This window comes from Armigeres subalbatus, chromosome 3 (assembly GCF_024139115.2).
Source record: "Armigeres subalbatus isolate Guangzhou_Male chromosome 3, GZ_Asu_2, whole genome shotgun sequence".
In the NCBI taxonomy this organism is placed as follows: domain Eukaryota; kingdom Metazoa; phylum Arthropoda; class Insecta; order Diptera; family Culicidae; genus Armigeres; species Armigeres subalbatus.
Window position 1 is genome coordinate 362,795,010 of NC_085141.1, and position 72,089 is coordinate 362,867,098.

Genomic DNA, 72,089 nt, shown 5'->3' on the forward strand with positions numbered 1-72,089 from the left:
TTCATCCAGTTAGTTACTTCAGTAGAAAAACGGATGAATATGAATCAAAGCTGCACAGTTTCGAATTAGAGACGCTGGCAGTAGTATATGCTGTCAAAAGGTTTCATATTTATTTATCAGGATTATACTTTAAAATTTTTACAGATTGCAGTGCATTAGTACAAACATTGTCTAAGAAAGAAGTAAATCCAAAATTTGTAGATGGGCACTGTTTCTGGAAAACAATAATTTTAATTTAGAGTATCAGGATGGCGTTAAAATTCAACTTGTAGATGCTTTGAGCCGCCAAGAGACAACGTTAAAAAGTGCTTAGAAGATGCAAGAACGGAGGATACTAGTTGTTCTGATGAAAATGTTGAAAATAAAACAATTAATGTTCTTCAAGATGTTGAAATAGAACGAAATATTATTATTGCTCAAGAACAAGACGAGAAAATATTAAAAATTAAACAGTTGTTAGAAAGGTCATCTTTCCCAAACTTTGAACTTGTTAATGGAGTACTTTTAGAAAAGATGGCGTTAAGCGTTTAATGGTTGTTCCTAAGTTAATGATTGATAACATCATTAAATTATGCCATGATAATTGTGGTCATATTGGTATAGATAAAACAATGTTTGAGATTAAAAAGCAGTTTTGGTTTTGTAGAATGAAAAAATTGTAAAAAAATACATAAATAATTGTTTAACATGCATATTTTACAGCCCTTCTGGGAAAAAAGAGGGTTTTGTAAAAGTCATTGATAAAGGAGATAAACCATTCAAAACTATACATTTAGATTATTATGGGCCAATTCAGTTACCTTCATCAAATAGAGCGAAATATGTGTTTATAATAGTAGATGCATTTACCAAATTCATAAAGCTTTTTCCTACGAAATCTACAGGCTCAGATGAAACGATTTCTCATTTGATTAATTATATTAATTTTTATAGTAAGCCTAACCAAATAATTTCGGATAGAGGCGCCTGTTTTACATCTCAAAAATTCAAAAATTTCATTAACATCAATCAAATTGAGCATATAAAAACAGCTGCCTATACACCGGAAGCGAACGGTCAAGTTGAACGCATGAATAAGACATTAACGCCCATGCTTGCAAAATTATGTTACGATTCATCTAAAAAATGGGATAAATTATTATCAAAGGTAGAATTTATATTTAATAATACATATAACAGGTCAATTGGTAATTATCCTAGTGTATTGCTGTTTGGAGTCCAGCAAAATAATTTAGAGTGTGCAGATCATAATATTGAAAATTTTGTTGCTAACAGGCAAACAGTATCTGAGGCATTAAACATTTCAGACGTTCGTGAAAACGCTCGTAGTAAAATTTTACAAAATCAAGCATATAACAAAAAGATGACAGATAAAAAAAGGAATAAGAGCACAATTTATAAATTAGGTGATTTCATAGTTCTTAAGGCTAGCGGCAGACATAAATTAGCGCCAAAATATAAAGGGCCGTACAAAATTCATAAAATTTTGCCAAATGATAGGTATGTTGTGACTGACATAGATGGATTTCAAATTGCAAATACCCCTTTCAATTCGGTTTGTTCACCTCAAAATATGAGGAAATGGATGAGTGATTACATATCTGATGGTAGTGATATCGATGAGGACATCGATAATGTCAGGATGCCCGAGATGTAGTAATAACATAGTAGGCTGACCTAGGAAATAACTAAGTTTGACACTGACGAATAATTCATTATGTAATAAACCACTGAACTAGAAACACCCGTTTTATTACTTCAGGCACATTCCATCGCCAATGGTAATTACTCTCGATAAAATACGCCATGCAAAAAAAAACGGCATTGACTGTGATGGGGACGCAGGGTACATTTGAACAAGGTACCAGAAATCAACCAATATCAGAGTGCAAATTGCTAATGTTAAATGGGCGGTGTATCAGTGAGCACTTTTTCCCACCCATCTTGACGATCTGCTTAGCCGTGGATGAAAATTGGTGTCTATATGAACGAACATGAAAGCAAAAATGATAACGTTTATAGCTACAGCATTACCATCCCGTCCAGCTCAGGCTTGGTGAGCGATCCTATCCTCAAGTGGACAAACTACGTTGCATGAACTGAATGGTTTCCTATTGTGTAATTAAATTCTCAGCATTGGTGGCTATGAAAACGATGGTGCATCTGAACGACGACAGCAATTAAAATAGCTCTCTGCTGCTTTGAAATTGAAAGATTTTTCAAGCTTTAAGATTTTTACCTTATTTTAGAAGAAAATTCCTAAACTTTTTGAAGTGGTTGAGGAAGATTGCCGAAAAAGCTTTTAAAGTTCACAGCTTCAGCCAAATTTACGAAATACTCAGAAAGGCCGCTTTCAAAAAGTAAATTTTCAACTGTTTTCCTAAAAATTTCGATCGTCTTTACAGGAGTATTCTTTAAAAAACGCCTCTTTCGATAAATTTACTGGACCGGAAATCGACCTCCCAAAATTCACCGAAAGAAATTTTCATAGGAAACCTTTCAAGCTTCTTCAAAAAGCTCTTCAAGCTTCTTAGAAAAGATTCCCAATTTACTGTGGGAAGAAGCTTTTTTGGGAAGCTTTCCAAGCTTTTTTGGAAGCTTTCCAAGCTTCTTTGGGAAGCTTTCCAAGCTTCTTTGGGAAGCTTTCCAAGCTTCTTTGAGAAGCTTTCCAAGCTTCTTTGAGAAGCTTTCCAAGCTTCTTTGAGAAGCTTTCCAAGCTTCTTTGAGAAGCTTTCCAAGCTTCTTTGAGAAGCTTTCCAAGCTTCTTTGAGAAGCTTTCCAAGCTTCTTTGAGAAGCTTTCCAAGCTTCTTTGAGAAGCAAAGCTCTTTGGGAAGCACCAAACTCTTTGGGAGCTTCTTTGGACTTCTGAGAGCACCAGCTCTTTGGGGCTCCAGAAACTCTTTGGGAAGCACCAGGCTGCTTTCCAGGCATCTTTGAGCACCAGAGCTGCTGGGAAACTTGAGCTGGAAGCTGCTGAGCTCAGAGCTGCTGAGCACCAGGCTAAGCACCAGGAGCACCAGGCTGCTGAGGCACCAGAGCCTTTGGGAGGCAAACTCAGGCTTGAGCTCTTTGGGAGCCAGGCTGGGAGGCACCAGAGCTGCTGAGGAGCAGCTTGAGGAAGCAGAGCTGGGAGGCAGGCTCTTTGGAGCAGCTGAGGCTTCTTTGAGGAGCCAGGCTTTGGGAGCTCAGAGCTGGCTGGGAGGCAGAGGCTTTGAGGAAACTGCTGAGGCTTTCCGGCTGGGAGGCACCAGGCTCTTTGCGGGAAGACTCTGTGAGGCAGGCTGCTGGGAGCACCAGGCTTCTTTGGGAACCAGAGCTGGGAGGCACCAGGCTGCTGGGAAGCACCAGAGCTACTTTGGGAGCTTTCAGAGCTGGAGCAGGCTGCTTTGGGAGCTCAGGCTTCTTTGGGAGCACCAGAGCTGGGAGGCTTTCAGGCTGCTGGGAGCTCAGGCTCTTTGGGAAGCAAGCCAGAGCTCTTTGGGAGCAGAAACTCTTGGGAGCAAGCTATTTGGGAGCTCAGCTGGGAGCTTTCCAAGCTTCTTTGAGAGCTTTCAAGCTTCTTTGAGAAGCTTTCCAAACTTCTTTGGGAAGCTTTCAAGCTCTTTGGGAAGCTTTCCAAAACTGCTGGGAAGCTTTCAAACTCTTTGGGCTTTCAAACTGCTGGGAAGCTTTCAAAGCTAACTTTGGGAGCCAGGCTTCTTCTTCTTTGGAAGCTTTCCAAACTTCTTTGGAAGCTTTCTAGGCTTCTTTGGAAGAAGCACCAGAGCTGCTGGGAGCTGGCTGCTGGGAGCTTTCCAAGAGCTGCTGGGAGCTTTCCAGGCTGGGAGAGCTGAAGCTGCTGAGCACCAGGCTCTGAGGCACCAGCCTGCTTTGGGCAGAGCTGGGAAGCAAGCTGCTGAGCCAAACTTTGAGGAGCTTGAGCTGCTGAGCAGAGCCTGGCAGGAGCTCAGGCTGCTGGGAAACCAGAGCCTCTTTGGGAGCTTGAGCCTCTTTGGGAAGCACCAAACTCTTTGAAGCTTTCGTGGGAAACTGAAAGGCTCTTTGAGAGCTTTCAAACTGCTGGGCTTTGGCAGGGAGCTCAGGCTCTTTGAGGAGCTCTTTGAGGCAAGCTTGAGGCTCTTTGGGAGCACCAGGAAACTCTTTGAGGCACCAGGCTGGGAGGCACCAGAGCTGGCTGGGAGCACAGAGCCTAACAGGAGCAGGCGGAGCTCAGGCTGGCTGGGAGGCACCAGGCTGCTGGAGAGCTGGGAGCCAGGCTGGGAGGCTTTCCAAACTCTTTGGGAGCCAGGCTCTTTGGGAGCACTGGGAGCCAGGCTGCTGGGAGCTTTGGGAGGCCCAGGCTGGGAGCTTCCAAGCTCTTTGGGAAGGCTTGGAGCTGGGAGCCAGGCTTCTTTGAGAGCTTTCCAAACTTCTTGAGAGCTAAACTCTTCAGGCTTTCCAAGCTTCTTTGGAAACTCCAAAGCTTCTTTGAGAGCACCAAACTCTTTGGGAGCTTCTTTGGAAGCAGAAGCTTCTTTGGAGCTTTCCAAACTTCTTTGAGAGCACCTGGGAAACTTCTTTGAGAGCTTTCAAGCTTCTTTGAGGAAGCACCAAAGCTGCTGAGCACTGCAGGCTCTGGAGGCTTGCAAGCTCTTTGGGAAGCTGCAGAGCTGCTGGAAACTGCTGAGGAGCTGCTGAGAGCACCAAACTCTTTGGGAAGCTTCAGCTGCTGGGGAAGCACCAGAAGCTGCTTTGAGGCTGAGGCAGCTGCTGAGAGCCAGGCTGCTGGAGCTTGAAAGCTGCTTTGGGAAGCACCAGGACTCAGCTGGGAGGCAGAGCTCTTTGAGGCCAAACTGCAGGCTCAACAGGCTTTCACCAGGCTGCTTTGGGAGCAAAACTGCTGGAAGAGAGCTGGGAGCTCAGAGCTGAGCTGGAGCTTGGGAGGCACCAGACTCTTTGGGAGAGCTCTTGGAGCCAGGAGCCAGGCTCTTTGGGAGCCTTTGAGGCTGGGCTGCTGAAGCCAGAGCTGGGAGCACCAAAGCTCTTTGAGGAGCAAGCTTCTTTGAAAGCTTTCCAAACTTCTTTGAGAAGCTTTGCAGGCTTCTTTGAGAGCCAAGCTTCTTTGGGAAGCAGAAGCTTCTTTGAGAAGCTTCCAAACCTCTTGAGAGCTTTCCAGAGGCATGAGCTCTTTGAGGAGCACCAAATTCTTTGGGAAGCTTTCCAAGCTTCTTTGGGAAGCTTTCCAAGCTTCTTTGGGAAGCTTTCCAAGCTTCTTTGGGAAGCTTTCCAAGCTTCTTTGGGAAGCTTTCCAAGCTTCTTTGGGAAGCTTTCCAAGCTTCTTTGGGAAGCTTTCCAAGCTTCTTTGGGAAGCTTTCCAAGCTTCTGGGAGAGAAGCTTTCAAGCTTCTTTGGGAGCTTCCAAGCTTCTTTGGGAAGCTTTCAAGCTGCTGGGAGCTTTCCAAGCTTCTTTGGGAGCTTTCAAGCTGCTGGGAAGCTTTCCAAGCTTCTTTGGGAGCTTTCCAAAGCTGTTGGGAAGCTTTCCAAGCTTCTTTCGGAAGCTTTCCAAGCTTCTTTGGGAAGCTTTCCAAGCTTCTTTGGGAAGCTTTTCAAGCTTCTTTGAGAAGCTTTCCGAGCTTCTTTGGGAAGCTTTCCAAGCTTCTTTGGGAAGCTTTTCAAGAAAGAGACAGAGAAATGCTTTTAATCAATAACTGTGGAAATGATAAAAGAATACTAAGTTGAATGGCAGGCCACGTTCCAGTTTGAATGTAGACCCATAGAAGAAGAAGAAGAAGAAGAAGAAGAAGAAGAAGAAGAAGAAGAAGAAGAAGAAGAAGAAGAAGAAGAAGAAAAAAACGATTGCAGCTTCTTTAGAATGCTTTTACTGTTTTTAAAGCTTCTTTGAGAAACTTTAAAAACTATGTCAAGAATCTTTTGGAGCTTTTATAGGAAACTTTTGAACTTTTCTTTAGGAAGCTTTCCAAGCTTCTTCAGAAGGTTTCCAAGCATCTCCAGTAAGCTTTCCGAGCTTCTCGAATAAAAAAAGTTGAGCTTCTCATTTTTTCTCTAAGTAGCTATTCAAACTTCCTTTAAAAGCTCTTTATGCTTCTCAAAAAAGATTTAAACTTTCACATTAAGCTTCACTTTTGTTGGATCTTTTTGTAAGCATATCCATTAGGGCAGTTCAAATTTCAAAAATGTTCGAAGATTCCAACTCCCATATGTCTATTAGCATCATTTTGATAATATAGGAGTCCTGGCAAAATTTCAGGCAATTCGGTGGCCATTTACGGGTGGCGCGAAGTCAATTTATGTTTATATGGAAATTTGTATGGGAAAAACTTAAAATTTATTCAAGTTTCTCTACAACTGTCAAATTGCGATGAATTCAAATAAACATCCCCAACATCCTTTTCTTGGAATCTATAGAAATGAGACCTCCGGATAACACATTAGTTATGAGTGGATTGAACGGTTCTATTGACAGTGTGAATATGAGATAAATGGCTAAAATGGTGTAATTAGCCTCAACGTAGCAGTGGAAATATAAATCAAAATTAATGAGTTATCCACTGGTTCAGCTCAAAAAGATGCCAAAAATTGAGGTTGGGGATGTTTATTTGAATTCATCACAATTTAAGAGTTGTAGGGGGATTTGAAAAAAAATAGTTTTTCCCATACAAATTGCCATATAAACATAAAATGACTTCGCCCCACCCCTAAATGGCCACCAAATTGCCTGAAATTTTACCAGGACTCCTATATTATCAAAATGATGCTAATAGACATATGGGAGTAGGAATTTTCGAACATTTTTGAAATTTGAACTGCCCTAATATCCATCCACTGAAGAAAAAAAATCACTGAATCTGAGATCCATTACTATTGGCGTTGCATTCCATTGTGTTTGGTAAACATAGGATGTATGGAACAGTAACTGTTTATTGCGTAACAAATTCATCGCTTTTCCACTCAGGAAAAGGACTATCGCTGAACCAATGTCACAAATCATTTCTTATAAAACCATTAACCATCAAACTTCTCGACAACCGTGATCATCTATATAAAGTTAATAATCCTTTCATTAGGACCAACAAGCGAGTGTTATGCCACCGATAAAGGATCCCCATCATAATTTGAAAACAACCAAGGCCACACTGGCTGCTTCCCGGGGGCCAGTCCCTTGTTTGAAATTAATAATAAAGTGTAACAAATGGCTTTCTGTCTCGGCCCGAACCCAGAATGGAGGACACCGTCAGCAAACGGTGTGGTGGGCGAGTTGTTTTACACTCGACGAGTGCTCCTGGCTCCGAGGCGCTGCGCTGAGCTGTAGCACCGGGTACCGGCTAGAAGAAAATTGCTCTTTTACAAGGAAGCTAATAAACGCTCGAGATGACTGCGAAAGCCGCTCGCCGACAGCAATCCGAAAGCTATGAGACAGGTTCAAGGTTGGCCCCCGAGCCTACGTGCACCTGTGCCGAGCACAAGTTTTCCTTCGGATGGGGATTAACTTTGTTTGATGGCGGCGGGTGAACTAAGTGCATTGATGGTTTATGTTGTGTGGAATTTTTAAACTCAACTTTCTGTGGACATATTTTTATATTGTAAAAGTAAACTGAGCTACTCATTGGAATCTAGAGCTCAGTCAAATAAGAACGTATTTACATTAAATTTACCTTGAATCAAAGCATCAAAATAAAAATTTAAAAATATACCGAAACAAATTCATAACTTTTCAAAAACGGGCGAAAAGGCAAACCATTCCAAGAATATAAATGGATTAAAATTGAAAATCTTTCATAAAATAGAAGCTCAAAAAAGATAATAGAATCTTCCATAACGGGTTTCTAGTGAGCCTTGTGAGTAACACCGTATGATCGCCAATCCGGAGAAAACATTCACCTCCCTGGGCATGGTACACCCAGTGTGTAAAAAAGATACAAATCCAAAGATACATGGATGCAATAGCAGGTTTAGGAAAGCTTCCACAATTGTTGAGAAAATGCTGCTATATCTCTAAGTTGGAAAGCAGCTACTTTTGATGCGTGAGCAATTGAAGATAAAGAAGAAGAATGTTTTATACAATTCTTGGAATAAAAATGTTTAGTGTTTTTGAATATATGAGAAAAAAAATTATATATTTGTAGACAAACGTTTCAGTAAAATACTGTTTTGTTAATTTCTAATTGTTCATGGCCATCCAGGAGCTCTTTTGCAAACAATTTTCATGCATAGAAATCATTGAAGCAAATCCTATTTTACGATCTTTACCACTCGGGAACTTTTTGGAAGCAGCGCAGCCCTTGAGGATACAGACGAAAATTCTCACATTGCATTGCTTTGTGCTTCGTGGATAAGTCTTGCAAAATGGATCCATCTTCATTCATCTCGTCTCGTAATGCAAACCAGGAAGATTTGCGAAAATACGTCAACGGGTGAATCTGACACAGAGTTGCAGTCACTGACTGAAAAAGTCGGAGAGTAAGCGTAATGATATGCAGCACGATAACCGTACCCCCCTGCTGTGGAATGCATGTCTGCACGAGACTATTTATTCATGCTGGATTCGAGTTGCTCCCAGCCGATGACGAGGTCAAATTGTACCCACAATTTTCAAACGGATGTATGGAATTCTTCTCATGATGATGGGGAAATTTGCTTGCTTTATTGAAACATATTTGCTTCCGCAATGTGGGGATGTGCTTTTTGTGACGTTTGGTAACGTAAATATGTTGGAATCCATCGTTGGTTGGTAGAATAGTGGAAAATAGAATGGAAGGAACCATGAGCAAGCGTACGTACTTCAAATACCGAGTATCCTAGATGATAGTATATCAAAACAGTAAGGGATCTATAACTGCTCATTTTACATAATTTGTTAGCAGCACCTTAGGAAACGGTGGATCAAAAGCAGAATAAGATGAACTTTAGAATAAATGAAAATAATTTATTTTAAAAAGTTTTTTAAATATATTTTCCAATAGTTATGAAAAACATTCATTCTTAATAACTAGCTCAAACTGATATAATTTAATTACCATATTGAATCATTTCATGGCCGAAATTACCAAGAAAATTTTGTATTTTGCAATTAGTATTTACTTACAAATACAAGAAAACATGATTCTCACAGCGTGTGTGGTCGAATGTGAGAATCATTACATTTTAATAATATCGAGGATTGAGGGCCCTCCTTAGCCGTGCGGTAAGACGCGCGGCTACAAAGCAAGACCATGCTGAGGGTGGCTGGGTTCGATTCCCGGTGCCGGTCTAGGCAATTTTCGGATTGGAAATTGTCTCGACTTCCCTGGGCATAAAAGTATCATCGTGCTAGCCTCATGATATACGAATGCAAAAATGGTAACCTGGCTAAGAAACCTCGCAGTTAATAACTGTGGAAGTGCTTAATGAACACTAAGCTGCGTAGCGGCTCTGTCCCAGTGTGGGGATGTAATGCCAATAAGAAGAAGAAGAAGAAGAAGAATATCGAAGATTATTTACTTCAATCGTCTTTTTTCTACGCGGATCTGGGAATTTAAGCTATTATTTCTCTTCACGCGTGTTGTTTCGCGCTTTTTTTAACGAATATATCCAGTGTAAATCCGGACCTTTATGTGAGCCCACGAGTGCCAATAAATGTTTGCCAGATCTGTGAATGTTTGTTAGGAATAATGAGGTCTTATGAATTCTATTGAGTGCCAATAAGTTGCTCAGAGTGCCCGTATGTATCCATAAGTGCCGTGGAGTATCCCGCGTGTGCTTATGAATTTTCGTGTAGCCTCAAGCCAATGTCAAAGAGTGATGTGAGTGCCAATAAATGCTTGTTAGTGTTTATGAGTTGACTTGAGTGCCAACGAGGGCACTTGTGCAAGCGTGAGTAGCAATAAGTACCGAAATTGTCTCGCGAGAACCAGGTCGGTGGTATGACGCCATGTTTTTGTAGGCAACATCTCAGTATGAAATTCATGACAATCAGAGTCAAGTACGAGACACTGAAGACGGCCTCACAATTGAGGTCGAAATACAGATACGTATTGTGCTAGATAACAAAACGTAGTGTAATTAAATGGAAAGTACTAAACTCGTCTTAGACTGTTAAATTTCTTATGAAAAACCAACAACTTTAAGTTAATAACATTCATTACATTTTTTTTTCTGTGCGACATTAAATTAATGAAGTCTACGAGATAATTTAAAATCATCACATTTATTAATATACAAAAACTAACTCATAATTCTAAGTTACATTTTGTAGGAAACAAACGTTTCTCAAATCGTTAATTTCAATAACATGCACTTCAGTCCCTAGTCTCTGACATGTTATATGAACTTTATCACGTGTCATTAGTTTTCTCTTCATAGAGGAAGATGGGGCAATGTGCCCTAGCTAATCAAAAACTACTTTAATTTCAATGCTAACTGATGCCGTCAAAAAATTGTAGAAAATCAAAATCATATTGTTTTGGGGCCTCTTCCCCTGCTTTGTGCAATGAATAAGTGCATTGTTTGCGCGCGGTTCCAACCAGAGCATTAGTGATTAATCATAGATTTAATCATGATTAATGAATAATGGGTTATTTAATCATTATTCATTAATCATAATCATACAGAAAATATGATTCAATCATTTATCACTAATCGTTAATCATAAATTTTTACATTCAATCATTAATCACTAATCATATTCATGATTGTTTTGAGTTTATTCATTAATCATCAATTTCAATCATGGCATACATCGCTTTTATTCTTTAGCTTTAATCGTAATCATATAATTTTTATACCTTTCAATAACCCAATTTGGAAGAAAGGTTACTTGACTATTGATCATTATAATTCATTAAATAATTCAATTTGATTATTCATTATCATTAATCATTAATCATATCGATCGTTAATTATTAATCATACACATGTTGTGTCAACATTTAATCACGATCAGTAATCGTTAATCATACTCCAAACGTTTTATTCATTAATCATAATCGTTAATCATTGTAAAAATAATATTTCAACCGTTAATCATAATTATGTAATTAAATTAAAAAAATAATTAATTAAAAATGAATAAATCATTAATCATAATCTTTAATCATAGAGTTCTCGCGTGATTTTTGAAAACGTCATAAGTCCAAATGAGAGACTCTCTTTCATTACACTCTCTTTTGCTAATATCTAGGCTAGTTTAAAATTTGTTGCAATATTTTCACCTCAGCACATTAGACAGAGCTATTTTCTTCAGATCGGTGCTGGAAAATCCAATGCAAATGTTAGTATGGCTTTGTAATAATCGAAAGAGAAAGTAAACAAAGAGAGCCTCTCTTTTGGACTTACGACGTTTTCAAATATCACGCGAGAGTTGAATGATTCAATCATAACCAATTTAATCATTCATTGGAAGCTTTATTCATTAACGCTCTGGTTCCAACTATGCGTAGTCGAAACTCTCTTACAAGCGCGCGCATTCATCTACACAGAAAAAATAAAGAACCTAAAAAAAAAGTTTAAAGAACTCAACTTTGAGTACGAAGTTCAAATTTTTAACTCAATATTAGGTAGTTTTCTCACTCCCTCTCATGAATGATATTATAAACAAAGAGAGCTGCATCGACTCAACGTGTGCTGTTCCGTGGAAGAAGCCAAATTTGAGTTGTTTTCACCATAGTCTCGAGTGAGTGAAAATAACATAAATTTGAGTTGGTGAAACTTCATAGTGGGTGAAAATTCAACACGGGAGTAAAGGCAAAGTACTCACCGGATTTTTTCGTATTTTATTTATTTTTGGCTTCTTCCACGCAATGGCGGATTTGAGTGAAAGGAACCGTAAAGTGAGTTGTTTCGCGGTTCCGTGTATATTGGCTCCCGAATAGAGAGAACTAAAAACAAGAGAGTAAAAAATACAGAGCACGCTGCTACAAACAATCAGAGTGCACCACCCTACTGTCATCGCCTATCTCTCCAATGGAAAAAAATGGTGGCAAACATCTCTGGGGTTAGCGCGCGGTGAGCCCCACTGACAATTCAAAATTTGTAAACAAAAACATCATTTCAAGACTAATTTTCTGTGATGGAGTAATTGTTGTTAAACGTTTTGAATAAATTCATTACTATTATCGTTATGTACCACGTATTCTGTGCCGTGAAAAGCGTGTTCGATTTTCAATTTAATTGTAATAAGACCGTCATTCAACACAATACGGTTAGTACGGTGCAAAACAAATTTGAATATTTGGTAGCAATATTGTATCAGAAAATAACGCCCACAGCAAAATAATAACGAGAATTTTATGCTGGAGCCAGAAGCATAGCTGTGTGTCATCCGGCTGGAGTGCACATGTAGGTATGTTAGCAGTATGTATGTTACAGTATGTTAGCAGGATAATTCGTCGCAAGCAAAAGATCCGCCCGCTCCGTGCAAGACACAGCTTCCAGTTCGGTTTGTTTGAACCACACGGTTCGCTAGAACAGTTCTGAATCGGTCGCGACTGATCCGAATTGACATCTGTGTCCACGGTTCTGAGCTGGTACTGGAGCTCTCGTCTCCATGTCACAGCAATTTCGAGCTAGACGACGACATGAGCTGTGGAATGCGCCTTCGTCACCGCAAAAACTCGTGTAGCTCCTCTAAAGTATGTATCAATTCCTCGACTGGAGCTTCAAGCAGCTGTACTTGGAACGCGACTAGCAAAGGATGTTGGCGAATGCCACAGAATTTCAATAAAGAAACAGTTCTTCTGGACTGATTCTAGAGATGTTCTCTGCTGGATACGGTCTGATCACCGGAGATACAGTAAATTCGTCGGCGCCAGAGTCGGTGAAATTCTGGAAAACATCGAGCAGCATGAGTGGTTTTGGCTTCCAACGAAGATGAACGTAGCAGACGAAGGCACAAAGTGGCAAAAGATTCCCGACCTCTCTGCGACAAGCAGGTGGTTCATAGGACCAAACTTTATGTGGCAACACGAAAGTGCCTGGCCAGTACAACCAACACGTCATGATGTAACCGCGACAGAAATGATCACTATGATCAATGTCCATGTGACCAAAGAACCTATCATAAACTTCGAAAAATATTCCAAGTGGCCGAAATTACTAAGGGTTGCTGCATACATACTTCGATATATGAAGAACCTTCGATGTAGGACACAGCACCATTCGCCATCTGTCGGTATCCTCAAGCAATTGGAGCTGTATGAAGCTGAGTGCTTCATTCTGAAGCAAGTCCAGTTCGAAGCATATGGCGATGAGATAGAATTGCTGAAACGATGCAAGGAGTTGAAGAAAGAAATAGATCCAGCTATTCCTAAAGGAAGTCCGCTCTATAAGCTATCGCCGTTTCTTGATGACCACGAAGTGCTTCGCATGCGTGGAAGAACAGCCGGCTGCAGTTTAATCGACTCATACACCGCTCACACGAGACGGTCGTAAACGAACTGCGCCAGAAATATCGTATTCCAAAACTTCGCACGGTTTGTAATAATGTTCGTCGACTATGTCAGTACTGCAAAAATTCCAGAGCTCAGCCGCAACCACCTTTAATGGCTGACCTCCTATCAGCTCGTCTTGCTGCATATTCGAGACCGTTTTCTTATACGGGAGTCGATTACTTTGGACCAGTACATGTACTCGTCGGTAGACGAATCGAGAAGAGGTGGGGCGTACTTTTCACGTGCCTAGTAGTACGTGCCATTCATATAGAAATTGCACACTCCCTTAACACCAGCTCATGCATTATGGCTGTAAAGAATTTTATAGCCAGAAAAGGCACACCCTTGGAAATTTTTAGCGACCGTGGTACGAATTTTATCGGCGCTAAACGTGAAATGTGTGAAGCTTTGAAGCGTATCGACCACGATAAGATGGTACAAGAATTCGTCACACCGGATACTAAATGGACCTTCCTGCCTCCAAACAGCCCACACATGGGTGGGAGTTGGGAAAGGCTGGTGCAGTCTGTAAAGAAGATACTCAACAACACGCAGTTACCCAGAACACCTACTGATGAAGTTCTCAGGAACAGTTTGATGGAAGTTGAAAGCATCATCAACTCGCGCCCCCTCACCTACGTTCCCATTGAAAATGCCGACAGCGAGGCACTAACGCCGAACCATTTTTTGTTGGGTTCCTCTGACGGCTCAAAACCACTGGTGCCATATGAGGATAGCCTCGCTACGCTGACCAACACGTGGAAAACCTCACAGATCTATGCCAATCTGTTTTGGAAACGGTGGATACGCGAATATCTGCCGACTATTAGCCGTCGGACCAAATGGCACTATCCTACAAAACCCATTGAAGTCGGAGACGTCGTAGTTATCGTCGATCAAGACCTTCCGCGGCGTTCGTGGCCAAAGGGTCGCGTCGTGAAAGTCAACGAGAAGAACGGACAAGTACGAAGCGCCACAGTGCGATCGCAATTCAACATCTATGAAACCGCCAAGCAATCAAACTTGCAGTTCTGGACATCGGTGTGACAGGAAGTACAAAGAACCAGGGATCTTGTGCACTGGGGAGGACTGTTACGCAATCTTCGTAACACACACATGATATCCTGAACATGCCATATAGGCACTTTAGCTTTAAAAGATTGTAAGCCAGTATTTTTCGTATACACTTCTTTCAATGATCTCTATTAAAGGGTGGTATGGACTTCAAAAGTACTGGGCAAATTGATAGGACAAGGAATGGTCAAGGAATGATTCCTCTACTGAAATTCCTTGAGCAGTACGGAGCTGGCAAGGAAAAGGAATAATTCGGCAATAGCAGGCGTATTGCAGTGAAGAAAACACCGACTGACGCCTTGCCTTGCGGAATAATGCACTGATGCATTATTCCGCAAGTAAAGTGACGTTTTGTCAAGTTTTTTTCAAACTGCTTTTGTTTTTGATTGTGATTCATTGCAAATTTAATTTTTCAGGTTGTGATGATCTTCTGATGACGGTACCATGTTGAATTTAGGTGCTGGCCATGAAAGTGGTAATATCAATTAGGTAGTCCTTGTTCGTGAACCGTTGGCCCAGGATTTTTCAACAGTCGATTAAAGCTCCACCTCCTGGCCAACCTGAAAGTTTGAGTGCGTTATGAAGATTTTGATGCCGTTGCTTCAACACCTATCGTACCTGCGTTTTAGGTGCACTTTAGCAGCACTTCCGCAATGTACATATCAACTATCACTAATGGAAGCTTCCAGCTGGTGTGTGTTGTCATAGCTATGATAAATGGTATGATTACCTTTAAATATTCGCACAATTGATCCCTATCAACACACTTCTTGCAGCAGTACGATGTTGAATCCGGAATCTTCAAGTACATCGTCCAATGTGCTTTCCACTTAATGAAGTTGAGGGATTTGCAGTTGCACGTATCGAGCCTTCAATCACTAGACCCTAATATTCGCTGTGTTCCGATCCGTATTCTCTCTTGATTATTCGTTGCTTGATTTTTTAATGCTAGCTAGCAAGGTATGACACCAACCGACTGATTTTTTGAAGAACCATAGTTCACAGCTTTGCAGGGTCCTTCGCAGACAATCGGAAGATGTTCAGTCGACCTAACAAGAGGACCGACTTAACAGACGCTGCTATGACGCTGCTGAGCGATGAGATTTGCAACTCCGGAGTTGCGGAACCCCCCTTTCCTATCAACAACAGTCCCCAAAGGCACCATGAGGATGTAAGGATGAAAGTTGCTTGGCAGGAAGTTAGAGACCACTCAGTAGGATCTATTTTATTCTTCCAAGTGCTGTCGTCGAGGGTGACAATAAGTCAAATGGGGGTGAGAATGAGTCACGATTTTGTTATCCGACCTCCAGATTGTTGGTGAGAGCGATGACCCATTCTCACCCCCTTGACCCATTGTCACCCCCGATGACGGTACACGAAATATGCATGGTATGTCATGTCCAGAATTTACCCTGCCAAATAATCCAAATAGATTCAATAAGTAGGAGTGCGTGCATTTGTGCTTATTCTGCGTCTCGAGTGAGTCGAGAATTTTCGACTTCGAAACGTCTCACGTGAGAAAACCGTGTAATTTAAATGGGAGGTATCGACAATTCTCGCTGCATTCAAAACGCCTCACCTCATACGAGACGTAAAATAAATACAACTGCCTCAACTTAGAGTAATTTGCTATGATTGAGTTAAAAATAGATTGCAATGTTGTCAAATAGTTGATAATTAAAACAAATATAAAATATACGAATAAATTAAGAATGCTTTATTGGTACACTTTTTTTAGGGGGAAACGCAATGGTGTGCGTCACCGGAACGGCAAGTGGTATGTCGATGGTTTCTATTAAAAAAAAATCATCATCGTTGCCGCTGTTGCAAAACGCATTTGCTGGACAGGTTTTATTTGACGTTTGAAGTTTTTAAAAAAGATTTCAATTATTTTTAGAGATAATTTAATTGAATCTCAAATACATTAAAATAAAATTTTAATTGATTACTAGTTGATGGATTGACTGCTTTAAATATATCAGAACAGTATACTGTTATATCCCTATAGGAATAATGTTAGTTGATGTCATGATCCGTCCAGAAGTTCTTCTAGAAATTCCTCCGGATTCTCGATTAAAAAACACCTAAAAAAGAAGCAAACCCGAAAGCTCCTCCAGGTATTCCTCCAAAAAGGTCCTCCACAATTTCTTTCGATAGTTCCTCCAGAAGTTCGTCAAGAAATTCTTCCAGAAAATCCTCCAGAAGCTATCCGTTGTGTTGTACTTTATTCCTTTCAATAAAAACATATTTTTTCTTTAGAAAGTTCCTCAAGAAATTCCTCCAGAAGTTCTTCCTATAATTCCTCCGCAAGTTTCTCCAGGAATTCCTCCAGAGCTTTCTTCCTGGTTTCCACGGGATGTTCATCCTGAAATTTCAGGTACTCCTGCGCAAGTTCCTCCAAGAATTCCTTCAGGAGTTCCTTCAGGAGTTCCTTTTTTTCAGAAATTCCTCTAGAATGTCATATGGAAGTTCCTACAATAATTCCTTCGGCAGTTCCTCCAGGAGTTCCCCCAGGAATTTCTCTGCAAGTTCCTCCAGAAATTCCTTCGAAAACTTTCAGGAATTCCTCAAGAAGCTCATTCCAAGAATTTATTCGAAATTTCCTCCAAGAATTTCTTCGAGAATTTGCCAGGAATTCCTCCGGCAGCTTCTCCAGGAATTCCTCCAAGTAATCCTTATTCTGTCTTCGGAAGTTCCTCCAGGAATTCATTCGGAAGTTTTTCCAGGAATTCCTTTGGAAGTTCTTCCAGGAATTCCTTCGGAAGTTCCTCCAGCAATTCCTTCGGAAATTCCTCCAGGAATTCCTTCGGAAGTTCCTCCAGGAATTCCTTCTAAAGGTCCTCCAGGAGAACTTCCGGAGGAATTTCTAAAGGAACTTCCGGAGGAATTCCTTAAGGAACTTCCGGAGGAATTCTTAAAGGAACTTCCGGAGGAATTCCTAAAGGAACTTTCGTAGGAACTCCTAAAGGAACTTCCGGAGGAATTCCTTAAGGAACCTCCGGAGGAATTCCTAAAGGAACTTCCATAGGAATTCCTAAAGGAACTTCCGGAGGAATTCTTAAAATAACTTCCGGAGGAACTCCTGAAGGAACTTCCGGAGCAATTTCTAAAGGAACTTCCGGAGGAATTCATAAAGGAATTTCCGGAGGAATTCTTAAAGGAACTTCCGGAGGAACTCCTGAAGGAACTTCCGGAGTAATTTCTAAAGGAACTTCTGGAGGAATTCCTGAAGGAACTTCCGGAGGAATTCTTGAAGGAACTTTCGAAAGAATTTATAAAGGACCTTCCGGAGGAATTCTTGAAGCAACTTCAGGAGGAATTTCTAAAGAAACTTCGGGAATAATTCCTGAAGGAACTTCCGGAGAAACTCTTAAAGGAACTTCCGGAGGAATTCTAGCTGCAACTTCCAAACGAATTTCTGGAGAAACTTCCGGAGGAATTCCTAAAGGAACTTTCGTAGGAACTCCTAAAGGAACTTCCGGAGGAATTCCTTAAGGAACCTCCGGAGGAATTCCTAAAGGAACTTCCATAGGAATTCCTAAAGGAACTTCCGGAGGAATTCTTAAAGTAACTTCCGGAGGAACTCCTGAAGGAACTTCCGGAGCAATTTCTAAAGGAACTTCCGGAGGAATTCATAAAGGAATTTCCGGAGGAATTCTTAAAGGAACTTCCGGAGGAACTCCTGAAGGAACTTCCGGAGTAATTTCTAAAGGAACTTCTGGAGGAATTCCTGAAGGAACTTCCAGAGGAATTTCTAAAGGAACTTCCGGAAGAATTCATGAAGGAACTTCCGGAGGAATTCCTGAAGCAACTTCCGGAGGAATTTTTAAAGGAACTTCCGGAGGAATTTCTAAAGGAACTTCCGGAAGAATTCATAAAGAAACTTCCGGAGAAACTCTTAAAGGAACTTCCGGAGGAATTCTAGCTGCAACTTCCAAACGAATTTCTGGAGAAACTTCCGGAGGAATTCCTAAAGGAACTTCCGAAGGAATTCCTAAAGGATTTTCCGGAGGAGTTATCAAAGGAACTTCGGGAGGAATTCATAAAGGAACTACCGGAGGAATTCCTAAAGGAACTTCCGGAGGAATTTCTAAAGGTACTTCCGGAGGAATTCCAGGAGGAATCTCTTGAGGAATCCCTGAAGAAACTTTCGGAGGAATTTCTTAAGAAACCTAAGTCCTGTTGGAACCTTCTTAGGAATTCCTGAAGAAACTTTTCCGGACTTTCCGGAGAAATTCCTGAAGGAACTAACGAAGGGATTTCTGAAGAAACGTCCGGTGGAATAATTGAAGGAACTTTGGACATATTTCTAGAGGAATTTTCACAGGAATTCCTGAAGGATCTTCCGGAGCAATCCCTGAATGAACCTTAGGAGGACTTTTCGAAAAAAAAAACCCGCAAGAATTCCTGCAGAATGCTCTAGAAGAATCCCTCAAAGATGTTCCGGAGGAAATACTGAAGAAAGGTAGATTTCGGTAAGGGACTTCTGGCGGAATTTTTGAAGGAACCTACGGCAGAATTCCTGAAGAAATTTTTGCAGGAATTCCTGGATGAATTTCTGAAGGATTTTCCAGAGGAATTTCTGAAGGAACCTACTCGGGAATTCCTGAAGGAACCGCTGGAGGAATCCCTGAAGGAATTTCCCTGATCCTGATCCCTGATAGAACTTCCTGAGGAACGGAACTTCTGAAGGAATTCTTGAAACAACTACCGAAGTTTTCTTGATGAAACTTCCGAAGGAATTGCTGAAGGAACTTCAAGGGTAATTCCTGAGGGAACTACCATAGGAAGTCCTGAATGAGCCTCCGGTCGAATTCCTATTGGAATTTCAGAAGGAATACCTAAAGCATCTTCCGGAGAAAATTATTCCTTAAGGATTAAGTTCTGACTAGAATCCCTCAGAAAATTTCTTCGGGAATTTCTCACATAGTTCCTTCAGGATTTGCTTTGAAATTTGCTATAAATATTCCAATGAAAGTCTCTTGGGAAGTTCATTCGAGGTTCCTTCAGAAATTTCCTTGGAAGTCCCTTAAAGAGTAGATCGACCAGTTATTCCTCCGAATTCTTCTGGGAAATCCTCCATAAGCTCTGGTACGAATTCCTCCAAAGGTTCTTCCCGGAATTCCTCGGAAAGTTTCTATAGATTTTTTTTCGGGAAGTTCCTTCAGGCATTCCTCCAGAAGTCCTCTACCAGTTATTGTTTTGAAAGTTATCATTCAGAATGTTGTTTCAGGAATTGCTCCAGAAGTTACTCCTAGAAATCCTACGGAAGCTCCTTTAGACCTTTTTACGGAAGATATTCCGAGAACCCTTCTAAAATGTCCTCTAGGAATTTCTCGAGATCAACCAGGAATTCTTTCGGAAGAATTTCCAGGATAATTGTGTGCTCAATTTTTATTCATCGCCAACGTTTCGATCCGGGCTAATCGGGGAAAAGCAATTACAAATTTCACAGTCAAAACCCACTAGCCAACTTCCAGGAATTCCTTGGAAACTTCCTTCAGGAATTCCTCCAAAAGTTCTTGTAGGAATTCATCTAGAAGTTCTTCTACGAAATCCTCCGAGATTTCTTCCAAAAATCCCTTAGGATGTTCTTCCAGAAATTCGTTTAGAAATTCTTCCAAGAACTCCTCGAAAAGTTCCCTTCAAGAGTTTATTGGAAAGTTCCTCCAGGAACTCCTCCAAGAAATCAGCCAGGAATCAAAAAACCTCCAATATGAATCGCTCAGAAAGTTCCTTAAAAAGTTCCCCCATGAATTTCTCAAAGAAATTCTCAACCCACATTCCGGTAATTCTAACGGAAATTGCCCCAGGACGAAATCCTGGAGGAACTTCCAAAGGGATTATTAGTTGGTCTTCCGGAATTGCTTCCGGAGAATTTATAAGCTATTAAGTAAGTTCACGCCGATCCACGCTGCCGATCTTCAACTGCATGACACCGCTAGGCCTCCTCCACTGGCTGAAAATGATTCATCATTACGCCGCAGCTGATAAAATTTCATTAGGCGCAGAAGTCTAATTCTTTTCTTGAAAAAAGTAGAGTTACTGCTCCTTGGTTTCATATGAATTCAATTCCGCCGATCTGAAAAACACGGTTTTCAGAAAAACGTGACGAACGATAAATTCCATGTTTTACACCTACCTCAAAATATTGCAGAGAAAGTGTTATCCTATATGAAACCAATTGTCTCGGATACTTCAGTTTATGATCTATCATTTAAAACGAAAGAATCAATTTTCAAACCCCTTTCGGTGGCCTAATCCTTTGAATGACTCGAACAAGAACGCAAGGTTAATGGCTCGCATAAAAAGCGCTGGATGAAACGAAACTCAAGCATCTGGGGCTGCGTTTTCAGCAAACAGTACTAGAATTATCGTCCCTTCTACGAAAATCAAGACGACATTGACATTGACGACATTCAGTGATTCATTTGTTGGACTCTTACGTTTAGAGAGCAAAGTTTGGTAGGTAGGAGAGCGATGAATTCCGCCGATGATGGAATTCGGTGGACCAGGCCGCCGAAACTGAACGTAACTCATTCGGGTACCTAATCGTTGACAGGTAGGCAGAATGGGATGCAGCAAACAGCTAAAAATATGAAGGAAGTGGCAGGAATTCTTCCGCTGACTTGCACGAAAATAATCATTTCGGCACCAACATTTCAAAAGGGCGTAACTGCTTTTGTAAACAAGAGCTTCACACGTCGCTGGTAGGCTAATTAGAGCTCGACCAAGCAATCCAGCACCGCTGATGGAAGCAGCGAATCCTCTTCTTTCATCCATTGGCGCTGGGTTGCGTTGGTGGGCGCTAATAAGCCCACCAGCGACGCAAGAAGCTCTTGTTTACAAAAGCAGTTTCGCCCTTTGGAAATGTTGATGCCGATTTATTAGCTTGAGCGAGGAGGAATACACATCCGTGTTCCTTCAGAAGTCCTCGTAATGATTTTTATCCGACATTGCTACAAGAGATGTTTTTTTTTAAAAAAAAAGTTGTAGCTATTATTTACAGTTACCTACCTGCTCGGTGACAACACAAAACATGATTTTTTTCGCCTACTTTATTGACTAATTTTATCAACTATCAAAATTACTTTGGTAATTTGATCAAATTTTCCTTGACCTTTTTCCTGGAGATCTGCGTACTAGGCTTAATCCTAGGGCTTAAGCCTTGCCTTCACTGGTATGCGATGTAAGGAACTGCTGAAACTGAAGCAAAACAAACTAGCACAAAGAAAGGTGTAGGAAGAGAGCTATTTATGATAACAAATCGCTGTTGATAACGTGTTTAGTTAGTCACATCATAAAATAGAATTTGGAGCCTAATTAAGTAAATATTGCGAACAGTCCAAAAGCTTAGAATATTACTTGTGGATTCATACGTAAATTATCAAAGGTAAATTGAATTTAAAAAGATTTGCGAAGAGTACAATCTAGTATGTGCCTAGTTTCTTAAACCTAACTTATACAGATTGGACAAAGTCGATCGTAATTACTTCCCTAGGGAGCAGATTACCCTGAATCACTAGACTGGAGGTAATTTTCCTGTATAAATAGTACCTATCCTCTTGAATTAGTGATTTATCAACATGCACATCTATGTATACAGGTATAGCATTGATAACCGTACGCGACCGTTTTCCGGACGTAACGGAATAGGAAGACACTGAACGTGAGTAAAATAATTGAACTAAAAATATTGTTAATGCTCAAACACATATATGAAATCCAACACATACTCTGCAATAGTTAAAATTATTATTTGTATCCCAACAGGGAAAATTTAACATACGAGAAATCAATATAACGTACAAAATCTACGTCGACGAGTTTGTTTAACTTTTTGGAAATTCGTCTTCGCATTGTTGGCGGTAACGGGAACAGTTTTTTCAATATTAAAGTTTTGATTATTGCGGTTATTTTAAAATGTCAAGGTTAAGTTACAATTAATGGCGATGCCCTTGGTTGGCACGCTAGCCTACCTTTCCCCTTAAATACGGTGTTTCCTTTGCATCTTCCGGAAACCTAAGTTGTCCCGCAAGGGAGACCCCTCCAGTCTCCTTTCATCCTAGTGTTGAACTTAATCTGGAATTTAAAAAACAACTTTAATAAAGTTAAAAAAAATGTCCGGTTTTAATTTACTCGAATATTTTTACATCATGCACACAGAATTTAGTTTAGATAAACAAAAAATAGGAAAATGGTCATCCACATTGCTTCTAAATAACTTAGAAAAATATTCGTCAGTTCAACTAATACACTTCTATGAGGAGTTTAAAGACAAAATTAGACAGAACAGTTCTAATAACATTAGATTACTCATATGTATTATGTACTGTGAACAAGTTACAAATATTAAGCATCACACCATATCATACTACTAAGGACATAGCCATTCTCAATCAGACCACAACCAACTGAAATAGATAGCTTTATCTAAATGATCACTCATTTTCATTCGCCTCTGAGCATCTGCTTACTTCCATTTCCAAGATGAAACGAAAGCCCGGTACTCATTTCAATCATTTTGCTATTTCTCTAGGGGAAGGGGGGGCAAAATGCCCTAGCTAAGCAAACACTGCTCTATTGTCTCATTTGTAACGCTATTCATGGGTATTTTTACATTATGCAACAGTTGAACAAGATAGCTAGTTGATGCCATTCAAAATTGTCAAAAATCTCAATCATATTGATAATATTCCCATTTCAAAAAAGTGGTGATATTCTGTTGCCGGAAAACTCATGAGGCAAAACGCCTTTTAGTTGGCAACTACTAGGGAACAAAGTACCATGCGTCGGCGAATCAGCATTCTGGTATGGATAGTGCGTGGAGACGCAAGTACATTGTAGATTAGCGCCACTAGGGCGTTTTGCCTCGCCAAAATGTTAGATGTTTCTTCAAAATGTGGAAATTTTCGGTTTTTCCGACCTTTTCATACACTATTTTGAAACTTTTTTCGCCCAACCTACATAATTTTAGATCTAGTTTTGTTACAGACATCTTAAGGACGGTAAATATGACGGAAACTACAAAAGACGTTTTGCATCGGGGGCGTTTTGGGGCCTTTTCTCTACCCGTTCTATACGTAGGTACGTAATGCATGCACTTGATTTATGAGTATTCATCAAACACAATCCTTGGTCTTGTCCATGGGAGTCAAATCAAAGGAAATTGGAAGTCAGCATTCCCTTTCCCGCATAGTAGCTGCTCCTCATGTAGAAATGTGGAGAATAGACATATCAAATGAGCTGATGAGTGGTAATTGTGCTTGTTATAAATGAAAGCAATTATTTTGGGGATTAAGCCAGATTAGTGTCTTAGTGATGGTTTTGTGATTCGGTTTTACACCTTGGAGCTGTTTCATAATTAATTTCAAAGAAAAATATGCGGTCGAGATATCAAGACTTAACATTAATATTGTCTAGTTTATTTCAAATGCCGTTATTTATTCCAATAAATAGTACCGTTATTGTGCAGATGAAATTTATTTGCTTACTCAATTTTTCTTCGCACATGTAGATGAATTTCACTAAACAAAACTCATAAAATAGTATGAAAAATTACTATTGTATCTATCCAGTCACGTATAAATGCTTTCACGTTTCATTGATGACGAATGAAAAATACTCATACCCCATTTACGGCACTGTTCTTGAAGCAACAAGCGGTATGGCTAAAATGCACTGGTTTCGGAATTTGTGGTTTACTCCAGGAATTCCAAAATTCGAAAAAAATCAATTAAGCTCAGTAAATTCCATGTGAAATATTCCCCCCTATCTAATGAACCTGCTGTGATACCAGTGGACAATGCATGAACAAGTTCGTAAACCACCGAAACAAATTTCCACGCTCACATTTCTTGACATCGCCGAAAAATTCGTTAGTTCTCTTGTGTAAAGTTGCCCGTAGGAAGCAGCTGTCAGCTGTCTGCTCGCCGTGCCAAACCATCCCATCCAGCCTATGCTGTGTACACATTTAAATTTAAAAATCCTGTCCACTGTGTGGAAAATGCAAATCTGGGTAGACAATGGAAAGTGCCGTTCCGTGCAGCACCATCACCGCCGTTCCGTTTTCCACCATGGAACTGGTTCCACGCTAGGTAAGTTCTGCCATCATGTAAAACCACGTGCTCAGCACCGAATATTCAAATATTGTGGATTGTCCACCCGCGCCCTACCTTCTAGTAATAGTCAGTGTCGGTGACTGGCCGGCAGAACAGAAGAATGAAATGGTCGGTACGGTGCAATGTACAAACCAGCATAGAGCTAATCAACAACTAGCGCAGAAGGATGCGATGGGTTTATCCGTTAATTGCGTTACAAAATATTCACTTGATACTTGATATTTTACAATATCCTATCGCGTTTTGTTAAAGTTTTATATGAAACATTTCAAACATTTTGTACGAATAGTCCGTCAGTTATAACAGAACTCATCCTTTCCTCTATAATCGTGGTGTAGTTTAGGGACATTCCCTTCGGATTTTTTTTCGGTGACCGGAAAGCCTGTCATCGTCTCAATGTCCGGAGTTTGGACAACGGCTGGTTGGTAGACTATGGTGATTATGCTTTTTTTGCGATCATTATTGCCGTGTGGAGCACAAGCTATCAGACATTTTCTCTTTTCCTAGATCGAACTGAAGAGGCCACGTTTTAGTTGGATGCTGTCAAGCCTGCTTGATGGCTTCACAGCGTCATATTTCATTCATTGTTATGCTTGACGGGGTCGATCTCTGGAGGATATCTTTTAGTAATTACCTGCTTGAGTCTTTTCATAGACTACCTAGTAGGGAGACGGCAGGTATTTTCGTCTGTTCGTCTTAGTCTCGAAAACCAATAAAAGAGACGCTTTTTTGTAAAACTCATGCGTACCAAATCGTAAGCTCAGGAGAAACGTTCTGCTATAGTGGAGTTCTAGCAAATGTACGTTGCTTTCGTTGGTTTTAGCCCCTATGACGATGGACGTAAATACCTGCCGTGTCCCTACAGAATTTTTTTTTCAATTTTCTGGCTTTGCGTTTTTCAGATCATTGCCAAAGTAGTGAAAAAGGATGCACTAAAGGATATTACAATATGAGATTCTTGTCTTCGTTGCATTCTCCAGCAGTCCAACTTTTGTTGTCTCACATTGCAGTCGAGAGTACAGTTCTGTCACCTTTTTAAATATTCGACTGACAATGTTCATATTGACTGGATCTTCAAGCGCAATATTAAACAGCTGGCATGAAAGTTCTTCATCCATGTCCAAATCCTCACACAATTTGGAACACTATCTATCGTTGCTTCTATCGGTCTTGTATACACTTCCAAGGAAGCTGTTCTTGTCCATGTATGCCACCTTGAAATCGAATAATAGATAGTACGGTGGGACATGATATTCACGGCATTTTGAAGAATTTGATCTGGTACGTTGTCAAGTGGTAATTAACTTCCCACGAACTCATCCATTATTGCTAACAGACAAAGGAAAACTATGTGGGATAGCATTTTGTAGGGCAGCATTTAGAATGAATCACCTGCTTTGAGCGTGCTTACAGCGGCACACTAGGAGTTAACTTTCCGAAATCAGTATGGCGAAAGGCATCTAAGGTTCGATTTCTCAAAATTAAGCACCTTAATCGAAAAAATATTTGGTAGACGTAGTAGCGGACACCATCCTTCATAACCGGTACTAAATAGCTTTTCATGAAAAGTTCCTAATTTTGAGAAAACACGCATTAGATGTCTTTCGCCTTACAAATTTCTGGCGGTCTATTTGCGCATAACGATAGCGCCTGGGTGTGGAAGCGGTGGGTAGAAAATCAGCCACCGCCAATAATTCATTGTGATCGCTCGAAAGTTCTCACACTCAAGGATGTTATCTATCATTTAGTAATTTGCGTTCGATCATTTAGTAGTTTGTCAATAACTCATTCCAGAAGCTGAGTTGTATGTAAATAATAATAATGTAAATTTGTTGTATGGTGGACTCCTAGTGCGAAGGTTTTTCTACAAATCTGCCTAATAGTTCGTTGTTTGAATTCCATTAGTAACGGAGTTATAGCTATAGTATCAGTAACTTAGACTAAATAATAACAAAATTCCAATCATTTAGTTCAAGCTACTGCAACTAGCGCTATAACTCCGTTATTAGTTGGATTCTAACAACACACTATTAGGCAGAGTTATAGAAAAACCTTCGCACTAGAAGTCCACCATCAGTGTTGTAAAATGTCATTTGCATTCGTTTGTATAATTCTCCCAGAACTTTTTCCAGAAGGTAGCTATCAATTCATGATGTATGACGAACTTATAGCGCTTAAATGTGCCTACAACTTTGTCTAACAAGACATTGCTGTAAATATATAATCTGGGGCGTGGGAGGCAAAATGTCATTCAAATGACATTATGTCAAATGACACGTGACATTTTGGAGAGTTTTCACTCTCCAGCCTCACATGTTATATTTAGAGCAATGTACCCTTGGACAAAAATATAGCCCTACTCAAGCGTTATGAGTACATCTAAAATTATGGAATAAATTTTGTTTCTTAATAAAGTTATGAACAAATTAGTCAAATGACATGCAGATGACATTTTACAAGCCTGTCCACCATACAACACATTTTTAAATTCAGCTTCTGAAATGAGTTACTGACAAACTACTAAATGATCGAACGCAAATTACTAAATGATCGATCACATCATTGCTCACACTCCAGCTGCCCACCTTGGAGGAGTCATATGATCCCTTTATTTCACTCTTCCGTGAGCTGTAATTTTTCCGAAATTCTGACCATGAGTTTGAGTAGACAGGTAGCCAGCTTTTCTGGGCCCATGTTGATGAGTTCAGCTCCGATATCATCCGTACCAGCTGCAATATTGTTGTTGAACTGTTGGATGGGATTTTTAACTTCTCGCAAGGTGGAGGTTGATTGGTTTCCATTATATGCTGCACTTGCGTAGTCGACATCTCGGCTACCTTGGCCCTGGCTGCTTGTACTCTCAGCGCCATTCAACAGCTCCTCGAAGTACTCCTTCCACTTTTTGGTCACTTCACATTTGCCCGTCAAGATGTTCCCATTTCTAACCCTGCCCTTCTTGGCTCAAGGCACGAAACCTTGGCGGGATGTGTTGAGCTTCTGATAGATCTTGCGTGTTTCCTAAGAATGGAACAGTCTTTCCACCTCCTTGGACTCCGCTTCATCCATGCGACGTTTCTGGGGGTCTGCCGTCTCCGTTTCCGTCTGGAGCGTTCCACGTTGTGCCGAGTTCTTTTGCTGCAGCGCGACCGCCCGTGCTGCGTTGTGCTCCTCCAGGAACCGTCTGCACTCTTCGCCAATCAATCGTTCTGTAGATTTCGTCCCACATACCCCACGTTGCTCTCAGCTATGCTTCGAACATGGTTGTTACAAAGCTGTACTTCAGCAGTTCTTAAGAGAATCCCCTTCGAGCTCACTTTCTTTCGGCAACGCTACCTCGAGATACTGCGCGTTACAGAAGCGAGTCGCTAGAGTCGATGTTGGCGCCACGATTGGTCCTGACGTTGATAATGTCGGAGAACTGCCTCCTTCAATTAGGATGTGGTCGATTTGTGATTCTGTCTGCAATAGTGATCTTCAGCTTAGGCGACATGAAAATCTATGCTGGAAGTAGATTCCGCATTCTTGGATACGACGAAATCAATTGGTCGTAAGTTGCTTGCGTTCGTCAGCCAGTGGACGCAGTCAGTCTACATAAATTACTCGTCCCACAGTCAGTCTACATAAATTACTCGTCCAGGTCAACTTGAGTGTTAAAATTTCTTATGATGTTTCTGACGACTTGGCTTGGCCAGCTGTCGTACTCACGTTCGAGCCGCACGTAGAATACGTTTTTATCATCATCAACGCTTTTGTAGGGTAAAGAGCCCTTTAGCCGAATATCACGTTAGGCCGAGAGTCATTTATCCGGATTACGTTTGGACAACTTAGACGTTTGACCGAAAAATTTATCAGGCCTAAAATGGTTTGGCCGAATGGCAGCAAATGCCATATGGCTGAACTGATCATTTGACCGAAAAAGTCGTTTGGCCTAAAAGGTCGTTTGACCGAACATGTCATATGGCAAAGAATGTCGTTTAGCCGAGCCGGTTAATTGGCTGAAAATTCCATTTGACAGAAAGGACCATTTTGCCGAAAATTTCATTTCGCCGATGGGGTCATTTGGAAGAAAAAGTCGGTTGGCTGAAACTGTCGTTTAGCCGAACAGGTCATAAGGCAAATAGTGTCGTTTAGAAGAAACCGTCAATTGGCAGAAAATTCCGTTTGGCAGAAGATGCAATTGGCCGAAAATGTCGTTTTTCCGAACAAAACATATGGTCAAAAATGTGGCTTTGGGACAGAATGTCGAAAAACAAAAGGTCGAAGGACAAAAAGTCGACGGGCAAAAGGACGAAGAGACAAAAGGTCGAAGGGACAAAAGGCCGAAAGGACAAAAGGTCGACGGGACAAAACGTCGACGGGACAAAATGTCGAAGGGACAAAAGGTCGAAGGGGCAAAAAGTCGAATGGACAAAAGTATACATGTAATACTAAATATACGACAAGTTTGAAAACATGTTTCTGAAAAAAAAAATCTAGCTTATTACATTTCCCAGAGATTTCTCCTTCTTTATTTCATGGGCAGTTCTTTAACCAATTTACAGTGAATATTCAGCAGCCAGGGCGAGCATTGTATGATTTTGATTAGTTCTCGGGACGAGAACGGAAAAATTAATACTTGTTAGATCGTGCTCTTGTAACACGTGTCGCTTCGAGTGCATGTTTGAGTGAAATACCTTGGTTTTGGCATCTTTGATTCAGTGTCGTATAATTAATTATTTCGCCAACGCGATTGTCAGTCTCTTGTATAAATGTGTGTCAAATTCATTTTCCACTCATCATCATGTATTAGATGGGGATGTTATTGGTTTTAATTCAACGTGACGTTGTTATTGGTTTTAAATAAGAAATAAACACTGAATCATGTACACAAAGACTGGCCTTAAGCCGTACATAACAGATTACATTATGCACGTTATTCGGTGATTCACATCGGTGTCAGCATTTTGGAGTTGGCAACATCGAGGCGCATCAGCAGAACCAGGCGAACAATATCGAGGATGATCATCGAACCTGTACCTACTGACACCGCGGCAGTCCAGACTCAGCATACTTGTTATGTAGTTAAGTAGAGCATAATAAATTAGTTGGTTGTGAACAGTGAAGGTAGTTAGACGTTTAAGTTTTTTTTTAAAGAACTCCTTCTTCTCGAAATATTTATTCGTGTATTGTCTTTTATTTTATTTATTTATTTATTTATCTTCATCTTCAGTGTTAACTGTACAGACTGGTTTAAAACTTATATGCTAACTTAAAATTTGCCTTAATCTAGTTTTGAATATCGTTCTGCTACAATTAAAATCGAACCAATCAATGTCGTTGAGGGGGTTGAAGCAACGTTCAAGCGGGTGATTTTGCCCAAACATTGTGGAGTGTCGAACAGATTGGAAGAGCTGACGTTGGCGGGAGCGACGGGCTGGAACATGAAAGTTAACTTGATGCAAAAGCTCAGGGCAGTCCACGTGGTTGTTTAGAATGTCAAATGCAAAAACCCTCTGCAAATCTCCGCGTCGTTGTCGAAGGGTTTCGAGTCGAATCAGTTGGCATCGCTCTTCGAAATGCGGTAACCTCAAAGGATCATTGCACGGCAATCGCCTGAGGGCAAAACGAACGAAACTGCGTTGGACCCTTTCGATTCGCGTAACCTGGATTTCGTGATAGGGCGCCCACACCTGCACAGTATATTCGAGTATACTTCGCACAAGGCAACAATACAGGCTTTTCAGGGAGTAAACGTCATCAAAATCAGCAGCGTTCCGGCGCATGAAGCCTAGTACGGCGAAAGCCTTGGCAGTAGTCGTTGCAATATGCTCATTAAAATTCAGCTTGCGGTCAAACGTAACTCCCAGGTCTTTTATGGAGCTCACACTTTTCAGTTCGTTTCCGCATGCCGAGTAACGAAAGTTTATCTGCGTTCTGCATTTGGTAAAACTTATTGAATTGCATTTCGACGCATTTATCTCCACACCATTTAAACAACACCAGTTGGCTATAACATCTAGATCTTGTTGCAGCGCAAGACAATCGGTCAATGATCGAATAATTCGAAATATTTTCAAATCGTCGGCGTACATGAGGCGATGAGATCGAAGTTTACAGCATAAGTCGTTCACGAAGATGATGAAAATCAGCGGCCCTAGGTGACTGCCTTGTGGCACTCCGGATGGCGTAGGATATGTATTGGATGAGGCAGAGCCTAATTTAACGAAGGATGACCTACCAATCAGGTAAGAACGCAGCCAAGTGACAATCCAGTCAGGAAATCCCAAACGTTCTAATTTCTTTAAAGTTAATCCATGAGGAACTTTATCGAAAGCCTTCGAAAAGTCGATGTAAATACTGTCAACTTGACATCTCTTCTCCAGGTTAGAATTCAGCATGCTAGTGTAGGTCATCAGGTTTGTTACAGTTGAGCGATTTCGTACAAAGCCATGTTGGTACTCAGAGATAACAGGTTTAACAGCCACATACATACGTTCATGAATCAGCAGTTCGAGTGTTTTGGCCAGACAACTAAGAATCGAGATTGGACGATAGTTCTCAACATTATGGGGGCTACCCGCCTTATGAATTGGAGTAACTGCTGATATTTTCCACTCATCTGGGAAGACTCCTAGCGCAAGCGACATGTTGAACAAAATGCAAACCGGCAATCCTAATACGTCAGCACATCGTTGAATGAAAACAGGAGGTAGTCTATCTGGACCTGGACCTTTCGATGGGTCGACAGCTTCTAATGTTTTTGAAATTTCAGCTACGGAGAATGTGGGGCGCGGGAAGTTCATGTTGTATGATGGAAGAGAGTTAAGAAGGTCTGCCGAATCTGGAGGAGGATTCGTATTGTACACCGATTTGAAAAAAACTTGCGAAAAGCTCAGCAGATTCAACGATATCATTTGATGTAACATCAGCAAAACTCACAGTGGACAACATCGCATGCGATTTTTTCCTGGTTTTGACGAAACGCCAGAAAGCTGACGGGTTTGATTTAGCTTCATTTTGTACACGGTGAACATACTCACGAAAGGTAGACGACACGAAATTTTCGTACTCCGATTCAACGGTTTGCAGAAGGGCTCTGTATTGTGTCGTCAAATTGTTGATTCAGTGGTTTCTGTCTGGATGTAAACTAAATAAATGAATGAATGTGCTTCTGCATATTGGTGGTAGAGTTTTGTGTAGAAGTTAGAGGTTGTGGGTTAAAGTCAAGATTGGGCCATCGTTCTCACAAACAGTCTGTAGGTCGGCTATCTGGATCGCTCAAAAAGGTATCTTGTATAACATTTTGCTTGTGCTGAATTTGTTGAAAACATGTGCCAACATGACCCTTATTTGGCCAAGTGTCACCCCAGATGACGGTACTTACATCATAGTTTTCCTTTGTATTGTTCTCAATACTATGGCTTTTAAATTTTAACCAATTTTTGTAATTTCGACCTTTTGTCCTTTCGACATTTTGTCCCGTCGACCTTTTGTCCATTCGACCTTTTGTCCCGTCGACCTTTTGTCCCTTCGACCTTTTGTCCTTCGATCTTTTGTCTTTCGACCTTTTGTCTTTCGACCTTTTGTCCTTCGACATTTTGTCATAGATTCCAAAAATGTTGTTTGGCAGAAAATTCCATTTGGATAAAATAGTCGATGTTCGAGATTACGCCTGCCTTATCCGTGTAAACCCATCTAACGCACTAATATAGGGTAAGACGGTATAATATGCCCCCCCCTAAGGCAACTCCTTGATAACTTTTTACTTTTCAACGCAATTTATGCAAACTTTGTGTTATTTGGTAGTCCATGAAGTCGCAAATGCATTGCCCGTGAGTAGTCATATAAAAATATTACAGATAACACGTAATAAAGCTTTTTTGAAAAGTCGTGAAAAAACGAATTTTAAAAAGTGCCTGGGCAATACGCCCCACCTCAACCAAAGACGTTTCATAGCCCTTCATTAGTATTTTAACAATCCCATAATAAAAAGGCTACAAATTCTTATGCGCTTGACATTAAAAAACCAACATAGGTCCATTCAAGCAGGTGTGAATTACATTTCAATATTTTCCATACAATTTGGAAGCAACTGCTGCAAGCTCGCTGCGCTTGTGTCCAGTTGGTAAGGGCATATCGTCCTGCCTACACTGGGGCGTTTTGGCCAGTGAAACATGTTTTCAAAAATCGTTTCATTTTTGAAAATGGAAGCAAATTTTTATCTTATTAACCACTGAGAAAAGTTATTTTGTTGCCCAACTGAGTGTTCCAGTGCAAGTTTTGCGGACAGTAATGCCAGAGTCGCTCCAGAATGTTGAGCAAACAAACATGAAAAGTTACATCAAAACTGTAACTTTTTGTATTGTGCTATTATTTTCATTGTGTATTACAAAAATACTTCCACATTTACATAGTATGGTGGGTTTACAAATACTTATAGGTACCAACTGATTTTGACCCTTAATTAGTTACAGTTTTCTAGAAATCAAAGGGGGGCGTTTTGGCCAGGTGGGGCGCATTATACCGTCTTACCCTACTCCCGCCGATGAAGAGGACGACCTTCTACACAGCGACTGTGGTATATATAAAGATACGGATAAGGACACATAAAAACGACAACAAAAACAACAATCTAAAATCTAAAACATTGAACACGCGGTTGAATTATAAAATATTATTTACTTGAAATCAGCTAAAATTATGTAAGTAGATATTATGAAACCTTCCTTAATTGAAATGATTAAAACATACTATGTGAACTAACTTTAATAATTGAAATTATACAGACGAGAACAAAGTAAACAGACAGTTGCGGACAGTAGACAGACAGACTAAAATTAGGACTATTAACGTGAGTAAAAAATTATGTACCCTAGTGCTCAAATAACGAAAAACTAAAATCCGCAGCTTAAAGCATTCTCCCATAAAAACGGGTTTGCTACAGAGACGTCCGAAAATCCTTCTGTCGTATCCGTCGCAACAGTCGATGTACAGTCACTCTCAAAATTGAGCGTACAGTATGGATTAGTTGACTACATTCAAAAATTTCAAAGGAAATTAAATGGTTGGCTCGATTGTTTTTAATGCATTTCAATATTTATCCCTTCCTTCAATGTATGCGTACATAAAATGGTTGATTTTTTTTCTCTAAAGTTTATTTATTTGAAAATCATTTCAAAATACGCCTATTAGATGTGACAACATTGAGCGTACAGCGATTTTTTTTTCTATAAAATTTCTTATTTTTTTTTTTATCTTTCGTTTATTTGGAAGGCTCATTTGCCGTGAAGCGTTACGGAGCCGAAATCAAGTTTAACAATACATTTCTTGATTCTTATACATAGTGTTAGTAAATTTCTTATTGTAAACACGATTAATGTATTTTAATAATGTTTTTTTCATGATTATATTTATGGTAATCATCATCCGCTACTTAAACATTCAATTAAACATTTCAATTTTAAAATTAACCATTTTTTGGTCAAAATGGCGAACAAGTGAGAGGTAAGAACATTGTTATTTAACAATTCAATGCTGCTGGGCAAAATAGATGCTTTAATTTGTATGTTTCACCGGCATCGTGTCTTATATATGATAGATAATCGAAATCGAGTGAGACATACGATTAATTTCGGAAAATTCAGTCGGTAAATGATGAAAACAGATGTAAACATACAGAGAAAACGACAAATGTTAGGAATGATATAATTCAAATTTAGTATGTCTTTAACTTAAATTTGTTTTAAAGTTCGTTTATTGTCTCAGGTCCATCATTAAGAGTAATATTATTGAATCCAATCATTCACAGTCAAATTCTAAAAGTACAAGGTGCATATTAAGGTACCGAACATAAAAACAGCTTTTCAACCCCGTAGAACACTTCTGATTGAATATTGAAAAGATAGCTTAAAATCGTAATTTCATAATTAAATTTGGATTAAACTCCACGATCTGTTACCATAAGGGATACAATTGGATGATTTCCATGTGGCGAGTAATGATATCTTGGTGAATTTAAATGATTCAACCAAATTTGTTCCTACGGTGACTGAGTCTTCAAATATAAAATGACATCTTATAATGTATCCGTGTGCTGCTCTTTTATTGATATTATTATTAATGAGTGTCCTGAGCTTATAAGCTACCTATACATCGACTTTTAAATAAAGTTATACTTAATTTGAAATATGCCATCCCCAACATTTGTCGTTTTCTCTGTATTTTTACATCTGTATTCATCCTTTAACGACTAAATTATCCCAAATTTATCGTATGTCTCGCTCGATTTCGATTATCTATCATATATAAGACACGATGCCGGTGAAATCCATATCTTAAAGCATCTATTTTGCCCAGCAGCATTGAATTGTTAAATAGCATTGTTTATACATCTTACTTGTTCGCCATTTTGATTAAAACATGGTTTAATTTCAATATATTGAATGTTTAAGTAGCGGATGTTTATTATTATAAATATAATCATGAAAAAACAATATTAAAATACATAAATCGTGTTTATAATAAGAAATTTTATAGAAAAAAATTCGCTGTACGCTCAATTTTGTCACATCTAATAGGCATATTTTGAGATTATTTTCAAATAAATAGACTTTAGAGAAAAAAATTCAACAATTTTATGTACGCATACATTGAAGGAAGGGATGAATATTGAAATGCATTAAAAACAACCGAGCCAACCATTAAATTTCCTTTAGAATTTTCGAATATATTCATCTAATCCATGCTGTACGCTCAATTTTGAGAGTGACTGTAGTTCGATTTTCGGATTGGCTATCAGTCATGAATAATAGCGTTGACAATTTTGTTCATGACTCATAGTCAATCCGAAAATCGAACTAAAAAATTCACAGTTGTAATCCAACCATAGTCGATGTATGTATGTTCTTCTTCTTATTATTGACATTACATCCCCCACTGGGACATTGCTACCTCGCAGCTTAGTGTTCATTCAGCACTTCCACAGTTATTAGCTGCGAGGTTTCTAAGCCAAGGTACCATTTTTTCAGTCGTAGGGTATTTGTTCCTATATCAATAACAATAAGGCACAGTGCACATAAAGTACATTGATTTCTCTCCCAATTATCAAGTACCGTGAGAATAATTATGCTCAATTCACATAATTTTTAATTGAGAACAATTTGGTGACTTCAAAAATGAAATGAACATCACATTTATGAAGTATTTAACTGAAAAACATCATCACCACCATGCACCCATTTCAATAACATTCTAAAATAGTTAATCCTATGCCTGTACCTATTTCAATAATACTACTTCCAACATAAACTACGCACACTATTACTCATGTGTATAAGTAACGATATGATTGCAGTGATGCCGAATTCTCCAATGTTTTTTATTTATGTAGGAACAACTGAAATGTTATTAGAAATATAATTACAATATTTCAGTTTTTGTTGCAATTTTCCATCTTATCAGTTCAATTTTATGTTCGTCATAATTTATCTTTTCGATATACCTTATTTTGCAACTATGTCAGTTGAGTTTCACATTAAAAGTTCATTCAAGCCTTTTTGAAATAAAATTCTTAGTCGGCAACCCTTGTGGATACAAGCAAGATGTAAACAGTTTGGAATACGGACAAGGATGATTGAGACATAGTTCGAAATAAACCTATATCAAACTATAGGAAATCGCTTTCTTTTTTCAAATATAATTATAATAATAGTGAAAATGTGATGTGCTTTATGTCTTGTGAAGTGAATTTCATATGTAAACATGTGTTTTAGCTTGAAATTGAGTGGAAAACAACGTTGTGAAAACAGGTGTATCTGCTAGTAGCAATCGAGCAGTGCATCAAACCAACAGATCAGAGATAGGAAACTGTGTTTTATAGTTTTGTTTCTAATAATTTGAGTCTTGTGAACTGAAATATAGCTTGAACTGAATTTTAAATAATATTTTAAACATTGAAGAATGTTGTCCATTCGTTATTGTGTACGTTCGATGTGAGATATTGTATTTAAATCGATTTTCAATTGGGTTTATTGACGATTGTGATTAATATACGGGCTGTTATTAATATGGGAGCATTTACCCTATATTATGAGGCTAACACGATGATACTTTTAGGCGGGAGCGGGCTATTTGGCATAAAGTCATTTGACATAAAGTCATTTGGCATAACGGTCATTTGGCATAACGGACATTTGGCTTAATTGTAACCAACGTCAAAAGTGAGGGTCTTTTGGCATAACGGACATTTGGTATAATTTTTCTTTGCGTTCGCTAAATGGTGACTAAGTGGTGCGGGAAACACCCCGGAATAGTAAATACTACACCCGTCGATAACAATATTAAAAAGACATTATCCTTTCGTGGATAATGCATTTGCAATCCAATGCAAAAGTAGCCGCATGCCCGGATTAGAGCAGTGGTGGATGTAATCTCCTCTTTAAAAGTTGGCGTGTGGACGGATTATGGCAATTGAGGATATGATACTTTCTTGAAAAGTAGGTATGTGGCCGTATTAGGGCAATGAAGGATGTGATCCCTTCTTTAAAAGTAGGTGCTTGCCCGGATTATTATAATGGTGGATGTGATTCCTTCTTCAAAGTAGGTGCTTGCGGATTATGGCAATGGAGGATATGATCTCTTCTTTAAAAGTAGGCGCTTGCCCGGATTAAGGTCATGGTGGATGCGATTTACTTACTTTACTTGCTTGGTGGAAGTGATCCCTTCTTTAAAAATAGGCGCTTGCACGGATTATGGTAATGGAGAATGTGATCCCTTCTTTAAATGTTTATGGTTATGGTGATGCTTGATTCCTTCTTTAAATGAAGGCGCTGGCCCGGATTGAGGCAATGGTGGGAGTTATCTCTTCTTTAAAAGTAGGCGCGTGCCCGGATTAAGGCCATGGTGGATGCGATCCCTTCTTTAAAAGTAGGCGCTTGCATGGATTATGACAATGGTGGATGTGATTCCTTCTTTAAAAGTAGGCGCTTGCCCAGATTATGACAATGGTGGATGTGATTCCTTCTTTAAAAGAAGGTGCTGCCTGGATTGAGGCAATGGTGAATGTGATCCCTTCTTCAAAAATAGGCGCTTGCACGGATTATGGCAATGAAGGATTTGATTTGTTCTTTAAAAGTAGGCGCTTGTCCGGTTTAAAGCAATGGTGAAAGTGATCCCTTCTTTAATAGTAGGTGTGTGGCCTGAATTGCGGCAATGCAATGGTGGATGTGATCCCTTCTTTAAAAGTAGGCCCTGCCCGGATTATGGCAATGGTAGATATGACTCCTTCGTTATAAGTATGCGCTTGTCGGGAATAAATCAATGGTAGATGTGATCTCTTCCTCGAAAAGCACTATTCAGATTGATTTGGTTGCAATAACTCATATGTGACTTGATTGGTTTTAGTAACTCGCCTACGACAAGTGTGTTGCTTGAGTTTTTAAAGTTAGGCACTTGGTTGAGGCAATGGCGGATTTGATCCGGTCTTAAGGCGCATGCCCGGATTGAAGCAATGGTGGATGTAATTCCTACTTTAAAAGTAGGCATGTGGCCGGAATAATTGAATGATGGATGTGATCCCTCTCCCGGAAGTAATTCTGCTGTTTTGATATTTCGTTCTTCCGGAAAATGGCTAACATCAGTCTAAATTTATCAGAAAACAGCCTCGACCTACTTTATCTACGCTAAACGTTACATGAAATATCCCTTTCGCTTTCACAGTTCGAAATTATGCCAAATGTCCGTTATGCCAAATGACCCACTCTTTTCCTGCAGTTCAAAATTATACCAAATGTCCGTTATGCCAAATGACCTTATGCTAAATGGCGTTATGCCAAATGACTTTATGCCAAATGACCCAGACCCCTCTTAGGCCCAGGAAAGTCGAGACGATTTCCAAACCGAAAATTGCCTAGACCGGCACCGGGAATCGAACTCAGCATGGTCTTGCTTTGTAGCCGCGCGTCTTACCGCTAGGCTAAGGAGGGCCCGTATGTATGTATTTATGTGTAGTTATCCACCATCCTGGCTTCAGTCTTGCTCTGCATACCCCAATAAACATTTGAGGTGGGTAAAGCGGTCTTCGACCAGAGGTCGTACAGACTGAAAACTTAACACCTAGCATGAGACAACGGACGGGATACATAACACCCAATGGACCAGTAGAGAATTTTTCGATCACGAAAAGTTTCCTCCTTACCGGGGCGGGAATCGAACACATTTCCTAGCACATGCGTCTAGACGATGGACTTCGCTAGCCGCACGGCCACGGAGCCCACGAATTTAATTGCCATTCTGCTTTCAATGTACTGCTGTATGAAGAGCCAAAAACAGAAGTGGCGAACTCGTAAGCAGATACACTTATGCAAAACCTGCAGGATAGAATCTCCTTCCAACAGTGTAATTCAATAGACTAATAACTAAATTCGCAACACTTTTTGAGCCTTCCGAGGGTTGGTTCCTTAAAGAATGGCGCTTAAAATCCATTACAACTGTGGGGAAAGCTACCCATCCACATGGATGTTTAAGTACATGTTTCCCCTCGTCTTCGGTAGGCACTCCAATTCCATTGTCTTCCAGTTGTAACTTCAATGCCCTGATGCTACCCCCACCCCAACCCAATTGAATAATTCAATATAATTTTTATAAAGGTAGTATTATAATAGAATGTGGAAAAATAAATTATAAGGTGTTTACTTATTACTTGTTTATTTAATTTACAAATTAATGATATTATAATTGTTTTCATATGTCAAAATGAAAAAGAAGAATTCAAAACATACATAGTTAGTCTTATCTTAACCTCCAATACTGTACAGATACAGCACTGACCATACTTCAGTTAATCATTATGTGTCAAATTCTAATAGTTCAAATCGATTTATTTCCATTGTTTCAAACTTCACATTTCATACTTTTGTCACTTATTCAAATTTTCTTATTTGCCCTTTTCATCCGTTTGACCCAAATCCCCTATATTTTTCTATTATATCACATTCACCTTCTTCCTGTATACCTGTTATATCAACTATTCGTCCATAGTATCGTCAGTTTTCTTGGTTTTTTCCTTAATTTTCTTCTTTCCCATATTTTACACAACCGCCTTCCAATTCCCAACCTTTCTCAATCTCAAAACTTTTTGCTTTGGTGTCATCAGTCGACTCTTATGATATCTTCCTTCCTAGCACACATGTTCCAGGTCGGTTTCCGTAACCGATATTCGACCAAATTTGGTCACATTAAAGTTGCTGTAACCAGATTCGATAGAAATTTGCAACTTGGGCAGCTCGCTATCCTTAATGCCGATTATGTTTTTCCCTCTCTTCTCTTTGACAGACTCAAATCTTCTCACTTCCTCGTCTTTATCAGACAACACTGATCTTCTCTTTTTGCCGGGCGTTCCTGTTTTAACTTTTAACTCGAATTAGTGTTATTTCCCATCCCATAGATCCTATTGCTTACCAAAGTGAATCCAGATAAATTATCCTTTGTAACTAAAACGATATCCTATCCCAAGACAATCGTGGAGATGCAGAGGTATACTCGGTCTCTAGTAGCAACGAGAGTCAGACTAACAATCCTTCCATTCCTATATGACCGTAAGGACGTGGCCGGCGCCGTTATTGACTTCAAATATTTGAGCTCCCGAAACGTGTACATTGATAATGGGTAGCTAATCCCAAGCCCCATTCATTGTGTTCTCTGTACAATTTCGCAAGTTCAGTCAATCACGAAGTAGCAACTACGAATTGTGCGGTCATAATGCTCATGCTCATGCTCATGCTCAACACTGATCATCTCTTTTTCCGCTGTCTCATGGCGCTCATCCAGCATACAATCCTTCTTGGTTCTGCGCGGTCTCCCAGTCAACACAAGGTCGTATATAATGTCACATAAGATACAACAGTGGAGGCGATATATGTACTTCGCCATACAATATGTACGTATATTGGCTTCACTTTAACATCTTATGTTGCATCATATACGATTTTGTGTTGACTGTGCACCCCTTTCCACAAACTTAATCATCCGACCTCATATCGAACTTCTCACTTCGCTTTGCTCACTACGTACTTCTCACTTCCAAATTATCACTTTGGGAGCAGGCTATTTGGCATACTTTTTGGCGTTTATGCCAAACGACGGTATGCTAAATGATCTTATTCCAAATGGCCTGCTCTTGAAGTGATTAAGGATAATTTGGAAGTGAGAAGTACGTAGTGAGCAAAGCGAAGTGAGAAATGAGGATTGAGAGGTGCGAAGAGAGCCGACTTTAGTTATTTGACTAAGTGGTGGTAAATAAATCCGGAAAGGAGAATGTAACTGCGACCGATATTAATATTTAAAAGATGTAAACCTTTCGTAGAATGCATCCATTCGCTGGGTATATAATAATTGTTATTCCTCTATTGGATCCATGGTTTGCCCAGTCAACAGCAATGTGTTTTCTTCTTCAAAAAATACTCATATATTGAGAATAAAACAATGGTGGAATTGATCTTTTCTTTTAAAGTAGGCGTTTGGCCGGATTATGGCAAAAAAAGCAGCGTTGATTGTCCGGACCATAAGGTGAAGGGAAATGTAATACCTTCTTTGGATGTAGCATTTTGCCCGGATTGAGACTATGGCGAATTCAATCGGTTAGTTTGCCCAAAATGTCGCAATTGTGGCTGTGATTCGTTCTTTGGAAGTTGGCGTTCTTCCGGATTGCGGCCATCCGGTGTAGGTGAAAAAGTCAACGATGGATGTGATCTTTTCCCAGAAATAAGTATGCCGTTTCGTTTGTCAGTCTTTTGGAAGAAATATCTACCATCACGTATTTCGACCTCAACGGTAAGGCCGTCTTTAGTGTTTCGTCTTGACTCGAGTCCGAAATACGTATCGGTCAAGGTACCACTTGTGGAATTAAATGGAATTGTACAAACTCGTCTTATAACAAGTGAAGACATGACATTCCAATAAAAGCTCAGAATAATTTTCTCATCTACCGTCGGTCTAAATCTAGCAGAGCTTATCCTCTATCTTCTTCATCTATGTGAAGAAAACTTCAGATAAATCTTTCTCTTTTACAAGTCCAAATTATGCCAAATGTCCGTTATGCCAAATGACCCACTCTTTTGCTGCAGTTCAAAATTATACCTATTGTGTTTTATGCCAAATGACCTTAAGTCAAATGGCGGTATGCCAATTGACCAAAACCCAACCCCTGCACACTTTTTACAGTCACTGTTTTTTAGCCGAACGACATTGTCGGCCATATAACCTCGTTCAGCCAGATGACATTTTCAGCCAAATTGTCCTATCTCCAAGCGACCATTTCTGCCAAACGGCATTTTCAACCAAACAATCTCTCCGGTAAACCATTTTTTCAGCCAAATTACCTTTTTGGTCAAACGACATTTTCGGTCATATGACCTGTTCGGCCAAACAACACGTTTTGGCTGTTCGATTAATAATACTTTTTCGGCCACCTGGTCCTTTCTGCCAAACGTCCATTTCCGTCAAAAGACTTTTTCCGTCAATCAAACTTTTCCGTTAAACGGCATTTCTGACAAACGACTTTCTTGGACAATTAGCATTTTCGGCCAAATTGCCCTCTCTGTTGCAGGCCGAACTACATTTTTTACCGTGTGTCTATTAAGGGTTAAATGAAATATTCGGCCGGACGAATTTCGACCAAATGGCATATTCGGCTTAACAGCTTTTGGTAAAGCTGTCTTCAACGAAATGACCCTTGTGGACATTGATTATTCTAAAGTTGTAGAATAGATCTTTTATCCTGAATCTGCACTCATTCACTCATTGATTAATCACCAACCGCACTTGTATGTTGCCGCAGCTCTGGAAGATGGCATGATCGCCTCTGAACGTTTGCACCTTGGATCCCTTCCAACACACCTTCTGCAGCGCTACGACGCCGAACCGTGGGTACTTCGGGGATGCCGAAAACGCTGTCACCGCCGAGCAAAATTACGACAAACGCCGTCGCTGGCCATTTTTTATTCAGCGACACCTCTACTGCTACTCCAAAAGAGTGAGGATAATTTCTGGAATCAAATGATCTGGACCTGGGTTGGAATCAGTGGTTAAATACCAGATGTTTACTCCCGTAGCAACTCTGCAAGAAGTGAAGAAATCAGATAGTTTTGCATAGAGTTATGAGTATTTGAATTTTGACAAAAATTTTGCAAATCCCAATAATTTTGTTCAACCGCTAATAGATGATTTGCATTGTTGAGGTTAAAAATATCATTTGATAGTTGAATTCGAATAATAACTATATTTGTTTGGTTTGGTTTTGGCTTACATACCAAAACTTTCCTTTCAGTTGGTCACGAAGAATTGTAACGCCCGGAAGATTTAAAAGTGGATAGCAATTATTCGTAAGGAATTCTTACTCTTGACTTCTTTCAACTTGACTCTTATAGGCCGACAACTACAGCCGGGATGGTTTGCGTACGAGTAGCACCAACAATCAATCGTTTCCGGAAATCCGTCCGAAAAAAAACAACAACAGGCTTCCTCCCCCAAATGCAAATTATTTCGCATAAAAAGCAGTGACAACAAGCTTCGGGTCAAGACCCGTTGCCATAAATGTCCAACAGCAGTCAGCCCAGAGTAAATTGAGTTTAATAATTTAGTTAGACCCACTGGTCGTTATCCCTCGGAAATGGCATATTTTTTCGACATTTCGGCCAGACCCGGGCTCAGCAAATCTAATCAGCTTTAAAAATCGGAATATGTTTTCTTCAAACCACACGATTTGGATAAGGCCGAATAATCAAACGAAGAAAAACGGGGAAAAATTGATTTTCCACGAGAGGAAAATATTATAAAAGGATATCAACATCAGCGAAAAATCAGTTCCCACCCTCAGGCGGATCGACTGGCCGGCCGGCCGACCAACGGCACAACTTCATCATCGTTGAGCAGGCGACGCGGAATGAACAGCAGAGGGCTGTTCGCTTCACGGGATCTGGCCCGTATCGATCCTGCCGATATGCTGCGCGATGATGATTGGCGAGGCGTGAGAGTGTCGACAAGAAAACGGGCCCCGACAATGGACGTCTGTGTCAGTCGATGCTCGGAGGCTGTTGTTTGGGACTTTCGCGAATGCGGCTGCCAGCGGCCGGTGATGGTTCTTCAGTTTTATACGTCCCTGTTTGGTTGGTGTGCTTTTGTTGCGAGGCCACCATGCGATAGCTTTTCATGGTTGTTTGTTAAGTTTTTCTTCCGTTGTGCTTTTGATGAATATCACTTTTGAATTAGGCGGATTGGAGCACATTGGAGGTGTTGTTCGGCGATGTTGTTGGCCATGTTTCTGGCTTTGAGATAAAAGACAATTTGTATATAGTGTATAGTTTTATATTTATGGATATTGTGCTTTGCAATATCAGATATGCTTTTTTAACAAGTCATAAATACTAATCATTCAGCTTTATTGCGTATTTCCCAGCAATTGGTTTCCATGCAAATAACTCATGTTCGATTGTAACACCGGAAATGGAGAATCAAAGCGGCCTTCCTTTTTACGAATGTACCCGGAAGCAATTGCAAACACAGTCCATTGAGTTTAACGTTTACCAGACCATTCCTTCGTTCATCATCTTGCCCGGTTGTCCCAGTTTGCAATCGTTCTCACCAACTGTCGTCGTTCACAAGTTTCAATCGTCTACACAAAGTAAGGCAGGAAATTGCTTTTAAGCACTTCATTTCATTCATGTTAAGGTTGTGAATTTGTTTTTTGCTCGGAGCTCGATGTAGATCGGGTTGGTCAGAAATCGATAATTATTAGCATTAGATGCTTACGGCCGATATACTAATTACTAAAGGGATCTTTTAGGGTTCTTCAACGCCCATCTGCAAGGCAAATTAAATTTTAATACAGCTCCCCGTCCATTCTCTTAAGCCATTACAAACTGTTCTCTCTATATAATGAAATTGTCTTGTTTTAGTCTACAACACACGCCAGTACTTAGGATGCCGAGCGCAGTACACTTGACATTGCTCACGCGAGCAGTTCAGTAGTGTTCACGATCTTAGCAACTTTCGAACCGACTGGACTGAAGCTTCTCACTCAATGCATGCCTCGAATTCCCTTCGCCACTCTCATCATTTGCAATTTTTAGATACTTTAAACGCTTTAAAATTTGAATCGCCGCAATCAATTAACTGGAACTGGACCAGCTGCTTCCAACCCGGACCCACCCTATACGGACCGAACTGCAACCGCAATGAACGGTAATGAAATTATTATCCTATCCGGCAAATTAATTTTCGCCATCATTCTCCCCCTGAGAGGAACTTTGATCATTGCATCGCAAACGTAAACATTTACTCTAGCTGCCGGCAGCAGACCCATCACTCACTGCCTTTACCTTCAGCTCTACATTTGCGTTAATAGTGATGAGCGTTTTGGTGAATGTGCAAATGTCCAGGTCGTATCATTTGGATGGATATTGTTATGAATCATTCATACTCTGCTGGGGAGAAACAAGGCACTGCTCAATCCCCGGTCGTGGTATGAAGGAGCGCTATGATGCGTGTGGTTTTGATGTCCTGCTCGGACACTCCTGGAAATCCAGACTCTGTTGTGGCAAACAGACCAAATCAGCGTTGTATGTTGCAACACCTGAAAACCGCAAACATAATTCGAACCTTCCACATAAACCATTCGATCTATAGGAGTTCTACGGTAAATAGTCTTTTTTAAATATCAAACCACGGGAGTAACCATGTCAATCCATTTCGAAAGTTGCTGTAGGCGCAGCCTTGTTGGCAGGAAGCGAATAATTAAATCAATTTTATCTTCCTGCTGCCGTCAGCAAATTTGCCATGATAAGTACCCTATTAAGTGCACTTTTCGGAGGAACGGATGCACATAACACTTGCGTTCTGACTGGTGCTTGTTGTGTAGAGAACAGGATTGCCAGTTTCAACTTATTTTCTATTCATATTGGGTGCACAATAATTTAAGTAGAAGAACTTATTTGGAAGGAAACTTAGGATAAACCTTTGAGTGATTGAAGTGAAAATGCTGCAAAGGACAATACGGCAGAAACGTTGTTGAAGCAATTAAGAAACGTTTAGTGCGAAATGGCAAAGAGAAACGTAGAGGTAATTAAGATAAAATAGTCATTAAGACAGGAAAGGCTATTAAGACAATCCGCTAGAATGGAAACACATTCAGAGCGAAAATACTGTTAGGCCATAAAGGCCATGAGGGCAAAAGGTCATTGGCGCCATTGCGGAGAACCTTTTTTACGAATGCAAGTCCGACTTTGAAGAGTTAGCCTATTCATGGGTATTGTAGACTGAAAATAAAGGTTAGAAATCGGATTTGATGGTAGCTTTGATTCTTGTTTTATAACAAAAATATATTTTATTATTTATACTACACAGTGTAGTAAACAGTAAAATTTACATGAATCTACTTTTTATCTCGGAGACAGCTGGCAATCTTCTCTTTCCCTATGTTAGTGTTCTTTTAAACAAATCTGTTTTTTTTTTGTAAATTTTATACCTAAGAATTTTACTAGAGCAAAGCTTTCTGATCTAAATTAAAAGACGAGTTCGAGTGCTTTTGAACTAGTGTGCTGTTGAAGTATATGTACTTTGCCATAGCATTTGAGTACAAAATTAGATGACATATGTACCAAAGTCTTTTGCTTGGGAGTGACTGAAGTTAAATCAGATATGTCGAATAAAATGTTTGTTTGTCATGCTTGAACAACTTGAACTATGAGCGTATTATGGGACGCCATGATCTCGGAAAAATAAGAGAAAGTGAAGAACTGCTCGCAGAGCTCTGCGGTTACTAGGACATGGATCGCTTTACCCCATCGGTCTCCCATGATAGTTTTGCCAAGAATCAAATCTACCACATCTGCAACAGTAAGAAATAAAAACGGAGCTTTGTGATGTACGCAATACACTTAGTGACGATATTGTGTCTGACTATCACCCGCCGACTGGCAGACTAGTTATTCAGACTGAAAGATGGCATGGTGAAAAGGTCCTTCATTAAAGAGCTACAGACTCGTAACCAAATCGAAGCTGTGATAAGGAAAGGAGGTGTCCGAGCCTCTTGAAGGGTGGCTTCCGAGGCTCTTGAAAGAAGGTTTCACACATAATGAAAGGTTACTTCTAAGTTTCTTGAAGGAGGCTTCTAAACCTCTTGAAAGAAGACTTTTAAGTTTCTTGGAGGACCGCATCCTAGCTTCTTGGACCTTTCGAACCTTTTGCTTCTTTCAAGTCTTTTGAAAGGAGGTTTCCGAGCCTCTTGAAAGGAGGCTTCCGAGCATCTTGAAAGAAGGCTTCCGAGCCTTTTGAAAGGAGGCTTCCGAGCCTCTTGAAAGGAGGCTTCCGAGCCTCTTGAAAGGAAGCTTCCGAGCCTCTTGAAAGGAGGCTTCCGAGCCTCTTGGAAGGAGGCTTCAGAGCCTCTTGAAAGGAGGCTTCAGAGCCTCTTGAAAGGAGGCTTCCGAGCCTCTTGAAAGGAGGCTTCCGAGCCTCTTGGAAGGAGGCTTCCGAGCCTCTCGAAAGGAGGCCTCCGAGCATCTTGAAGGGTGGCCTCCGAGCCTCTTGAAAAGAGACCTGCAAGCCTCTTGGAAGGAGGCCTCCGAGTCTCTTGAAATAAGGCTTCCTAGCCTATTGAAAGGAGGCTTCCGAGCCTATTGGAAGGAGGCTTCGGAGTCTTTTGAAAGAAGGCTTCCGAACCTCTTGGAAGGAGGCTTCCGAGCCTCTTGGAAGGAGGCCTCCGAGCCTCTTGGAAGGAGGCTTTCGAGCCTCTTGGAAGGAGGCTTCTGAGCCTCTTGAAAGGAGGCTTACAAGCCTCTTGAATGGCGGCCTTGGAGCCTCCTGAAAGAAGCCCTCGGAGCCTCTTGAAAGGGGGCTTCCGAGCCTCTTGAAAGGAGGCTTCCGAGCCTCTTGAAAGGAGGCTTCCGAGCCTCTTGAAAGGAGGCTTCCGAGCCTCTTGAAAGGAGGCTTCCGAACCTCTTGAAAGGAGGCTTCCGAGCCTCTTGAAAGGAGGCTTCTGAGCCTCTTGAAAGGAGGCTTCTGAGCCTCTTGAAAGGAGGCTTCTGAGCCTCTTGAAAGAAGGCTTCTGAGCCTCTTGAAAGGAGGCTTCTGAGCCTCTTGAAAGGAGGCTTCTGAGCCTCTTGAAAGGAGGCTTCTGAGTCTCTTGAAAGGAGGCCTGAGCCTCTTGAAAGGAGGCCTGAGCCTCTTGAAAGGAGGCTTTTGAGCCTCTTGAAAGGAGGGTTCTGAGACTCTTGAAATGATTCTTCTGAGCCTCTTAAAAGGAGGCTTCTGAGCCTCTTGAAAGGAGACTTCTGAGCCTCTTGAAAGAAGGCTTCTGAGCCTCTTGGAAGGAGGCTTCTGAGCCTCTTGGAAGGAGGCTTCTGAGCCTCTTGAAAGGAGGCCTGAGCCTCTTGAAAGGAGGCCTGAGCCTCTTGAAAGGAGGCCTGAGCCTCTTGAAAGGAGGCTTCTGAGCCTCTTGAAAGGAGGCGTCTGAGCCTCTTGAAAGGAGGCTTCTGAGCCTCTTGAAAGGAGGCTTCTGAGCCTCTTGAAAGGAGGCTCTGAGCCTCTTGAAAGGAGGCCTGAGCCTCTTGAAAGGAGGCCTGAGCCTCTTGAAAGGAGGCTCTGAGCCTCTTGAAAGGAGGCTTCTGAGCCTCTTGAAAGGAGGCTCTGAGCCTCTTGAAAGGAGGCTTCTGAGCGTCTTGAAAGGAGGCTTCTGAGCCTATTGAAAGGAGGCTTGAGCCTCTTGAAAGGAGGCTTCCTGAGCCTCTTGAAAGGAGGCTCTGAGCCTCTTGAAAGGAGGCTTCCAGGCCTCTTGAAAGGAGGCTTCTGAGCCTCTTGAAAGGAAGGCTTCCAGGCCTCTTGAAAGGAGGCTCTGAGCCTCTTGAAAGGAGGCTTCTGAGCCTCTTGAAAGGAGGCTGAGCCTCTTGAAAGGAGGCTTCCAGGCCTCTTGAAAGGAGGCTCTGAGGCCTCTTGAAAGGAGGCTTCCTGAGCCTCTTGAAAGGAGGCTTCTGAGCCTCTTGAAAGGAGGCTCTGAGGCCTCTTGAAAGGAGGCTCTGAGCCTCTTGAAAGGAGGCTCTGAGCCTCTTGAAAGGAGGCCTCTGAGCCTCTTGAAAGGAGGCCTGAGCATCTTGAAAGGAGGCCTCCAAGCCTCTTGAAAGGAGGCCTGAGTCTCTTGAAAGAAGGCTTCCAGGCCTCTTGAAAGGAGGCCTGAGCCTCTTGAAGGAGGCCTGAGCCTCTTGAAAGGAGGCTTCCAGAGCCTCTTGAAGGAGGCTTGGAGCCTCTTGAAGGAGGCTTCCAGGCCTCTTGAAGGAGGCTTTGAGGCCTCTTGAAAGGAGGCCTGAGAGCCTCTTGAAAGGAGGCTTACGAGCTCTTGAAAGGAGGCTTGAGGCCTCTTGAAAGGAGGCTTCAGAGCCTCTTGAAAGGAGGCGTCTGAGCCTCTTGAAAGGAGGCTTCTGAGGCCTCTTGAAAGGAGGCGTCTGAGCCTCTTGAAAGGAGGCGTCTGAGCCTCTTGAAAGGAGGCGTCTGAGCCTCTTGAAAGGAGGCGTCTGAGCCTCTTGAAAGGAGGCGTCTGAGCCTCTTGAAAGGAGGCGTCCAGGCCTCTTGAAAGGAGGCGTCTGAGCCTCTTGAAAGGAGGCGTCTGAGCCTCTTGAAAGGAGGCGTCTGAGCCTCTTGAAAGGAGGCGTCTGAGCCTCTTGAAAGGAGGCGTCTGAGCTCTCTTGAAAGGGAGGCGTCTGAGGCCTCTTGAAAGGAGGCGTCCAGGCCTCTTGAAAGGAGGCGTCTGAGGCCTCTTGAAAGGAGGCGTCTGAGGCCTCTTGAAAGGAGGCGTCCAGGCCTCTTGAAAGGAGGCGTCTGAGCCTCTTGAAGGAGGCGTCAGGCCTCTTGAAAGGAGGCGTCTGAGGCCTCTTGAAAGGAGGCGTCCAGGCCTCTTGAAAGGAGGCGTCTGAGGCCTCTTGAAAGGAGGCGTCTGAGCCTCTTGAAAGGAGGCGTCTGAGCCTCTTGAAAGGAGGCGTCTGAGGCCTCTTGAAAGGAGGCGTCTGAGCCTCTTGAAAGGAGGCGTCTGAGGCCTCTTGAAAGGAGGCGTCCAGGCCTCTTGAAAGGAGGCGTCTGAGCCTCTTGAAAGGAGGCGTCTGAGCCTCTTGAAAGGAGGCGTCTGAGGCCTCTTGAAAGGAGGCGTCTGAGCCTCTTGAAAGGAGGCGTCTGAGCCTCTTGAAAGGAGGCGTCTGAGGCCTCTTGAAAGGAGGCGTCTGAGCCTCTTGAAAGGAGGCGTCTGAGGCCTCTTGAAAGGAGGCGTCTGAGCCTCTTGAAAGGGAGGCGTCTGAGCCTCTTGAAAGGAGGCGTCTGAGTTTCTTGAAAGGAGGCGTCTGAGTTTCTTGAAAGGAGGCGTCTGAGCTTTCTTGAAAGGAGGCGTCTGAGGCCTCTTGAAAGGGAGGCGTCTGAGCCTCTTGAAAGGAGGCGTCTGAGCCTCTTGAAAGGAGGCGTCTGAGCCTCTTGAAGGAGGCGTCTGAGGCCTCTTGAAAGGAGGCGTCTGAGCCTCTTGAAAGGAGGCGTCTGAGGCCTCTTGAAAGGAGGCGTCTGAGCCTCTTGAAAGGAGGCGTCTGAGCCTCTTGAAAGGAGGCGTCTGAGGCCTCTTGAAAGGAGGCGTCTGAGGCCTCTTGAAAGGAGGCGTCTGAGCCTCTTGAAAGGAGGCGTCTGAGTCCTTGAAAGGAGGCGTCTGAGCCTCTTGAAAGGAGGCGTCTGAGGCCTCTTGAAAGGAGGCGTCTGAGCCTCTTGAAAGGAGGCGTCTGAGGCCTCTTGAAAGGAGGCGTCTGAGGCCTCTTGAAAGGAGGCGTCCAGGCCTCTTGAAAGGAGGCGTCTGAGCCTCTTGAAAGGAGGCGTCTGAGTTTTCTTGAAAGGAGGCGTCTGAGCCTCTTGAAAGGAGGCGTCTGAGTTTCTTGAAAGGAGGCGTCTGAGCTCTTGAAAGGAGGCGTCTGAGGCCTCTTGAAAGGAGGCGTCTGAGGCCTCTTGAAAGGAGGCGTCTGAGCCTCTTGAAAGGAGGCGTCTGAGGCCTCTTGAAAGGGCGTCCAGGCCTCTTGAAAGGAGGCGTCTGAGCCTCTTGAAAGGAGGCGTCTGAGCCTCTTGAAAGGAGGCGTCTGAGCCTCTTGAAAGGAGGCGTCCAGGCCTCTTGAAAGGAGGCGTCTGAGCTCTTGAAAGGAGGCGTCTGAGGCCTCTTGAAAGGAGGCGTCCGATCTCTTGAAAGGAGGCGTCCGAGCCTCTTGAAAGGAGGCGTCCGAGCCTCTTGAAAGGAGGCGTCCGAGCCTCTTGAAAGGAGGCGTCCGAGCCTCTTGAAAGGAGGCGTCCGAGCCTCTTGAAAGGAGGCGTCCGAGCCTCTTGAAAGGAGGCGTCCGAGCCTCTTGAAAGGAGGCTTCCGAGCTTTCAAGCCTATTTCAATGAAGCTTCTGAGCTTTTCGGAAAAAAAAACCTTTATGTCTCTCAAATGACAAACTGTACACGAAACTAATACTGGATTGTAATAAAATTTTGCAATCTCTGGTTGGGTGTCCATTACGCATTTTGGTCAGAGATATCCACTGAGGCCGGCAAAGGTACCCCCAGGAGTATATGTACCCCAGGTTGAGAACCGGTGATCTAGATTGTAGGCTGCTTGGCTTCTGTAATTTGGAAAAGTGACGTCGCGGTGGATCGCTTTTTACGCGGATGGTTTTTATCAATTCCAGTCCACCTCAATTTCCACACCCTGATTTTTCTTTTAATTTCTTGTGTATTTTTCGTTGGATCAACTAAATGTTTTAATAAATCCAGAATTCATTAACAAGAAACGGAACACTAATTAATGATTTTGAGTGTATTACTTCTACGTGGAGAAACGGAAGCTCATCATCGGTAGTTTTAGACAACAATAGTAATAAAAACTAATTATTCTTAACACTTATCACCTTTGTATACACTCACGAGTATAACGTGAGAAATGTTTTTGTGAGCCAACTAACAAGGTAATGAATTAATTCGAAGAGGTACACTCCAAGGTATGTTCTTTCAAACAGATCCGATTGCGGGGAGCACCGGTGCTGATGATAAAATGCATCAACTTGCTTTACACAGCCGTGTCAGAAAATATGGTCTTTAATGAAATTTGTCGCTGGGGCATGCTTCTCAGATCCTTTTTTCGCAATTGTATCATGTTGCAATAACCTTGTTTTCGTTATTGTCAGAGCTTTATAACTCTCGTTTATGCCCAAGTAACATTTTAAGTTTTATAATGCTCCTGAAGACCATAATTTACTCTTCAAGAGTGTTATAAAACCAGCGTAAAACCAAAATGTTACTAGGGTGGTCATGCTTTATCAATTGAGAACAACCTCTGTAGTCCTTACCCAGCACTATAAAGCTGGTTCGCAGATTGTTGAGGTGCCACAGTATTGATAGAACCGATGCTTGTATTTCCACACTTTTTATCATGTCCCTCAGATGTCCTTTTGCACCACCATGTAGAAGTTGCGGGGATGTAATGTTCCTTGCTTCCGACCATGGTCCTTTTTTCGTCGCGTAGCCTATTGCGATTTTTTTTGTTGGTGAGAAATAATAATCTTTCGTGTATAACCAACATGCGGATAAAGATCTTACGAGCCATCTATTTGTTGCTTGCCAAGTTATAATCTAGCCAATAGTGGTGAACTAGCAATTTTGATAGATCGACTATTTACTACGAGCAAGTATTTTTAGTATAAAATCGTTTTCAACATATTATCTAAGGTGACTTTAACCACAAGTTCTGTCGTATTTTTGCATCAAATTTCACTAACAGGAATTTGAACCATGATTAAAACTTCTGGCATCACTTCTCAAATCAGCAGCAATCTTGTACTTTCAAAATTCTGTACTTTGATGTCACACAGTTTCACTCTCGTTCGCTCATAGTTGCTGTGTCACTCCCGCGCACTTAACGACCTTCACGTACACGTGCTACTGATGCTGGCAGAGTTCGGTGATGGCAATTACCACTCGTTTCTCGTCGACTCACCCACAACGCAACGTACCCACTCTCCCGTTAATGGGGCACGTTACTGCAAATTACTCTAATGCATCACAATCACAGGTTACAAGGACAAGGTTCTTATCGCGTTGGAGTTCGGAGTTGTGTAACAGGTAACAGCCCATCAGCCCACACACCTTTCATTTCGTTGGACGTTGCTCACTAGGAGACTACCGTAATCCGGAGACAAATCGATCAACGGAGAACAAGTTTTTGCTTACCTTCCACGACATTCATGATGATTCATCAACCTTGAACATTCAGTGTCATCTGATACTTAGGAACATTTTTTTAGATTTCGCCTCATTTATACATCATAAAAGCATAGTTGGCAAGAACAATTTGATAAACAATTTATAATAGAAGATAATTGAAGAAGCTTTGCTTCTTTATCAAATTAGTGGCCTTTATGGCTAGCTTAATGTCTTGACAAAGGTTTCGTTTTGAGAAACAATAATGTTTTACCTAATACCAAATAGATATTTCAATTTAATCTATTTTTTTAATGTTGATCGTGAATAAAATATATATTTGTATATTTTAGTAATCCAATCATTCAATTCATAAATAAGACCGAAAAAATGTAGTTCCTATATTGAACAAAAAAAACACAAAAACTTATTAAATTAATAAAATTGTGACGAAGTACGGTACTTCTTTCTGAGTTCAAATTAACTTCCGAGACTTCATTAGACGGTTGGACCAAATGAACATTGTCATCGGTTCTCGGATTTCTTTTTAGCAGCAATGTAAGTTACAACAGTGCGAGTATTATTTCATATACAGTGACTTCCTGTTTTATTTATTTCATTTCGACGATTTGTGTTATAAAAGAAAGCCTACATTTAAATATTTGTAGAAATATCAATTGAAACGTAGAACATCAAAAGCATGAAAACATTGTGTCACATATTAGACAAAATTGTCCCCATGTTGTCTAAATCGAAGTAATACTGTATCTCCCATGAATGCATGTATAGATGTTTCTCTACAGCAATGGTTCAAGATCGACAGAGAAGACTTCCAGCGATGCGATGATGGCACAGCAGCGGCACAAAAGAGTGTATCGATTTCCTTCCTGTGGAATGCATGGAAAAACTTTGCTCCATATGAAAGTTTTCTGCGGTTTTACGTTTGTGTGGTTTTCTGATGGAGAAATTAATACGATTTTAATGCACTTTCGTGGCACAGTAGCAGCGCTACTAAGGCCACAGTGCAACAAGGCTGAACCGTTTTTTTTGCGTCACAACAGTCCACACGTACCCACCGACTGGCATTAGGTTAGTGCAGAAGGTGCCACCACACCACAGGAGGGTCGTGACATTAAAACTAACCAAACTGAACGAATGTACCACAGTGAGGACAACGGGGTGGTAAACTAGCATTCGTGGTTGGCGGTTAGTGTCGTTCGTATCGATTACTCTTAGTCTGTACAAACCGCAGCAATAGTTGCTGGCAAGTAAGCGAGCTGGCAAGTTGGACAACCTCTAAGGAATGTGGATGCTGCTACGTATATGACTATTCTGGATTGATGCTGTGGATGGCTTGTTCGGTTGCCTTTTCGAACAATTCAAATATGTTCATGAGATTGCATTGTGTACTAGACCGACCAATAGAACATATGTTTAATATTTGACTATTTAACAGTGAACAAGCGAACATTTGTGGATTCGAATCTTATCCTGAAAAGCACTAATTTATTCTACATCTCATAGAGTTAAACATTTCTTATAAGCATGCTAAGGGGAATCTTTATCTTTTGCTGGGACAGATCAACTAAAATGGAAAGTACTAAACTCGTCTTAGATAGTTGACAGATTAACTGCTATACACATTTACAAATAAATATTTTGAATGCAACTTCTAAACTTTTTTATATTATTTTCAAACCAAATTATAATTGAAGTTTTATCTGGGCCAAGTTTAATTGCACTGAAAAATTTTCCTAATAAATCTCTATGTGCATACTTTGCAAAACTACGGTTATTTGGTTCCATCGTGTCTACATCAAACATACGTTCGGTTGTACGCACAATGAACTTTAACCCAGTTTCCCATTACCGAGTTCGTATTCAGAAGTCACTAAATAGATGCCCCACAGATGCAAGCAGAAGAACCGCATGATTAAAAGAGCCATCCTCCCGGGAGAGACAGTCAGTTTTTGCATTGGATGCGTTTCTTGTTTGTGTGTGCATGTGACGAACGGATTCCGGTTTCCTGTTTGGCTAGCATTCACCTTCCGTGCTAAGTTTTATGCACTGATAGAGTTGCAGCTGTAGCAGGTATGGTTTTTGTTGGCACTTTGTTAGAATGGTACAGAACTTTAGAATTTCATTCAGCTTGTTTTTACACCCTTCAAAACAACGATATCTTAAAGTTTCAATATATAGCATTCATTAATTTATTTAGCTTACATCTAAACAGATAACACTGAATCAACCATTTGACGCCACAATACACAGTTCGAGGCCACTTATCTCCATTCTCGATTGCGCTCTGTGCGTGCCCCTTCTTGCTCGTACCCTTCCAGCTTTAGCAACCTTCTGGATAATCGGTTCACCGTAGAGCAGGGATGGAATGCTCCTCAGAGCGAATCAGGAGAAGAAAACAAATGCTCACTGCTCTCGAAACATGAATCTTTGCTCTTCTCTTTTGTACTTTTGCGATTCACTCTTTTTCGAGTAGCTCCGAAATATATTCATTTCTCTATGATAACTAAATAGTTTGACTCAATGAGATGAGGAAAAGTTGCTCATTGAGTATCTTTGAGCCTCTTTCATAAGAACGATATTGGTGGTGGCGAAAAAATTTATGATAATTAGTTGGCTAATCTAACGGTATTTATCGTCTTGGTTTAGAAAACAATTCAATCACAGTCATAATGCGTGTTTAGGACTGTTCCATTCAATTTTTACACGTTGAAGACATTCCTCTAAAAGAGCTTAATAATTTTTATTCAAAATTGAAGCAGTCGCAAGAATCCTGTATTAAAACGGTATACACTGGAGTTGCTCTTCATGCGGTTTAATATGAGGCTTAATTTTTTAATCTTTGCAATTCAAATTGTAATTGCTAACCAGATAAATATAGAATTGCCTACATCAAGCTGCCTGTTGCTTAGAAGCAGTAAATAATTAATGTAAAGATAGAATGGTGTTCATTTATACCCGTTCATGGATGTTATACAAAGCCCCCTGAAACGGCTGTCATCTGCATACAATATGATTGCAGCCGAAAACTTGGTGCTAAACTTAGTGCTAGCTGTCAAGCTTCGGCTTTAAGCACGGAACACAGTGACGCATGCGACAATATCGCTCGAGTAGAGATTTAATTCGAATAAAAAATAAATAAACAGTATTTTAGGCTCGCACCGTCTGGGTATTTTTTTTTTAATCTTCGAACTGGCGCTTTCAAGTTTAGGGTAAATGTTCCATTTTGGACCCCTAGAGGAAGTGCTACTTAATATCCGCTTATATCTTCTAAGTGAGACGTGCGATACAAGCCAAAATCACATAATTTCATTTTTTTCTCCTTTATCTAAGTTATTTTTTAATTTTAAAATTAAGGTCACATAATTTGATATATGAAAGTCTTATTTATGAAAAGGAAGTTTGAAATGAGCATCGGATGTTTATAAATCGCTGAGATTTTCTATCTGAAATGAAAATATTCTTCGTTTTGGACAGTGCATTTGAGCTAAAGTAGTCTTATCTTTCGATTGACATGCATCAATGAGAAGATAGCAGCGATTTAAATTTGCAATTTCAACATGAACTGATTGTGTTCGTTCTGAGATATTCAATGATGTATGCAATTTGAAGCGTAACACATTGTAACCAGACATCGTGCACGTGTACAAAAAACGATGTGATTGAGCAAAGATTACTACGCGCACATAAAATTCGGCGCACGCGAGTCTCACAAAGCTTATGTACCTTACATTAACTTTGATGAGTTGCATTGAAACGTCTCAATGCGATTAGCTCATGCGCTGTTTGCAAGCCTTTGCGGAAGTGCGTAAAATATCTTGAAATGTTCATTCAATAATATCGTCACCTTAGTAACGCCAGCTATACATTCCTACCGCATGAGATTAGTCTCATGAGACGTACATTGGGACACGCTCAATCAGTTTTTTTTTGCGCGCGCTGGCTTCTCTCGTCACATCGAATCGATGCTACGTGAGCTTGTGTAGCTCATGGCACACTGCACTATGGTCCAGGATACAGATTTACGCGGAAAGATGAATTTTACGCCAAAACTAGATTTTTTAGAAAAAAATGTTGTTCTACAAAATTGTTCGAAATAGTAAGGCCATCATTATGGTTTTACCAAAAAATAGGGTGGCCCATCATATAAAAAAAATTAGAAAATATTTTTTTATTTCTCGGAATACTGACAAGTTATGTTCTACAAAGTTGTAGCGCAGCTTGTTCAAATATATTTTACTGAAAAAGCTTCTTCTGTAGCTCTCAAGTTGGCTGATTTAGAGCAATTTTACCTAATTGGATTTGGGTGTACATCAAAAAACAGTATTTTTGATCTACTTTTTTTGTTCTAGATTTCTCAAAAAAGTCGTCTTCGGGTGACTTTTAGAGCTCAAAAAAATTGATGGGTAAATATGTTCAATATCTTTTTCCGATCAAAAGTAATAATTGTTTTTCTGTCAAAATTACATTTTTTTCATAAGTTGATATCTCCGGTTAGGGCGACCAAAAAAATACATTTACACGGCATTAGAAAGAGAAATCCAAATTCTTTATTATGTAAAAAATTGGGGATATTTTATTTTTTTTTATCTCAAGTTTTACCAATTTTACTAAAGTCATGTATTTTTAAAAATAAATTGATATAACTCGACAACGGAAGAAGATACAGACGATATTCTTATAGCAAAACACGCGTTTTGAAAAGCCCCAAAAGTCTTCAGAAGATGACAGTCGTGAGAAATGAAAAACAAAAAATCTACAGCTCTAACACTTTTTATAAGTTTTATCATTATCATCGTATTGCAAGATTTACGAGAAAAGATGCATTTTCGGTCTGAAGCATACTTTTAAGAAACAAAATTTGTTCTACAAAGTTGTTCTGGATACTTGGGCTCTTATTATAGAGTTACCGAAAAATAGGGTGGGCCATTTTATAAAAATGTAAAATTTTAATTTTTTTTATTTTTCGGAATATTGACGTAAAATGTTCTACAAAGTTGTAGCGCAGCTTTTTCCAATCAACTTTGCTATATAAACTTTTTATGTAGCTCTTAAGCTCACTTGTTTAGAGTAATTTTACTTATCAGGATTAGGGTGTCCCTCAAAAAACAAAATTTATGATCTGCTCATTTCATTTTTTATTTTTCACGGATGTCACCTTCTGAAGACTTTTGGGGCTTTTCAAAACGCGTGTTTTTCTATAAGAATATCGTCTGTATCTTCTTCCGTTGTCGAGTTATATCAATTTATTTGAAAAACATGATTTTAGTAAAATTGGTAAAACTTGAGATAAAAAAATAACATATCCCCAATTTTTTTACATAATAAAGAATATTAATTTCTCTTTTAGATGCCGTGTAAACTTATTTTTTTGGTCTGCCCTAACCGGAGATATCAACTTATAAAAAAAATGTAATTTTGACAGAAAAACGATTATAACTTTTGATCCGAAAAAGATATTGTGCATATTTACCCATCAAAAGTTGCATTTTTTTGAGCTCTAAAAGTCACCTGAAGACGACTTTTTCGAGAAATCTGAAACAAAAAAATTAGATCAAAAATACTGTTTTTTGAGGTACACCCTAATCCAATTAGGTAAAATTGCTCTAAATCAGCCAACTTAAGAGCTACAAAAAAAGTTTTTTTAGCAAAATTGATTGGAATTAGCTGCGCTACAACTTTGTAGAACATAACATGTCAATATTCTGAGAAATAAAAAAAATATTTTCTAATTTTTTTATATGATGGGCCACCCTATTTTTTAGTAGAACCATAATGATGGCCTTACTATTTCGAACAATTTTGTAGAACAACATTTTTTTTTTCTAAAAAATATAGTTTTGGCGTAAAATTCATCTTTCCGCGTAAATCTGTATCCTGGACCATAGTGCACTGTCTCATCCATGTATACACGAGAATTAAGAGACTCTGATTGTAACGCTTGCCTTCTTGATTTCATTAACATTTCATCCAAATTTCAAAACACATTCGCAGCAATCTTATTTGCATAAAGACCTTGCGGTATTCAGCAGCGGAATTGATTTTAAATCAGATATCAAGAAAATGTCGACAGGAAGGTCCAAAATATGTAGAGGTCCAAATCAAGTTGGTTACCCTAATTTTTCGGTAAATGAGATGGACTTTGGTTCGGATTCTGATAAACTTATTCCTCGAAGGACCTTAGCTCTGTTAGTGGAATGTCTAGAAGTAATTTGATTAAAAACAAGTAAGATATCACAAAATAAAATTTGAAATCTAAAAATTGGGTTTATTATGCAGTAGAAGGAAAGTCTAGCCCCGTACTGCTAACCGTTTTTAATATAGCGACACACTACCCTAGCAGCACAAGTCGGACCGATTTGGTTGCTGCGACTAAAATGTAACCAAATTCAGTTGTATATAGGTTGCATAAACCTCTATGCAACGTGTGTGCTGCTCGGGTAGGAGTTAACTTTCTGAAATCAGTATGGCGAAAGGCATCTAAGGCTCGATTTCTCAAAATTAAGCACCTTAATCGAAAAAATATTTGGTAGGCATACATAGTAGCGGACGCTATCCTCTTTAACAGGTACCAAATAGTTTTTCATGAAAAAACCCCGTTTTAGATGTCTTTCGCCATACAAATTTCTGGTGGTTAACTCATGCTGGCTATTTTGCGCATATACTATAGCGCCTGGATGTGACAGCGGTGGGTAGAAAATCAGCCACTGCCAATAATTCATTAAATTGCTCCTAGAATTTTCGAGAAGAGTTTTAAAAAACTTCCCGTATGTTTCCCCGTGCATTTTTTTTTTCAAATATCATCTTTCAACTTCTTCTTCTTCATGCAACCTTTATTCGCCAATAATGATGAATTCATGAGGATGATGATGATCGCTGCGATGACAAACGACACAAAACAAACGTGTCAAATAGATTGCACCTTACCAGAACTTGTTATATTGTGACGGCTATCGATTTTTTTTTTTTCGGTGATAATTTCGGCTGATTTTGATGATAATTATATTGTGGCAGCTATTACCGCACGTAAAATGCTGGATAAATGACGAAAACAGAACAATATAACTTAAGTTATTGAAATTTAAAATTTTCAGGATCGAAAAATATTTTGCGATACATAATTAAATGCCTGCGCGAAATGTACGGTACAATATGAACGGAGCTTTAAACTTCAAGAACAGCACTAGCGCCACACCAACAAACGGTGGCTTCAAGAACTAGTGCTTGTTTCAAGGGGCTGGTTAAATATACACGGTCCCTATTCTCATGCTGGTGTCATAAAGGTGCGAATGTGTGAGGCTGTTGTGCGGGTAGCGATGGTATGACAGAAGTGTGCTTTCATTTCTGTGGACGGTCAGTTGGAAAGAACAACAAAAATGATTCTCCCCAAAGAGGCACATTGAGACAAACGGTTTCTCTCAATGAGAGCCGCTCCTCATTTTTCCCACAACGAAGAGCATCTTTTTTTTAAGTTTTGATCATATCCGTGATGTTTTGTTGCTCATTTTTGATGAACTTTTTTTTGCTCATTGAGCTCATTGTGCGAGTAAATGCCAAGCCTGCCGTAGAGTGAACTTGCACACCGGCAAATAAGGTCCTATGACCCCAGTTTCTTCTGCAGCCCGTGGCCGGTTCGACTTCTACAGATGATGGGCCTTCTTATTTCCCGATTAATATTATTATCAGAAAAAAAAATTAAGGTTGACGAATTTCTCGACCACCTCGAAGGTATCCCCATCTATCATAACACTGTTTCCCAGGCGGGCTTTGTCGCACTCGGTTCCGAACACAGGCATCTACTTTGTTTTCGACACATTCACCACCAGTCCAACTTTTGTTGCTTCACGTTGCTTTCACGAAATAAATTGACTGGATTTGTTGGAAATCGTACTCCAGCTATTATACCCGGCAGTCCGTATGACACCCTCAAGTGCTATATTCAACAATAGGCACGAAAGTCCATCACCATCCATCAAGTCGTAGTCCCCAGCGTGGTTGGAACAAACTGGAGTGTTCGCCCGAAATCTTAACACAATGTTGCACCCCATCCATCGTAGCTTTGACTGTAAGCTACCCGGGGAAAGCTGTTCTCGTCCATGATTATTCATAGCTTTACGCGGTCTACGGTCTATGCCACCTTGGAATCTATAAACAGATGAAGCGTTGATACCTGATACTCACGGCATTTTTTAAGGATTTTCCGTACAGTTAAGATCTGTACGAAGCCGATCCGGCTTGATAACTGCCTACGAACTCATGCACTACTGGTGACAGACGGCGGAAGATGATCTGGGATATCATTTTATGGGTGGCATTTAAAATGGTTATCGTTCTAAAGTTCTCTCACTCCAGCCTGTCGCCTATCTTGTAGATGAGGTGTATAACGTTTTCCTTCAACTTTTCCGGTAGCTGTTCTGTTTACCAGGTCTGACTATCAGACTGTGCAGACAAGTGTGCATCTGGTTGAGTTCAGCTCCGACACCACCCTTACTAGCTGCTTTATTGTTCTTGAGTTCTCGGGTGGCATCCATAACTTCCCTCAAGGTGAGGCCTGATTGGTTTTCATAGCGCACTGAACTGATGTAGTCGTTTCCTCCACTCTCTCAACCTTCACTGTTTGTGCTATCAGCATTTGTGTGCTTCTCAAAGTACTGCTTGAACCATTCGTTTTGATCACCACACGTTTGTCAGCCAAATTTTCCCATCCTTCACATCTCGGCTAGCAGCACGACGCGATGCCTTTGCGGGATGCGTTCAGCTTCTGATAGAAGAAAACTATTTCCAATGTTTTTTGGGTAATCTTCATAAGGTGCCATTACGGAACATGTGATCTGATCACATTATTCGTAGTACTCCTCCACACACAAACATACACACCCATTCAGCGGATGGCAAATTTTAACACAGTTCTGCATAAGAACCTTAAAAAAAACTGTGTAGAATTATGGCATATATTTTTTTCGGAAGATTTGAATACAATCGCTGTATTGAAATCTCACAATTTTGTATTATTTTAATAAAGCATCCGTATAAAAAGTTTACATTTATTGCAGAATTGTATATCCCCGGATCTTGTTCAAATTGTAAGTATGATTTGTTTTTTGGGTGTGGGAAATATTCTTGGCTCCCTAGGCATTGTGCTTGCCATAGAAAAACTTTCAAATAATTACTGTGGAAATGCGATGAGATCTCTGGTCTACTACTCTGACGAGATGTTTCTTGATATCGGGAGCTCTCTTTGCCACCGACCAAACCCTGCGGCTTAGCGCTCACTGCAAGTTACCGACTGGTGCTTATATTTAGCTGGCGCCCGTTCATTATCGACATCTACCACCCACGACGGCTTTGGGACAGAATGTCGAAAGACAAAAGGTCGAAGGACAAAAGGTCGACGGACAAAACGTCGAAGAGACAAAAGGTCGATAGGACAAAAGGTCGAAGGGACAAAAGGTCGACGGGACAAAACGTCGACGGGACAAAAGGTCGAAGGGACAAAAAGTCGAATGTACAAAAAGATGAATGGACAAAAGGTCGAATGGACAAAATTTAAAAATCTATAAAAAAAATCTAGCTTATTACATTTCCCAGAGATTTCTCCTTCTTTATTTCATGGGCAGTTCTTTAACCAATTTACAGTGAATATTCAGCGCCCTGGCTGCTATGTATGATTTTGATTAGTTCTCGGGATGAGAACTGGAAAATTAATACTTGTTAGATCGTGTTCTTGTAACACGTGTCGCTTCGAGTGCATGTTTGACTGAAATACGTTGGTTTTGGTATCTTTGATTCAGTGTCGTATAATTAATTATTTCGCCGATGCGACTTCCTATACATTTCTATACATTACAATCCGATGTCGATCATGGAGAATCAGAAGATTGTTAGTCTCTTGTATATATGTGTGTCAAATTCATTTTCCACTCATCATGATGTAATAGATGGGGATGTTATTGGTTTTATTTCAACGTGACGTTGTTATTGGTTTTAAATAAGAAATAAGCACTGAAGCATGTACACAAAGACTGGCCTTAAGCCGTACATAACAGTTTACATTATGCACATTATTCTCTGATTCAACCGTACGAAACATTTTAATTAACACTCAAACATGCATGAAGTTGTATTTTGTACAACATTACCGAAAAAATCTCTCTCATGGTACACAGCAAGAACGATCCTGCATTAGTGTTCCAGGATATAATCATTATTGTGCATATGCAACCACTCGGAGTATTCGAGAGACGGGTGCTTTGAACCACCTTTGGCGGTGGACAAAAAGACGGTGTGTGGCGGCGAAGAATGAATTACGAGCTAGCCCAGCTCTACGGCGAACCCAGTATCCAGAAGGTAGCAAAAGCCGGAAGGGTACGATGGGCAGGGCATGTTGTAAGAATTCCGGACAACTACCCTGCAAAGATGGTGTTCGCTTCCGATCCGGCAGGTACGAGACGGCGTGGAGCACAGCGAGCGAGGTGGGCAGACCAAGTGTAAAACGACTTGGCGAGCGTGGGGCGCATTCGAGGATGGAGAGATGCGGCCTCGAACCGTGAGTTAACGTCGTTGCCGACCGGACTTTGTGGAATTCCATCGACGTTCCCATCGGTGTCAGCATTTTGGAGTTGGCAACATCGAGGCGCATTAGCAGAACCAGGCGAACGATATCGAGGGCGATCATCGAACGTATACCTACCGAGGCTGTGCAGACTCAGGTTACTTGTAATGTAGTTAAGTTGAGGATAATAAATCAGTTGGTTGTGAACAGTGAAGATAGTTAGACGTTTAAGTTTTTTTATCCGTGTTCTCGAATTATTAACTCGTGTATTGTGGCGTCAAATTGTTAATTCAGTGGTTTCTGTTTAGATGTAAACTGAATAAATAAATGAATGTACTTATGCATATTGCATATTGGTGGTAGAGTTTTGTGTAGAAATTAGAGGTTGTGGGATCAAGTCAAGATTGGGTCATCATTCTAACGAACAGTCTGTAGGTCGGCTATGTGAATCGCTCAAAAAGGTATCTTATATTACATTTTCCTTGTGCTGAATTTGTTGAAAACATGGGCCATGGGGCCCTCCTTAGCCGTGCGGTAAGACGCGCGGCTACAAAGCAAGACCATGCTGAGGGTGGCTGGGTTCGATTCCCGGTGCCGGTCTAGGCAATTTTCGGATTGGAAATTGTCTCGACTTCCTTGGGCATAAAAGTATCATCGTGCTAGCCTCATGATATACGAATGCAAAAATGGTAACCTGGCTTAGAAACCTCGCAGTTAATAACTGTGGAAGTGCTCAATGAACACTAAGCTGCGAGGCGGCTCTGTCCCAGTGTGGGGATGTAATGCCAATAAGAAGAAGAAGAAGAAGATGGGCCAACCTGACCCTTATTTGGCCAAGTATCACCCCCGATGACGGTACTTACATCATAGTTTTCCTGTGTATTATTCTCAATACTATGGCTTTTCAATTTTAACCAATTTTGTAATTTCGACATTTTGTCCCGTCGACCTTTTGTCCATTCGACCTTTTGTCCTTCGACCCTTTGTCATAGATTCCCCACGACGATGCGTTCCGGGTCTGTTGCCCACCTTTCTCTATCATGGCCTGCTGTTGCTCCGTGCTGCAGCTATCCTTGATATCGTTTTAGCGACCGCACCGCATAGTTTTACGTTCAGGAACATTTGTCCGATATTGTTTTCGGTTGTTCGGTCTACTCCACACTTCTGCAACAAGGCACGAATAAGGGACAAACGAACAGCATATACTCAGCGTGCTCCCGGTGCCATTTAGCTACCGTTGCTGCATTGATATTCCTTCGGGCATTACCGGCTTCCCTGAGTGCGTCCTCCTTCACCAACAGTTTGATGGGCATCATGCCCACGAGCCGCTTCGCGATAGAGACGGATTCTTACTCATTGTCATAAGTCCTAGTGTTGCGTAACGCTAAGAAGTGTAGTGTTACTAGGAATATCTGAAAGATATCATAAAGGCAGCCCTTACTTTGCACCGTTCAATGTGCAAAAACGATCCATGAAAAATGAAAAACGATCCGTAAATAACATCTGAATGTTCCATAAACCGCTACCATAAATCCATTAAAAAGTTCGGGAAATTTCATCAAGAATAATTTTATGATCCATAAATCTTTGAAAAATGAAAAAACTATATTCTGATTCATAAAATTTCAAATTTGCGCATTTTTTTTCCTGACTATGATCCATAATTTCAGTAATATGATCCATAATTTTGTTTATATGGTCCATAATTTTAATAATGTGATCCATATTGCTTGGAAAGAAGGCCAATGAAACTACATATATTAATTGACCACACATTTTTTGAAATCTATGGATCATTTAGCAGAACTTATGGATCATATCACCAAAACTATGGATCATTTGAACAACGTTATGGATCAAATGGCCAGAATTATGGATCATATGACTAAAATTATGGATCATCATCACGATAAAAATTGCGCAAATTTGAAATTGCATGGATCAAAACATAGTTTTTTATGAATCATTTGTCATACGTTCATGAAAAAATAGCAAGAATTGTAATGTTTTTCTTGACCATGTTGATAGAACATATTTCCTTATTAATTGCTAAATTTATGCTTAGTTATGGATTGAAAAATTATTCTTTATGGAATCTTCTGAATTATTTTATGGAGTTATGGTATCGTTTCATGGAACATTCAGATGTTATTTATGGATCGTTTTTCATTTTTTCAAGGATCCGTCTTTATTGTTTATATGCAAAAGTATGTTTTTCCTATCATAAAACATGGTCAAATCGACTGCAAATCCCAGTAGAACCAATCTTCGAGCACGACGACACACCACATCGTCCCTTACGCTAAATGCTCGTATGAGCAGCCGAAATTCCCTGATCCCGAATCCTAAGCCCCGATCATCCTTAAGCATTGTAAACTAACCTCGAGTCGCCACGAGTACGCTGGCTCCTACCCCTCTCTTACTAACTGGAAAAAAATGACATTGATTGTATATATCACCATGAACCATGGCTCCGTAAAGTGTTATACACGCTTGAGCCTTCCAAATAAACGAACTTGAAAAAAAATCGACTGCAACAATACGCATGTTGTCATGCTCTCTGAAATGTGAAAGGGCCGTTTGGCCGAAAGTCATTCGGTCATTCAACCGAAGGCCACTAAGACGAAATGAACATTTTTCCGAAAATGTCGTCTGACCGAAAGTATCGTCATTGCGTCACATGGCCAAATGAATTAGCAAACCATTAGCTTGACAGTCAATAACTAAATAATTAGAAATTTCCCTTAAAAAATAGGAAATTGCCAATTAGGAAATACACCCAGGTTTTTTTACACGGTTTGGTTTTGATCGTTTAAGACCTTCAGCTACAATAAAGCAATGAGTTAACCCCACCAAAAATTTCATAAAAATCAAAGAAAATTCAGGGGGTATTTGAAAAGCTGTAAAAGTTCAGGTTAACCGAGAAATTAATGAATTCCAACCGTGTAAAAAAAAACCTGGGTGTAAAGGTATAAGCAATAAAAGAATATTGAATTTCCATAAATAATGAAAATTTTGCCATAAACAATGAAGAAGTTACCCCGAAGAAAAATTAATTCTTTTAAAAACAAAAATTGTAATTATAAAAGAAGAATTTACCATAAAGAATTCATTGGAAATTTTATTTTGCTATCGACAGTCAATAAGCCTTCTTACTTCTCACTTTGTTTTCCTCACTTTTCAGTTCAGGCTGTAAATGACCTGTTCGACCGAACGTCGTTTTCGACAAAATGGCCCTTTTAACCAAACGGTATTGTCGTACAAAAGTCCTATTCGGCCAAAGATCTTTTTCTGTTCGTCCAAACAAACGCGACGTTGTAGGCCATATATCCTTTCCGGCCAGATTACATTTTCGGTCATTTCGTTTTCGGCCAGGTGGCATTCGGCCGAACAAATTTTGACCAAACGACAACTCATACAGCGTTTGGCGTTTCGCAAAAGCTTATTTTTCCAGTCTTTTTTGGACGCACTTGATTCGCGTTGCTTTTCAATGGCAATGGTAATTCCTCAATGGCAATGACGAAATCGAGGGGGGTCCGTAGAGTAGTTGTCTACACGTCTGACTCTGAATCAGATGGTCATGGGTTCGATTCCCACCCCCTCCACAGCCCTAATACAGGGAAAGTCAACATGACTTTAAAAGAATGCAAAGTCTACGGAAGAAAAAAGTCTAAAAAAAATAACAAGTCTTATGTAACAGATTTTCAAATAAGAATGTAAAAGGTCGATAAAGCAGATCACGATTTGTAAACTCCACGGAGTATAAATAGAAATAGGTTGGACATATGGCCTGCGATGCCGGTCCAGTTAGGTGTGCGCAAAAGAAAAGCACCACCCAAACCAGAAAGAAAAAGAAGATGAAGAAGAATGACGAAATCAATATTCTCTTCTATTAAAAATCGTCGCTCCGCCAAGGAAGAAGTCTGCCTTAGTCTGTGAATCTTACTCCATAGAAATTAACCATCCTTTTAATGAATGCAATTTGATATTTTTTTAAATATTCAGGAGGTTTTGCTCAAGTTCCTTACCCAGGTAACCAGTATTTAAGTGGCGTTATACGCGCATTCAAACCCATTAAATGCCTTCAAGCCCTACACTGCCCACAACCGCATATTTGTCCCAAATGAATACGAAATCCAGCAATGAATGGACTGATATGCTAAGGCCGAAGTGGCCTGTGCTGCACATAAAAGTCTTCTCCATTCAGCTCGGTCCATGGCTGCACGTCGCCAACCACGCAGTCTGCGGAAGGTCCGCAAGTCGTCCTCCACCTGATCGATCCACCTTGCTTGCTGTGCACCTCGCCTTCTTGTTCCTGTCGGATCATTGTCGAGAACCATTTTCACCGGATTACTGTCCGAAATTTTGGCTACGTCACTACCTCGATTTCGTCACAACCAATACAAGGTGGGTAGCTTATGTTGTCCTCTCTTGACCCTCTTCCTATCATGTACTTGATGACTAGTGTTGATGACTAGTCCAATCTGTTTAGCTTTGCTTTTCAGTCTGATTTAGGCTTCCTCCATCCTCTCAAAGTTACGTGCCTTTATATCAATGTCGTCTGCGAAACCAGATAACTGGACGGACTTCGTGAAAATCGTACCACTCTCGTGTCAATAACTGCCCTTCGTATTACTCCCTCCAAAGCGATGTTGAATAGCAGACACGAAATACCATCACCTTGCCGTAACCCTCTGCGCGTTTCGAAGAATGCCCCTGAAACTCGAACTACGCACATCACCCGATCCATCGTCGCCTTGCTCAACCTTATCAGTTTATCCGGAAATCCGTGTTCGTGCATTAGCTGCCATAGCTGGTCCCGATCGATTGTATCATATGCGGCTTTGAAGTCGATGAATAGATGATGTGTGGAACGTTGTATTCGCGGCATTTCTGCAGTACTTGGCGAATGGCAAACACCTGGTCCGTGGTGGAGCGTTTGCCCATAAAACCTGCCTGGTACTGCCCCACGAACTCCCTTGCAATTGGTGCTAGTCGACGGCCTAAAATTTGGGAGAGTACCTTGTAGGCGGCGTTCAGCAATGTGATTGCGCAGTAGTTGCTACAATCCAGCTTACCGCCTTTTTTGTAGATGGGACACACGACACCTTCCATCCACTCCTGCGGCAGAACCTCACCCTCCCAAACCTTGGTAATCACCCAGTGCAGCGCTCTAGCCAGTGCCTCACCACCGTATTTAAACAGCTTTCCTGGTAGTTGGTCAACTCCAGGGGTTTTGTTGTTTTTCCTCCTGGATTTCCTGGAGATTCGGAGCCGGAAGTCGCATGTCCTGCGCACTTGCTCCTAGGTTCATTACCATACCGCCACCGTTGTCTGCCACATCGCCATTCAGGTGCTCTTTGTAGTGCTGCCGCCACCTTTGGATCACCTCACGCTCGCTTGTAAGAAGGTTCCCGTTTATGTCCTTACACATATCGGGCTGTGGCACGTGGCCCTTACGTGAACGGTTCAACAACTAAACTATTCTTCCTCCTCCTAAATGAGGGGTCCCCGCGACCTGACATCAGATCCTACTCTGGCTTTACAGTTCATACACCGTTTGGCGTTTCGTGAAATTTTTCAGACTGCTGTTGGATGCGCTTCTGGCGCGTCGCTGTTCATTCCTTAATGATTCGGCAATCTATTCCTCAATGGCAATGGCGAAATCAATATTCTTTTCTTTTAAAATCGTCACTTCGCCAAGGAAGAAAGACGCCTCAATCTGTGAATCGAACTCGACATTCCTCTTTTTAATCCCCCTTTTATGGAATGCGATCAGAATTTCGAAGATTTAGAAGGTTCTGCTTAAGTTCCTCACCGTTAATGAGTTCGATAATCGAACCGCTCATGAGCTGCTCGACGACCTCTCTCATATCGGAAAGTGGCCGACTATGTTTAAAGCCTGCTTATTGCTTGGGCTATCATGTCTCAGAAGTGCAATGGTAGCATTGTTAAGACTGTCCAAAATTCACTCTGTAAAATGGGTCATTTCGAGCATTTGAAGCCCCTCCTTTCTGCGGTGGATTTATTCAATATTATCATTCGAACCTTCTTCCACCTGGTGAACCCTTCTAGTTAGTTGGCAGGATTAAGATGGTATGATACAAGATACAAACTGGCACGGTTTTATTAGGTGGAAGGCACCTCTGATCATGAGCCTATCCGCCGTTTCAAACCGGCGTCTCTCTGTCATATAAGTACAACTTAATACACGAACGTAGGAACAATAATTGAGAGTATTGAAACCCTACTGATACTCCGTTATTGCCAGGTCAGTTGTAATTACACAGAGAACCAAGAGATGAAGTTTGGGACTAACATCATCTTCAATGTGTAAGAACTGGTGACCCAAAAATAAGCAATACCAGCGCCGGCCGTATACGAATGCAGTTCAATTAAGGAATAGGTAGGAAATTGTTGACGTGATACTCGCTGTGATAGAAGCCGATGAGTCATCTGCACTTCCAAGAGAAATCACTGGGGTGTTGGATATATGGGGTAAGGAGTGTGGCAGAGTTCGTTTTGATGTCGCGTATAGCGTGTAGTAACAATCGATCGAACGCTAATTATTTTAATTATCGACACAACTGGATGCGGATCAAATTTTCACTTTCTGATTAATTTACTCACCCGCACAATGCAGAACACAATTTCGGTGACCCGCCGATCGTTTTGCTTTCCGCTCAAAGCTCGGCCCGCGCGAACTGTCGGCTTACTGAGCAGAAACACGATAAAACAACCACTTCTTTTAAGCTAAAGTTGATGAACGCAAGAAAATCTGCCGTTTTGATGGGACGTTCAATCAGCATAATGGACCAGCCTAAATACGGTAAAACGAGGAGGAACGGTGCGGAAAAGTTGACTTCATTCCGCATTTGTTCAAATTTTCCAAAGAACTGCACCCCTCACCCCCGGACCCATATTATGACTGACTGATTTGCCGCAGGTAATCACATTTTCCAAATAACGACGACGACGGCAATGGTGATGTGGAACCCGGTCGTCCTCGGCAGTGTGCCTTTCAACGTGAGTAACTTCCTAACTTATCACCCTCACGTAGCTAGGCCATACCTGCAGGCACACGTTGACGTTCATTACGTAACAATAAGCATCACCGGCCCAGAGGGTGGGTGGGGGAGTTAAACGAGCAGTGCAGCAGTGAATCCGTTCCAGATTTTGAGTTCTTCTCCCACCGAACCGAATCCAAGTTTCTTCGGGTCGGAATTAGATTTGCACCATCACCCAGATGATGGTTGCTCTTTGCCCGCTGCACAGAAGTGCCTTCTTCTCTGTATTTTAAACGAACCGGAAATGGGCTACACCCGAACGAACGGGTGGCACTTTTGTTTCATTTCTGTCGTCTCGTCGGGTTGCAGCTCAGGCTTCCGTAATAAGACTAAAATATATACGCTTCATGTGAAGCGCAAAGTTCCGTCTCCCCTTCCCTGTCTCAAGTCTGGCGGATTGATGAAAGCAATGAACGTACCGATTTATATGACAATCATTTATTTCCCTGAATTTTCGCTTTCATACCTACATCCCAATTTCTGAAGTGCACAAATTGTCAATATCATAACGAAGTTTCAGTAAAAAATAAGTTTCAATCATAAAATCAAGTGTAAGCAATAACAAAGTTTACAACTTTTATACATCAACTACACACATGAATGAGAGCTTTTAGTTAATCAAAGAAAATGGCTTTGAGAATGTCAAATTCAATTAAACTTTGCTGATAGAAGACATGTGATTAGAAATTTGAAATTTATTGCCTTGCTTATATTCGTTCATACGGCCATTTTATAATTTATTCTAAACCGACTGTTAAAAGTCGTTTTTGCCGCTTAATTTTATGGAACCTTTTTATGATGAATTTAGCTGGAAGAGAGTGGTAGGGGTGGAAAATGCAGGCAACCTTTGTTGTTTGAATGAATGTTATCGCACCACGCACAGACACCAGTCTATATGAAATGAACTACCACCAGGCAGAGATGGTGTGGCCTTTTGAACCACAATATTGCTGCTGCTGGTGGTGCCGGCACGGGTCCAAATAAGGATGGGGGTGTTTGTTGTTTCAGCCTGATGATGAGACACGAGGTGGCTATTATGTTCCGTGTGTGAGCGCCTGAAACTAAACTGACTGAATCAGGCAGGAGCCGCAACAGTAGTGGGGGGCATGACCCTTGTCACACGGAGGCTGACTGCGGGCATGGAGGATTATGACAATATAGTTTTTGATTTGAAAGCATTGTGTTTAGTTGCCGAATGAGTTATGGGTTATGGATTTAAATTGTTAAGGGGTGTCACGATGCATAATACCATAGATGCCAAAAGTTAATTTTATAATTCAATCAAATTGTTGAAATGGTTTCCTTTTGTTGATGCGCTGAAAGGGATAGTTATAAACGAATTCCTCGCCAGAACTAGTAATTTTGACATATTGATCATGTACTGATGGGATGGTCATTACACTTAAAATAAATCGCCGAATTCGGTAAAATTTTACCGAAATCTCAACAGCAGAACTGTTCGGTAAATAATTTTACTGATTTTCGGTGATTTTGACAGTTGGACAACGGAAAAAATTACAAAAATCTGTAAAATAATTACCGAACAGTTCTGATGTTGAGATTTCGGTAAAATTTACCGAATACTGTGAAATGAGTTAAGTGTGTAGATTACATTAAATTGATCTATATCGCAATGGCTTCTGGT